This window comes from Salvelinus fontinalis, chromosome 22, assembly GCF_029448725.1.
Source record: "Salvelinus fontinalis isolate EN_2023a chromosome 22, ASM2944872v1, whole genome shotgun sequence".
In the NCBI taxonomy this organism is placed as follows: Eukaryota; Metazoa; Chordata; class Actinopteri; order Salmoniformes; family Salmonidae; genus Salvelinus; species Salvelinus fontinalis.
The window spans coordinates 2,066,099-2,138,187 of NC_074686.1; the positions used below are offsets into that span (position 1 = coordinate 2,066,099).

Here is a 72,089-nt window from a genome sequence, read left to right on the forward strand (position 1 = left end):
CCTTAACCTTCCAAATATCATGTACAAATGAGCTATAGAGTTGAACTATTTGGCAGTAGGGGTTAGAGCTGGGCCATTTATCATTCTTTTAATCGTTATCATGATTATTCAGTCAATATACAGAATCCTTTGTCCATATCGACATGCTCTAGTAGATGTGAGTGAATATACAGGCTAAGGGTTGTGGGGTGCCAGATCCAGCTAAATCATTTAATTTATTCAGGTAAATATGACCATGCCAGTGCCAACATAATTTCAGGTACCAACAAGGACAGCTCACATGTAGTAATATAGATATGTTTTTATTTTATTCGAAAAAAATCACATTCATCTTGTGCTCTCAAAACTATACATTTACAACAAGAGGGGGGCACTATGGCTAGGAAGGAAATGGGGGACAGGAAAGATTTTTGGCACATACTGTAGTGCAATATTGACAAGATTATCAAAAACACACTAGTACAGAAGACATGAGGTTCAGTTACTCCACAGTGATGTATGGAGTCAAAACAGTTACCCTGAAGCACTGTTTTTAGATATATTCTTATAGGCTATTATTAATTCTATATAACATCTGCTTTTTAGAATTAGAATAATCTACTAATCACAGACCTCCAAATAATTTGTAGTCTTGCGCTTTCACTCGGAACACAATCAAACCTCTATTGAATGAATGTGTTTCATTACTAATACATATTTGTTATACAACAACGTATCTGTATGCTCTGTAAATACGAGGAACACGTTATAAAAGAGTATTGAAACATCTTAAGAAAAAACGGCCTCATAATTCTGATATCAGTGCAGCTTGAGCATCAAGCGCCCATCATATTGCACTAGTTTCACACTGATGGTTGTTAAAACACAAGGGTGTTGTGTTGGAGTCCTTAGTAGCCGGCACTGCGGAAGTGAAGTCATGTCATTGGCAAGTGCCTCACAGCGTATAGTCCCGGGATCTAGAGTTCTTTCTGCAAGGCTGTGTGTGTCGCAAGATGGATAAGAGGTCCAATAGCTGGGCCTCTTGTTTATTGTGAACTGGAGGTGGGAATCTAATGGTCTTTGTCCAACACTTCCTAATGATTTCGCTCAGCAGTTCCCAGAATACACTGCTCTTCCTGTAACAGCTTGATGCTCTTCCAGGTGCCTGTCATGTGCTGCGGAGGCAGAACACAGGCATAACCAGGGTTCCCACCAACATGCTGACTGTCTGAATGCTATGCAGTCCTTTTGGGTTTCCAATTCCAATCAAATAATGATATGTAGAGTACAATGACAAAAACTGCAAATTCGTGGATAGTAAGATGAAAACTGAGATCGATGCTAAAACAATAAAACAGAATACAGGTAATAATGATAATAACATAATAACATGATCATGATAATAATAATGTTCTGCTCCGTAAGCATGAGCACGCCTTGTCTCCAGTGTCGGCATCATAGTCTCAAGAAGAGAGTTCCATTGGAAGAGTCTTTGAAGCTCTTTAGATGCACTTCCAGGCGAAGCGAGAAAATAATAGCTACGACACAGCAATTAAATGGTGTGTCCATAAACCACAGCGTTGAGTCAGACACCAAGTCTGATGGGAGTCCAGTTGTCTCTTCTTGCCTTGTCCTAGCTAACTTGGAAGATGCCTTGGCCGCAAACACAAAAGAACAAATGTTCGGTTTGGTTAGAGCTCCGGGGTAGAGTGAAACCCACTGTTTTAAACGAGTCGAAGTGGCCCGTTGACCGCATGTTAACCATGTCGACCACACCTCTCTTGAGCCCAGTCGGAAGATTAAAGGAAACCTCTGTGGTCAGACCACGAACAGAACCAGAACCAGTCCTTGGAACCATCCGTCACTATCTGACACTAAACGCCAGTCAATATCACACTGCTTCTCTAGTGTTGCTCATTATCATGTCCTTGCTTGAAAACAAATCTTGATGACACAACACAATAGCCTCCCTCCTTTCATCTCTCCATCTTTCTCTTGTTGAGGGTTTGTAGACGTGGATTCTGGGTTCAGCACTCTCTCAGCTCTCTCTTCCCCCACCTCTCTTCACTTGTTTGTCCTTGGCTTCCTCTCCTCCATCCACGTGGATCCATGGCTCTTCTTCTCCCCAAACCAATAGAATAGGTGACCGATTTTGAACTACAAGGATCAATCTCAGGCTCATCCTCTCAGACCTCCGTCTGCAGGTCAATGATGTCCTGGCTGACCATTGAGATGGTGGCTCCTGCGTTCTCCCACTCCACCTGCTGCATATGCAAGGGCGACACGGCCAGGGGCTCCAGGTCCTTCCGCACCCAGGCAGGCGGCGAATGCTGCGTCCTTTGGCCCCCATCCCAGGGTCTCTCCACCTGTTGCTGCTGCTTGTCCTGATGAGGTGAAAAGTGGAAGGCCATGAGTATTTGTGTCATCAATAGACCCACATTGGATTTGGTACGTTCAATGCAATAAAGCTGGACCTATATTTTTTATGAAAATTGTGAATCTGGTTGATAGGCAGACCAATGGTCATTCATTGTCCTATTCCTTGTTGATTCCAACAACTGTCAATCGACTAGCCATTAACTAACTACCTTTAACGTAACTTAAAAATGGTGTAATGTGGATGAACTGTTCCTCTTATACTGGGGGCTAGTGGTGCATTGCAATGCAGAGTATGCCCTATTTAAAATGCCTTAAAAGGTGTATTCAGTCAGTTAGACCAGTATGGGTAATAGGACTCACGCTGTGGTTTGTTTTGTCACTTCCTCCAGAGGACACACTCCATCTCACAGACTGTAAGGAAGAAGAAAAAAAATGCATAGTTTTAAGTAATTATCTTAAAAGACTGTTAATGGAATTAACAGCTGAGGTCAAAGGGGTTTGCGGAGGTCAAGTTTTCGTCAAGAACAATACTCTCATGTAAATAAAGACTCAGCATTTCTGCATGACGAATCTGATTAAAAGATGTTCCTCGGCTTGGAATGGTCTCTCCCTCTCTATTGGTTAACGTTGTCTAGCCTAGCAACTACCCATTTATTTTCTACTGTATTTATCTTCAATAAAATAACTGTATGTGAATCTCTATGTACACTGTTGAATAGATTTCTATAGGATTATTTACCTTGCTGTCTGAAGCAGGGGACTCTCTGTCTTGTTTTTCAGCGTGATGTAATTTCCTGTTGAGGTCCTGGAACATGTTCTGATGACGTTTCCTCGTATGCATTATCTTCTACAGGACACATGGGAATAAGAATAGTAGGTCAACAAATGGCACAAAATGACTCAATTTTAGACAATTTGAATTTAGCTACTGACGAATTCTTTCTAGATTATTGGTTAATATACAAACATGCACTTGAGTTTGCTTAAATGTAGCTCTTTGACGTTATTACATGTTTATTACAAGTTTATAGATGAGCTATTAACATGATAATACAGTATTTGTTGTATAATAACTTTTTGTTGGTTACAAAAAAATACATACCTCGAAATCTAATTCAGCATAACGGGACTTCTGTCTCTCCAGAGAGCTCATGGACAGTGTGGAGATGGTCTCGCTCTTGGACATCATGGAGTTCATTGAGTCGAAGGTGTCCCCCAGGCTGCTGTGGGTGATGTGAGACTCGCTGGACATGTTGTGGATGTTTTGGATGGGTGAGTCCCTCTCCGAGTAGGACACGCTGACCCGGTCGGACGGTAGCGTCTTGAGTCCGAAGGTGGCCTGGGGTTCGGCGAAGGGCCCACTGAGATGAACCAGCCTGGTCTGTGGAAGCTGCTCCACGCTGATGTTGTACTTGGACGGGTCCTCTTTGGCCTTGCGAAGGGTGGAGGTGGTGTTGGGCAGGAGCAAGTAGCCGCTACCGTCGGGGCAGCTCCCCTCCGCCTGGCCACGCGCCAGGTCGGCATCCAGCTGCTGGAAAAGCTCACCGTCGCACACATAAATGGGTTTCCCGCAGGAGGACGGGTCCATGCCGCCATGCAGCCGGCTCTTCTCCCTCTTCAGGGTGAGGGTGTGGCTGGAGTACTCGGGCACGGCCTGCATGTGGGCCTTGATGGTGTGGGAGGGCAGGGTGTGGAAGTTGGAGCTCATGGGGAGGGGCAGCTGAGGTGGGAGGGGCATCTTCTCCTCACAGGAGGAGTTCATACCACCTAGAATAAAGAGGAGGGAAGGGGTGGGGGCAAATAGGTAAGAGGGTGCACTTACAGTGCAATCATGCTGGGCATGTCTGTTGATTCACATTGATTGAAAGGATGGTCAAATGTAAATAATAGATTCAGAAATATTCAAAAGGCTGTGCTGAAATGTTTTCCTTAAGTATCAACATGCCTCTAAAATATCTTCATTCTAAATGGACAAATAAAGGCCCTATGCCCTTCAGGAATGAAAGGGCAATTAAGTAAGTGAATGGAAAAATGGTTAGGGGGGGGGGGGGTAATGAAAGGAAAGACGCTCACCAGGTCTGTTGGATTCAGCATCCTTCTCGAAATCAGACTGCAAAAAAATACAAAGAGAAGGTTTTCTTAGTATTTATTGAACACTTGTGCATTGAAAACACACGACTCAATCATTCATAATGATTTCATTCAAGACACAAGCATAACCAAAGACACTCACCATGAGCTGGGTGTGGTGGCTATTTTGGATGGAACTGCCAGAATCTCCATTGCCATCGTCCTTACGGTCAACAACTCTGCATTTCACTGCCTCTTGGACCTATTAGAACGGTGGCAGAATGACCAAACAGTCAGCTACATTCCGATGTACCCTTTCAGAACACCCTCCAATACAATCCAAAACATGGGAAAATAACACTGGAAAACGTCGCGCTTGCCTCTCTGCGCAGGATGCAGTGCACCATGACGATTATGAACCCTTCCAGGGAGTCAAAGACCGCGAAGAGGATCTGGAAGAGAGCGGAGCGGCGGTCGGTCATGGCCAGGACAGCGGACATCCAGGTGAGGGCCAGCAGGGGCAGGATCACACAGGAGCTCCACAGTGACGCTCCCGCTCGCTCCTTCAGTTTGACGTCGGTGATGCCGTCCTTGGACACCAGCTTGTTGAAGACCAGGATACCAATTACCATGTTCACCTGTTCAAAAGAAGTTGAAGACACGATGAGTGAGACAATTGTAGTGAGCAATGGGTTTAACTGTGGTTAACAGTATGTTGAACAATGGGTAGCCATTGGTTTAACTACTATATGTCATAAGAGAATGCATGGTAAAGTATTCATTAATAAGTATTTGAAGGTTTTAATATATATATATACATATTTTAGATATACAGGGATATATACCAGAACAACAGCAGCAGCGGGTCCAACAAACGAGTAGAGGAGTCCATCCTCCAGGGAGAGCCAGCAGCTACAGGGAACAGACAGAACAAGAACAATTATTACATGAGCTAGGGTAAGGGAGTTAGAGAGAGAGAGAGAGGTAGAAGAAAGAGAGGCGAGGAGGAAGAGACAGACTGAGGTTCAACGTACTAGTTGACGGTGCCATATCCCTTAGCCTTGGTAAATCCAACAGACACAGCCACCACCAGAGCAGGGAGTCCTATACGAGAGAGGGGGAGAGAAGGAACAGAGTTAGGATGGGAACGAGAAGACAAAATGGCAGAAATGGAGGAAAACACACAGTTCAGAATGTCCAAAGATGGTTGGAATTAGGTGAAGTCTGGAAAAGGAACGACGGACACATTGACAGACTCATACAAATAGAATGACTTTATCTACTCTTTGAATGGGGATGCCCTTTCTAGCAATTATGTTTCTCTGGACAGAAACACAGACACAGTGGCAGACAGACAGAAAGCCATTTATCAGGGCACGTACCCCAGCCCAAGCAGAGGAAACGCTTGCGGATGATGCGGTTGCGCAGGCGGCCCGTGACAGCCATGTAGGACTGCCACGCTTCCGTCAGCACCCAGCAGAAAGACGAGAGGAAGAAGAAGTGAAGGAGGGCGGCCACCACTCCACACACCACCTGAAGGGAAGGAGGGAAAGAGAGAAAGAGAGCGAGAGAAAAAAAAACGGTGTCAGTGGTGCGGCTAATCCCCAAGGCCTCAAAGCAGGAAGTCAGTCTAAGCCATAGAAAAGAAGAAAAAGAAGAGAGGGGATTGGTTAGAATTGTGCCCTACCTTGTTGCGAGCCTGGGTTTGTCCAACCAGAATGAGGGCATTGGAGCAGATAATGGAGAGGCAGAAGTTGATGAGGATCACTGAGCGCTCCGAGCGGATATACCTGGAGGACGAAATGGAGAGAGTGAGGACGGGGGGGAAGACAAAGATTGTTGCTCACACAAAAACATATGATATTACTGAAATGTCTAATAGTGGTTTTGCTTCCATGGGGCACTTACTTCCAGACGGAGACATAGATGATGATGAGGAGCAGAAGGGTGAGAGAGGAGACCCCACAGCCCACGATGAGAGTCACAGAGGGAAGCAGATTCTTATCCATGTTCTGTAAAGAGAAGACAAGACAACACAACGCATTCCCTTAGTACGGTGCACACCAGAAAACACACCCACATGAAAAAGGCTAACACCAGAAAATGAACAACGACACACACACACACACACACTAGCAGTGAGCCTTGTGGGCAGGCTCTCTGCTGCGTTATCTGGAACAGCAGACGGCTCCCTGTAGGCAGACAACTGAATGGCACAATTAGGCCACTGCTAAGGCAAGGTGACCCCAAGGTGAACGTGTCAGAAAGATGAAGCGGCGAGCCAGAGACTTCGCCCGAGGTCACTGCGTTTCCCCATTGAGCTTTTGAACCAGCAAATGAGGCGAGAAGGATACAAGAACACATATCTCCCGCTACTAAGCAGAGGGCGAGAGAGAGAAATATCCTGGGTGTTCCAGCGCGGTGGCTTGCTGTTATTTTCTCCTGCCATTGTGGTGCGACAGCGGAGCTACAGCTGCAGTAGTAACCTTCTACGGATCTCCACCCACCCTTACAAGCTGATATCTGCATAGATTTATACGCTGTTGTGTCTTTCTATGAGGGGATTTTTACTGTGTCTGTGTGTGTGCCTAGTATCTTCTCACCCCTCCCTGCAGTGGCCAGGTGGGCTGTTATCCCGTGCATTAATCTGACACCCCCTGCCCTCCCACGTCTCTGACAGCATCGGAGGTGCCCACCTTTGTCTCAGACAGCCCTGGCACACTGTACACCCGGCGGCGGGCACACGGGAGAGGATGTCGCGCCCCTGTTAGCCCTGTTGCTGACTCACCTGTGTGGCCCACGAGGGCACCAATACTGATGAGAGGAAGCCAGTGCCCCCCACCCGCACCCGCCAGCTAACTGGCGGGGGCTTATTGCCTCGCCTACCGTCCCCCTGCTTTGATCTATTTTGTGGGGGTTGAGTTAATTGAACACCTTAGATGAATCTGCATCACCGTGGTGCAAATGAGACACGGACGAATCATGTTCAGGCACCCAAGCCTTCTTCATAAGCGAAGAGTTCTAACTAGGCATTTGGCTTTGGCCTTGCAGATAATGTCTGAGAGGCTAAAATGGGCATGAATGCAGTGCCTTGGAGGGCTGTCTCTGTCGCTATCTGCTCTCTGTGTGGACCTACCTCATATCCCTGCACAGCTGTCAAACACCACCTAAGGCAGCCAAATCCTAAATTAGCACAGCAAATTTGTTTCGAAATCTATCCAACTACATCAGAGGCTTCCAAACCAGATGGCAGACAGCGAAGGGGAGCGCTGAACTGCCTTTTGCTTCTACCTTTTGCTAATGCCAGGGAGAAAAAGAACAGTGGCAGCAGTATGCTAGCTTCACTATATCCCTCCCTATCAATCTGTCTATATGGGTTGATGCAGCCTTTAGACATGGGCTACTGAATGAAACTGTAATTGAACCTGTCTTGAGTTTGCCCTTGACGGAATCCCAATGTTCCCATGTTCTCCAAAACCTAGAATCAGGACAACAACAAAAAAGTCTTTATGGTGCCTATTAAGTGTGCCTTTTCAATCGTGATAAGGCTTGATTACCCAGTGTGCACAGCTCTAATCGGGGTCCATTGGTCAAGGTTATCTTCACTGACTAACTAGGTGGGCCACTCCTGCCTCTTTGACCATGTGTCCAAGACACGTTCTCATTGGTGCAGGGTCCAGGAAGCAGACCTTATCAAATGAGAGCTGAAACACTGCAGTGTCTGGCTGTCCTCTCCTCTCCCATAACAGCTGGCGGGCGGAGGGACAGTATTGAAAATGTCTATGGTACACATCAAAGGATGGTGGGGCGGGTGGAACCATCAATGCACAACCAGAGGTGTGCCTCTCATTGGCCAGCATCTTTGCCATTTTTCAGAGAGACTTGATGCAGCCCGTGGGGGACAAAATGATTGGCGTAGCTGGCCGTTGACTATGGGGGTGGGTAGGGGTGGCTGGTTTTTGATGTTGTCTCACAAACACAGGGGGCGCTGTAGCTGCCTTTCTCTTTTCCAGGCTGACAACAGAGACAAATCAAATGATGACAACAGGTCTAGAGACAAACAAAGCCCAGATTGCATCTCTTATGTTCAGATTGGCAGCATCTTCCGCTGGATACAGCAGAATCATGCAGTCCAAGCATACTGACTGGCTGTGCTTTTGTATAGGCTTAGACATGCTTCTGCTGGGCCCTCCACGGTTTAGTATGTGATATTTGCAGTGGAACGGAAGATAATCGTATGCGCAATTAAAGCGATCCGAGAGACACGCGTTTCTCTGAATTGTAATAGCAAATCCCATCTGTTGATTGTCACTGTGGTTTTGTTCATTGCAGCAAACTCAGCACCAACACTGCACAAATGGGTAAACCATTATCTCTGACCTGGGGGGTTGTATAGGGGGAGGGGATGGGGGTTGTTCTTCCTCAATATCCCAGTTATCAAAAATCACACAGATGAGCTTGCACCACAGAAGTCGTTCCCAGGGCAACTAGAGAGTGAACCGCTATGGAGGCACAATCTAAACGGGGTAAATTATACATTGCCTTTGCGCAATAGAGCTCTATACATATTGATAAAATGAATACACTAATCAAAGTATATGTTCCACCAAGTCAGTGCATGCTGTGAAAACTATGAAATGCAACTCCCTATGAATTTGAATACCCAAAATGCATGAATTAAGAAACTTGATCAAATGGAAACACATTTCTGATATGTAGAATACATTCAGATATGATTAATAAGCCTAAGTGCCTGAATACCATACACATTGTTCAGGTGATGCCTGTAACGTTAGCTATTCACCCTATTTGTAGGCTACAATGAAAACATTTAGCATTATGTTTTTCAACTTGAATTTATCTATTTCATTCAATTGTTAATAATTACACAGAATTGCCTCCGATTATTAATGCAGACACGGGCATATGTCATTTCCACATAATTGATTAAGAAAATGTATTGAAAACCATCTTTAAAATGTAACGACTAGGCCTATTATAACAATTATTCGACAGTTATTTTGATACATATTGAATGCCATTTCTATCGGACATCAACATGTTGCACAGTTATCTGATCATTAAAATCACCAGGCTATCAAAACTATAGTCAATGGCACCTGCACCGAGACAAAGACGAGGAAGCTGGCAGCGCGAAACCGAGTCATTCGAAAAACAACGCCTATGTTTACATCTCATTCTGTCACCACACACACACAAAACGAACATTCACATTAAAGAAACACTCGGTAAATAGGCGCATCACTTACCATATCAGGGTTTAGACGCGCTAAAATGGCGAAGGTGGAGAGCCTGTCACACACGCATTTGGTTCTGAATGAATCAACAGGGACCGCTCTGCAGCTACGCGCAGACCAAGATCCAAGCAGCGAAGAACTGCACAGGGCGAGAGTGAAAGAGAACAGCGGGTTATGTATGAGTGAGGAAACATTTTTCGGAGAAATGATTAAAATCATTCCTCTACATCCCAAACAGTTGTCACTGTAGAATATAATAAGACCACATAAAATATGCCCAGAACACTTGTAGTAGCAAATCACAGGTCTTTCAGTTTTGCATGGTCATTTGAAATGTACATTTAACATTTTAGTCATTTAGCAGAAGTAGTGAGTGCATACATTTTTCATACTAGTCCCCCGTGGGAATCGAACCCACAACCCCGGCGTTGCAAGTGCTATGCTCTACCATGAGAATGTATATTTTTAATACGTGATTGTTATGATATGTGATATGCGTGTGAGTTTTATCCAAATCTATGTTCTTATTACACTGTAATGATATAAGAACAAACCTGTTGTTTTCACAAGAAAAGCTGTTTTGTGATAATGAGTGAATATGTCTCATTCTGTAATTGTAGTTCTGACACCTGAAATGGTGGCTCTGCTGTGGGATGAACACTTTATTGTTGCTAATGCTATACCAAAAACATAAACAATGATCTGTCTAATTTATATTCTTTGACTATCTTTCAGAAGCAGTAGTATATATGAGATGGTGGACACTGGAGAACCCCAACAAGCCTATCGGCAATATACTGAAAGAGGAGATTGTAAAAGAGAATCCATTTATTCCAGCGGACTTTCTCAAATGTATGAGTAAAATAAGAAATATGAGTGAATTTCTGTGGATGAGAATGGATTTCATTTGTGCCCTTCTGCTAAATCATGCATGGCCTTATGGTTTGTGCATGGGAATCACTTCACCACATGACCTCTATATGACTGCCATAGGGTCTTCTCTAAACCTTTTGAATATCTACGGTGTATGATGTTAACTCTCAGTTAAGATGGCCACTATGGATTTTCATCCAAGTATATCCGGTTTTAGGTATTGAGACAAAGGGCAAAGTCTTGTCATCAATGACCACTAAAATACATTGTAGTCAACAATCTCCAGACAGCAACAATCCCTTTTCCTCATCATGGAAGAATGAGGGATGATACACAAGCGCGTCACATGTTCTATGGCAAAATCCTTATGTCACATGGGGGTAAAGTTATCAGGCTGCACTGATCTTGCCACCTCACAGTGTTTCACATGTTGTGAGTGTCAGGGGGAGAAAACGGAAAGGTTTGTTTAACTGTAAATATCTGACTGTGTAGCTTCGAATGGGGATCAGACAGAGTAGGTTAGCTTGGAATGAGTCTTATGTCTAATATCTAATGCTAATAGCATCTCACTGAGAGGGGGACACTGCCTCTAGACTAGCCTAGCTTAGCGCTAGGCCTCAATCTGTGTGTCTATAGCATAGCATAGACAGTTGGGCGTGGATTGACATGTAGAATAATGGCATCTCCCCCATGAGCCTGCCTCAAAACCAAACAAGTGCTGCTCCACAGAGTAAACATTGACCCAAACTCTGATCCAGGGCTTCTCCCTCTCTCCCTCTCTAACCATTCCCCCCTCTCCTCCCTCCATCTTGGCATTAATCACATCCGCTGTCCAAAATTAATCTAATTTAGCTGGAGGCACGTACCCCCTCCCTTCTGAAAGTGTATGAGCTAATTACATTTTCTCCTCTTCCTCTTTTTCTTCTTCTCTCTTTAGACTTGGGCTGCTTTTCTCAGGTGGGAAGGGATTCGGATGTGGATAGGGCCTCAGTTGAATGCATTGCAGTGTTTATCTGTGATCTACAAGTGTACAAATCTAAATGTAAATGTACGGCTGGCTGCCTCCAAAATAGTCCCTATGGAGCTCTGGTCAAAATTAGTGTGCTCTATAGGGAATAGAGTGCTATTTAGGATGCATACACCCTAAGCCCCACGGTGATAGATCCAGAGCTGGGGGTAAACAGAATGTCAGGGGGTGTTCGTAATGCATTAAAATGCATAAAAACAATTTTTTTAAACGTTCACGTTTCACTTCCTTTGAACCTCTGTTAACCTTTAAAAGGACAACATGACAACGGGAGAGATGGGAGAAGAAGAGTTGCCGTTGTCTTTGGATGGTTAGAATGAAACTACGTCAATGCTGCCTCTGTGTTGTGTCCCTCTCTCGTTAGTGTGGTATGTATGGATCCTGCTGACCCGTTGCTCAGTGAAAGTTGTCACAGGGGGCTCTGAGGAGGAGAGTGGCTGCTACCAATAAAGCCCAGAGAGATGGGTCATGTCAACATGGTCTATTGATGCTCTGTCCCTGCTAGCAGAGATGATTGACATTACAAGAGATGCAACACTACTGCATCACAGTGACGTATAGAGCTAAAGGGTGAATGGTCATGTAAAATGACAGAAGCAGGAGTGAATGGATCTTTGAGCTGGCAGGAATAATCAAGTATCCCCAAATGGGTTGACAAAATGATGAAAACATGGACATTTATGAATGGAAATAGACAAACGGGATGTAAACAACATTAGTCACCACTTACGTTTCACTCTCATCCCAGGAGATGCACGTTTCATTTATGGTGTCCTGGAAAAAGAGAAAAGGCGGGGTAAGGATCTAAGAAGAAGGAAATGCGTGTGGTGCCCAATCGAAGCACAGTCGGAGTCCTCCATCTACCACCATGTGTGTGAGATGCAACAGCATGGTGCTGACCACCATCACACGTTTCTTTCACGCTAACTTTCACGCCACTCCTCATTACCGTAATGGCGCAGGTTTATGTATGCAACTGAATGTATAACTCTGAAGTTTGTGGTTTAAAGATCAAAACGATGTAAAAAGTAATGTCAAATGTTTGATGCTTGTTAAAAACGTATAGTTCTGAAGAGCCATTATCCAGGGGAAACTTACATTATGTTGGTGGGGGAACTCGATTTCCACTGGGGGGGACAGCAGGCCTGGGGTGGGCTTGACCACAACTGTGACTACCTTGGAGTTGAGGACGGTGCTGTTACTGAAGGGATAAGAGACAGGACATTTGGTCAAATAAAGCACAGTTTTGTAAAAGTACTGTAGGTTTAATTCCGCTAGTTGATTCAATGGCAATCAATGGCTGGCTACTTCAGGGGAATTCTAAAATGATTTGCATATTGTTGTTTTTCACCGTGAGTAACCATATGTCTGTAAGTCACTGAGTCCTAGCCCAATTTAGGTTTCAATTGAGGACCGTCTACCTTCCTCAAGGTACTGTATATCTAGAAGGCACTGTAAAAGTGAGCAGTATCAGTCATTCAGTAAGGAAGGATACCTTTGGAAGGACAAGATGGAGCTGAGGTTTCTGTAGAGAATGATCCCGGTCACAAATGCAGTGGTGCCCTCTGTAAAAGACAAAACCCACAATTATTATCATTATTCCGCTTTTTCACTAGGAGAGAAGAAAATGGTAGACGTCAACAGGAACAGACAAGAGCTTCTGAGACTTTTTGAGTTGGTAGAACTGTTTGTGTTACTGTCTTCTATCTGTTTCCTTAAACAAATAACACATGCATGTCATTTACATATGCAGACTAGCTGTGTATCCATCAGTGGTTGTGAATGTACACTCTTTAACTACAAAATGTATGCCATTCTCACCAGACTGGTCGATGGACAGAGCTTCACGGGAGACAGTGATCTTCTCCTCTGAGGTCCTGACCCAGTCCATCATGCCTCTCCATCCTTTCACCGGGAAGGTGAAGTCGGTTGTCATGGCTGTGGGGCGCTTATGGATGCTCAACACTGGAGAGGAGACAAAGAGATAGAAGATGTTGTGTCAAAGAGTGTTCCTGGAATACATGTTGTGTATAGGATACATTGACTCCGTTAGGGTCTGGTAAGTGAAGAATCAATTCATTGAACCCTGAACAAGTTGAGGGCAGCTATGGCTTCATGCGTCACGTCTTTAACTGTCTGGAGGAGTTGCTGCTGAATCCTGTGTGAACTGCGATTGTGAATGTCACCTTTTGCTATAGCCAAGACGACATGGCAAGAAATTGCTGACGCAATGAGAAAAAGAAGCGTGAGTTCTACAGTTTGGACAGTGTGTCTTTTCTGAGAGTTTATGTAAAACCCAATCTGCTACTAGCTTCTTCCCACATAATTGGTAACTTGCAGGATGGGGTGAAGCTTTGCATCATAGCGTCCAGCTAAACATTACCTCGTACCCCTGCACATCAATCAATCAATCAAGTTTATTTTATATAGGCCTTCGTACATCAGCTAATATCTCGAAGTGCTGTACAGAGACCCAGCCTAAAACCCCAAACAGCTAGAATGCAGGTGTAGAAGCACGGTGGCTAGGAAAAACTGACTCGGTGCTCCCTGTATATACCCATGTTATTTTTTAATCTTTATTCGTTACTCACTTTGTATTTATTCCTTGTGTCACTATTTCTATGTATACATTTTTTTTTATCTTTAAATGCATATTGTTGGAAAAGGACCCGGAAGTAAGTATTTCACTGTTATTCTACACTTGTTTTCTACTTTTTACTATTTTCGAAGCATGTGCATTTTTTAAAAATATATATATTTTTATTTGTACATATTTCGATGCTATGGTTCTGTGCTATCTTGAAGATGGATAGCTACTAATGGGCCTGCCGAAATGTCATAGTGATAACAGACGCATTTCCCCCCACTAATCTAGAACTTCTCTTGTGACATGATGAAGATTGATGCACTCTGTGGCCGGATAAAGGTGAATACAAATCATCGTTATCTCAGGGGGTAAGAGCAGAGAACAGCTGGCAGGGAAAATGTGTAGCTCACCTAAATTCTCGGTGACTTCATAAATGTCTTGGAAGTCCTTCATCTGCATACCGATCATGTCCACAAAGTCCTCGACGAGCTGCAAGAACTCCTTGACGTTAGTGCCCATCTAGAGGAGAGACCGGTGGAGGGAGGGAGAGAGAGAGAAGGAATAAGGGAGGAGGGGGGAGACCGTCAATGAATATAAAAGAAATCCTAAACATCCAGGGAGGGTTTAAAGTCGGTTGAATTAACGTCATTACACCCCATTGCTAACCAGAATTGGTTGATATCTGGTTGAAATTGCATCAATATTACAATGCCAGTTTTGCCGGCTGGGAGACGATTCGTTTTTCATAGAGGGTATTAGCATAGCTTATCTAACCTGTGCATATAGAGAACCAATTCATGTATAGGCCTTATACCGCACTGTATATGTAATGCCTTTCATACTTCGTTTCATTCTTTTACAATACTAATGTCCCTGAGCAGTGAAAATAACTATCATCCACAGTGGAGCCCCCGAACCTCCGGAGGGCCATACATGGGCATCAGGCAGCAAGCTGCTGTGGAAGAGAGGGAAGGCATTTACGTCTCTCTGACGCAGAACAATTGCGATGTGGGCGAAAGGTGTGTACATCTGTGTGATGCATATTGCACAATGTACAGTGTCTGTGTCCCTTCTTGACAACTGCCGCGGTCTGTGGGTTGGTATGGCGATGCACAGATTGGAGAGTGGGCGTCGAGATTCTCCCTGCCTGCCTCACTCTTTCCCTCTGCCCCGAGGCGTTAACTCTCTCCTAACTGAAACACTGCTAGTTCATAATCAGTTCATCTTCAATTTGACACGCACATTGTTTTTGTTCCCTGAGATTTGGGCCTTTTGATTAGTGACTTGAGTTATCTATACTAATATACTGTATGTATTACCTTTCTCGAGCCATGTAGATAACAACCTGCGTAATCCTATCCACGAGGCTGGGGGCCACAGTTTACTTAAACAGGGTTTTTTATCTTTTAAGTGTCAAAATCAACATATTGCAAAAACGTTACGACAAACATGAGATACAAACGCCAAGAGGATTCATTCAAACTCACGAGAGGCGCGTCTGATTCAGAGCATAAGATGCTAAAAGAAAAGGATCCATGGATTTCTACTTATCCCATATTGGTAATGGTTAATGTGAGACACACATGAGTTAAATAGTATGGTAGTGTGCTATCCTTGTTTATGGGAAACGTGCTCCTAACACGATCTTCAGTATAGGATGGTGTGAGGGGAGTCAAGGGGTTGTGGATTGATATGACTCATGTTCTCTTCCTTTTTAATCAATATTCCAAAATGTTTCTGAGTGTTCTGCTCTTCCTATGGTGTCTATTCTTTAGTTGGGAACTGAATGTTTTTTTTTGGGGGGGGGGGATAATGAGGTACCACCGGCTACCACTTTCCCCCCATTCGCTCTCACACTTACAACAACAGTGACAACAACACAGACCAAACGTTCTCCTCCACGCCATCCCTCACACAGTTGCAAAAACCTGACAAAGGAAGAAAAACGTTGTCCTCCACTCTTTTTCTCAGTTACACAGTCATACAAACATCCACTCACACCTATTCATATGTTGCGTTGCATAAATCCACTGCTGTCAGAACTTGTCACTCACCAGCTGTGCCTCCTCCCATTGGTCATGATGTTCCTCCTTCAGTAAGTTGCTGATTGTCTGGGCATAGTTCTGTAGAGAAGGAGATATGAGCGATAGGTGTTAGACTTGATAAAGCCCAAATCATACTATGCTGGAGGAGTGTGAGGGCATACACATGGCACAAATGAATAGCTTACTCTGTGTGAGTGACAATACACATTACAATTTTATTTTCAATGCTTAATTCAAAAGCAACACAGTATTTCTGTCTCACCTCCACATCAGCATTGCTCAGGCTGTGTCCGACTCCCTTGTAGATCTCAGTGGTGTTCCTGAGTACATCCATGATGGACAACAGGTCTCCGCTGTACTTGGTCCCCTCATCAGAGGTGGCCCTCAGTCGGGAGATCACCTCCGAAGTCCCATCAGCCATCAGGCCCTTCTGAGCCTTATCAACACCATGCTGGGCCTATGGGAAGGGAGGGTAAGTAGAGAGGTCACACTAGGCCATTGATACTCTAGTTGGTGTACTGATACACTGTAGCTTGAGTACACCGCTGGGAAATCACAGGCTGTGGAGATGTGTTTTGAACCATCATCATATTAGGTATCCATCATTGTAATGAGCCCCATCTCTAAGGGTTTTGTATTTATGACTTTAAGGGCAACGTCTTCAGAGTTGCGAGGTTTGACTACTAATTGTGTGATCCAACAACAGATGATCATAACTAGCAGGCTTGTTGGAGGATACATCTCAGGACACTCCTTTCTGGCGTGGTCAACTTACCAACAAGGAAATGTCCTGGTAGTTCTTGGAGATGCACTTGATGTGGGTCGGGTTCTCCCAATAAGCAAGGCCTACGGCGCCAAGGGTGCATCGGCGCAAGATCATGCCTGTGAATACAACGGAGTACTGGAGGTGAGCATGATCTTACACAGGGAGGATTACACTACTTAAACATGTGAAGTACATGTATACGGAAGTGAAGTAAACGTGTGTATTATAAAAGATAATGTGCTCCATGTGTTAATGTTCTGTACCGGTGGAGTCTATAGGGCAGGTCACTGCAGCCATATCTCCTGCTGGGGTTCTCTTCCACACAACATCACCGTCGGTCTCCTCCTGACAGATCTCATGGGGTTCTGAAAAGAAGAGAGGGAGACTTGGTTCCATATTTTGGTGCATTGAATCAAAGTATTTATTGGTTTTCTCTGGTCAAGTTGTATTTGAATACTGTTGTTTTGTGTTGAACCATGGGTATGTCAGCCATGTTTGTTTTGACTGACTGACCTGGGCATCTTTTCTCGTTGCAGCGTCTCAGCTCTCCTCTCTCTCCAGGGCAAGGCTCTCCACTGAAGTAAGGTCCTTCGCACATCCTCTGTCTCTGCTGGCTTCCTCCCCCACAGGTCTTACTGCAGCTTCCCCATGAGCTCCATGATAACCAGCGTCCATCAACTAGAGACAGACAAAACACAATGTTACCCCTTGACCCTGAACAGACTGACCAGTAGGCAAGTGGCCTTTCACCCATAGACTACCCCTGGAACTGGTTGAACTGGTATTTTAAGAGTTACTATGACAAAAGAGGTTTCCGTTTCAAACTCGGTGCTGCAAGCTCTCTACCTGGGCAATCTTTCAGGAAGCAGTTATTGGTCTCACGCCAGTCACCACGGCACTCCGAACCTCCGTAGGACGGTCCGTTGCATTCACGTGTCCTCTGCTTGGTGCCATTGGAGCAAGAGGTGGAGCAGGTGGTCCAACCAGACCATTCGTTCCAGGCACCGTCCACTAGAGGGAACCAGAGAGGGAGGTGGAGAATTGGGACACCATCAAACCTCGGGCCATTATAGTAAGCATCATGGCACAAAGATGCCATTAACATTTTAACATGTCCTACTTTGAGACTGAGTAGCAGCGAAGGACCAAACTCTGTTCTGTTTTGTCCTTCGTGCACCACTGCAGATGTCTCTGACTCTAAAAGGCTCCCATGCCAATTGCCTTCCTCAAACGACGCACAAAACCACCAGTTGTTTGCGCATAAGAGCCTGATCGAGTGTAGTGTATTTTAAGGGAGACAAATGTCTGCTTGCTCAATGCAGGTCAACATAGGCCTAATGCAATGTATCATATGGGAAGAAAGGTGATGGGCCTATTTTTCTAATGGGTGCGTCCCAAATGGCACCCTATTCCCTAAATAGTGCACTACTTTTGACCAAAGCCCTATAGCTATCCTATGGGCCCTGGTCAAAAGTAATGCACTATATAGGGAGCAGGGTGCCATTTAGGACGCAGACAATGTTTCCCAACACAGGATGGCAGGCCTAATTCAGGAGTCTCTGGAGGACATCGGATTCCATCGCTCACAGAGTTCCACCTCGTTAAGTTAGCCCTTCAGCCTACACGGGTGAGCAGGAACCTTTTTTTCTTTTGTTCTAATGGGAATGGATGGGGCACTTGATTCAGTGCAACACTTTACTTTTAATTCTGCTCTAAGCACTGTCCTCCTTGTCTATTCTTGGGTAGGCAAGGAGGAAAATTGGCCTGATGAAAATACATGACAGACCGTTTGAAAAAATAATTAAAAGTAATATTTAAATTTCATGAATTTAATTTCTAAGATAACAGTTTTCCAAAGGGCAAGACAATTTGTCAGAAATCGAATAAATCATTATTAATGGGTAAAGAGACAAAAAAGGTTCATAACATTTTAGATTTCCTGGCTATTCCCAAATATTTATTTTGGTAGCCAAAGTAAGTGTTTTCTTATTGGGTCGAATAGACTACTACAGATGATTTGTCCTCCAAACCCCTTCAATTTCCGGTGAAATATATATTCGCTTTAGAAATTAGATTTTCCCAAAGTTATGACAGTCATTTACAGCGGCCATCTTTTGGTGGAGCCTATTGCCATCTGCTGTCCACAGTATAAAACTACATGGCCAGGCACATTAAATGAACCAACTCAGCTGTATTGAGGAGCGGCAGAAAATCAGTCATTTGCTCAGGGAATAATGGAATTGCAAATGAAAAGCCGTTGTTATAATATCTACAAAAACATCTAAGTACCAGACGAACGAAATATTTATGTACGTAGGTGAGAGAGAGAAGAGGACTAACTCACCTCACTGTCAGTGGGCGGTGTGTATGTATCAACAGAGAGAGAGAACTGAAGCTCCTACATGTTTGTGTGTGAGTGAGGAGTGTATTACTCACTGCCTGTACAGCCCATGACTAAGTCCTGCAGGCATTTGTTCTGCAGATACAGTACGTCAGTTGTGACGCCAAACTAATATTTGACTCCCCAGATAACCACTAATAGTCCGAATGGGTAGGATGGGTAGAAAGGAAGGAGGGAAGAGAGAAGCCTTGAAAGTGGAAGTATCTTAGCAGGTCACAGTTCTTCCCACATGGGTCAGTGAGGGTGTTTAAGGCTAACCCATTGACAAATATATACTCATTAAGATGAGTGAGTAAGTGGTCCTGTGTGGCTGAGTTGGTAAGAGCATGGCGCTAGGGTTGTGAGATCAATTCCCGCTAGGGTCACGTATACTTAAATGTATGCACTCACTGTTGTAAGTTGCTTTGGATAAAAGAGTCTGCTAAATGGCACACATCCTAATTAAGTAAGCAATAAGGCTAACCTGGGCAGACTGCGATGTTGCAGAACTTGGTCTGTTTGATGGGTCCCTTGCAGGGTTCTCCTCCGTTCTGGGGCTGCTTGCAGGTGCGGGTGCGGTCACGGTAACCACGGCCGCAGGTGGACGAGCACAGGCTCCATGGGGACCATTCGTCCCAAGCTCCATCAACTGAAAACAAGAGGAAAAATTTCGGCCCATGTCACCAAACATAACTTTTTACAGTTTTGGTTCATTTGCCCGCAAAATAAATATGATTTCATTGTAAGTAACTGAGTTGTAGTGTCTTTGGGTGTTGACTGTTCAGGGAGGGGACAATTTCATGAGCTATCCACTAGGTGGAGTTGTGATCTTAACCATAGTTGCCAACCTGTCTAGAGGAACACACACACACATGCACACAATAAACACCACCCTAAACACCACCCTAAACACGGCCCCCGGTAAATGAGCCACCACTTACCGGGGCAGACCATGGTGTTGTTGCAGGGCCGGTTCTCGCGGAGGGGGCCGGTGCATTGGGTGCTGTAGGAGGAGGTAACACAGAAACGGGTGCGGGCCTGCCAGCCCTCTCCACAGCTCACTGAACACACACTCCAGGAGGACCACTCATCTGCAACCGCAGCAGCGTCCACTACAAAGGTCAGGGGTCAAAGAGTCAGCGCTGAAGGTCCGGCGGCCGTAACACTTGTTATATGGTATATGGTATATCTAAAGGTATATATCGAACACTGCAAATGGTCTACCGGTATCTTAAATTTGACAATATTATACTGGTTATTATGCTATTGTAAACACCTCTCCAACTATTCCTAAAACTGGATTTTCCCCCTAGAATTTATGTCTCACCTGTTTGAGGGGCCACAACTCCAGTGATAGGAACATCAGCGTTGTCTCTTTTCAGGCCGACGATGGAAGCCAGGGCCTGGCTACGGCTGCGCACTTGACCTGTGGAGGTAAAGAATGGTTAGTGAGCTGAAACTCAAACTGCTTCCAAACAGATCAACACAAAGGCAGACAGTAGGTTGGGCGTTACAGGCTGACAAGAAAACAGACGGACAGCTAGATTGACAGGTAGACTCACCAATGCAGGGCTGAGGGTTGCAGGCACGCCCCTCTTCGACCACGCCTTCACACACACTATCCTCTGGCTGACAGGCTCGGCTGCGCACCTGGACTCCACCCCCGCACTCCATACTGCACTCAGACCAGCGGCTCCACCCACTCCAGCCCTCTGCGGGAGAGAAGAGGCACATTGCATACATGATACATGACACACAAGTCCAGAGACATAATTACTGAGGATGACACTAGATGTAGAGTCAATAGTCTGAAGGACCTGAACTCATTCTACTGCACAGAAACTGACATATCGAAATTGCTACAATTCAGTAAGAATGTAAATTGATTATTCAGGTAAAGTTTTCTTACGGATTTTGATGTAAAAAACGGAAACGGGTAATTAGTGTGCATGTCAGGGAGCTGAGAAATGCACAAGGACGGCTCTTTGTGAGAAGCCATACCAGATTAAAAAAAATAATTTGAAATGATCGTTTGCTTTCCAGCACCCTGGAAAGCATGGTGTGCAAGGCTTGCGTGTTGCTACGGTTACTGCAAGTGCTTGACTTCGATTTCCTGTGCAAGCTAACTGTGAGGGCTTTGTGTACGCTGTGTGTGTATCTCCCGCATCCCACAATCCCTCAGCAAAGAGCCAGTAAACATGTCCGCCATCCAAGAAAACAAAAAGGCGAGCTAACTCATGTGCAGTGGGAGCTATCTGACCATTTAGCTCTTAAGGAGCCCCACAGTCTCTTAATAAACATCCTTCGTTTACGCCTTATGATACTGGGGCAGCAAAAAGCACATCTTCAGCAGAACCCCACATTCTCTATATCAGCAAAGGGGAGTGGGGGGGGGGGGGGGGGGCATCTCAACCACATGGAGAGTGGGGTAGGGTTGATGAGTTGGAATCAACTTGAGGATAGTGTGCTTCCAAGGGAACATGTCTCCAATTAGCCAGACGGAGATCTAGTCTAGACTCTGCACTCTTAACAAAAACAAACATGTGGAGTCATGGACATTGAGCATAACACAATGAGCAGATGAAATGGTGGTAACTCTACTCACTTATGATCTCCACGTCGCGGACAATGTCACGTCCAGTGTCTCGGGGGGTTGGGGTGCACTTCTCCAGGTAGACGCCTCCACGGTAGCAGCCGCCGGGCTTCCTGATGGGGGTCTCCCAACACTGGCAGGGGGTGTTCATGATGCCGCAGGGGTTGAGATGGGTGCTGGTGGACAAACAATTCTCCAGCCACTGGCACAGCTTCTGACAGGCTGGCATACTGGGGTTCCTCTTGCCCACCACCAGGAACTCGGCCTTGAACTCACCGCTGCTCTCTCCCTCCACAATCTCCAGGCCGTGTCTTGGCGCCACCTTGCGGAGCTGCAGGAACTGCTTGCTGGACTCCAGGTAGGTTACAGACGTTGAAGCATCGCACAATCTGACGACTTCATCAAAGCTCTCCATACCCAAGTAGGTGCGAGAGGTCTCGATGAAGGAGTCGAACTGGAAGGTCTTGACCTGGCGGGGCAGGCAGGAGTCGGTGGGCTTGGTGATCTTCATGTAGACGGTGTAGCGGCGAGGGTCTGGGTTCTGCAGGGTCCAGGAGCACGGCGTGGAGGGCAGGTTGGCAGTCGAAGAGAACAGCCCAAAGAAGCGGCTCTGCTCCAGGGTGGCGCAGGTATCAGAGGCCGGGCCGGAAGGGACGCTGGAAGTCAAACCGAGGAAAAGGAGGGCCAAAAGGGCCACTAAGGGCCCGGACTGGGGAGGTGACCACGTCATTGTGTGGTCGCTTTGAGAGGACGTTTCGAGGGGACACAAATCGATTTCACTCTCTCCTCTATTTATGCAATTTGTTGCGATGTGACTTCGGTTGCTTGGACCTTGTTGGTTTAGTCTCTGAGAAATTGGATGGGGCTCAAAGGCTTCAGTGGGACAGACAGACAGTCATGTGTCAAAGATGTGTCTGTTGGATAAAGGGGAGACAAAAAAACGAAACATGACAGGTCACTAAGTGTAACAATTCTCTGATCAGCACCTACCAATATGAACCTCGTGCCAATGGTGAATTCAGGAATTTTTCAGAACAAACTAATATTTGATTTTCATATGATGATTATACTCATTGCAACCTGCACATGTTGTCATTGTTAATACATATTTGGTCTTCATTTACTTAATTGACATACCTGTATAAATAAAGGTGAAATAAAAAAAAATCATTTATCCCCACTGATTACATTTATCCCCACTTGAGTGTTGAGCCTGTGATTAGCATTACTGTGCATTTCTGTGCAGCATCAGATCTCTCCAGTGAACAAATGAATGAGGGCCCAGAGTATAATAACAGTGTGTGGACCTGCAATTACAGTCCTTCGCAGCGGGCTAGCCTCTGCTCTCTCTCTCTCTCAATCTCTCTCTCTCACTGTTTCCTCCCACACACGGGAATGTGCCACTAAACGCTAACCAGTGTGCGTCAGGCTGACGTCTGTGCCAGCGCGTTGCCATTGGGAACCGCAGACAACGCTTAGAGTCACTTATACTCTCCACATAGTTATTCACATTTCCTGTTGCTCCAATGTTATTTTCCTTCTGTAACAAACTGGCTCCAATTAAGATCCTACATCTGTATCTGTCAAGTCACGTATATGAATACCCCTATCTGGCCTTGCAGCAAAGAGCACACAAGATCAATGTCCCTGTGCTGGACTCTTCATGTGGCACCTTATACTTGATGAGTTTGCACAATGTCTAGGTGTTATGGCTCCTTGGGTTTGGGGCGTTTTGGGGGCTAAGGAGGGAATAAGGAGAGAAGAAGACTGTTGCTCAGCAACAACTTTCTCATGCGTGCAGGGCAAGGCTATTCTTCCTGCCATGTGTCACTGTGGCAGCCCAGTCCTCTTGTGCTACTGATTAACGTCCAAAGAAGCCCTGACACAGGATTAATCCACCAAATGATGAGTAGTTCATGAATATTCAAATATTACAAGTAAGTTTCTAAGTCTTGGCTACGTTATTGGGGTGTGTTGAGGAACAAGAGGTATAACCAGGTGCAGAGTGATATACCAAAAAACATGAAATGCTTGCAAAAAGTTCAGCAAGGCCTCCTCCTTCCCTTGTTTTCTCAGTGGCGGTGCCCCTGCATCCTGTAAAGCTAGACCCTATCACTCCTTTCCCCGTCCATCTCGCTCTGCAAAAGCCTCCTTCCTATACAATCCGTCTGAGGTGGACCTATGCTTTGTGTGGGAGCATGTCTCTCACTCTCTCTCCTCCCTCTGCCTCCCAGATACCAGCCGGAAGCTCCATGAATGTGCTTCTGGTGACGCGAAAACTGAGTAGAGAAAGGAAAAATGCCCGGCTGTCACATTTACAGCCTCTCTCTCTCTTTATAGTTCCTCTCTACTCCCCATCTAGCTGTTGACAACAACATTGCTGCAAAAGCAGGCAGCCTAGGCGTCAGCAGTTGGTAGTTATGGCAACAGCTGTTATACATTTTTGGTGCATATTGTTGTAAAATTGAGAAGAGGGGAAAAGGCTAAATTACCATCAGGTGCTCTCTGTTTGTGCTGCGATGCACAGTTTTCAAGTGCCACTTTTCATCAAAGAGACGATGATGTGCTTTGCATAACACCATGTATCCAACAGCACTAACAGCCTAGTGAAAAACCCTCCTGTTTCTCTCTGTGAATGTGCACTTAGGACTGTGTACAGCGTGTTGAAGGTGTACAATGATTCAAGACTTCACAGGGGATCTGCAGAGAAGGAAGAAGTGCTTTAAGGCAGAAGGGCCATTTGTTTGCATGACGAATGAAAATGGAGCGCTGTGAGAAATTAAGTGTGTGTGTGTGTGTGTGTGTGTGGGTGGGTGGGTGGGGGGGGGGGGTGTTAGGAGTTCTATTGCTGCCATAGAAACCATTACCCTTTGTATGTTGTTGTTTTGAAGGCAATCGTAGATCAGTTGACAGTGTATTTACCTATGGCTGTCAAGCTCTAAACAAGTTCTAGTCATAGCGTATTGCCACACAGACAATACATTGTTATTTGCTCTACTCTGCACTGCATGTAATCTGTATATGAACTGTTTTAACACAGGGACATCTCCTTGGTTCTTCTGAAAAGGTAACATGCAGCAGATGAAGGACACAGCTGCTGCTGGTGGCCAGCAAATCCCCAAATCTTCTATCACTTTGTATCTTTTTGTGCAGAGGTTGGAGAAGGGAAAGATGAGAGAAAGCAAGCTGCAAGGTCATTTTTACTTCCTGTCCCTATTTTGTCCTTTCTCTGTAAGATTGCTCTCTTTCTGCTGACTTTCATGACAAAAGTAAAAAACTTGAAGGAAGCAAAGACCCTTTGCGCTCGGTGCCATCAAGTTCACGAAATGGCTCACGCGGTATCTTTTCAATTGCGTGCCATGTGCAAGCCAAGGCAGGCACATGCAGGGCACCACCCTTCGACTCTGTGGTTGTTTGACTCTCGTTTTACAAATGCATGTGAGAGCACAAGAAAAAGGGCGCTGATGAGGAAAATCAACACAGCCCAAGACTACATGAGCTCTTAGACCCACTTGTGATGGGTGTGAGAGAAAGGCTCTCGCCCACACTGAATGTCACTCAGCTTTTGGCAACCTTTAAATATGCCTGTTTCCATCCAAGTGTACCCCCTCTGTGTCTTTCTATGAGAGCTGACTTGTTTGTTAGCACTTTAACACATGTATCCTAATTATTCACATTATAAAGCATTACTGCCTCTAAAAGTCCCCCTTTGTTTTGGAGACCTATGGTGAGAGTCTGTTCAGTTTCTGTGGCAAACGTGTGTGTGTGTTTTCCAAATTCACTTTTTTGAGGTGAATGCTGTACAATACCAGCAGGCAGCCAGTTAGCAAATGAACATCTTGATTTGAAAACAAGTCATCCATGTGTCTTAAGTTCCAAAGCATTACATGAACGCTGAGTCATGCCAAGACAACATGCACTGACATGAACGCTGAGTCATGCCAAGACAACATGCACTGACATGAACGCTGAGTCATGCCAAGACAACATGCACTGACATGAACGCTGAGTCATGCCAAGACAACATGCACTGACATGAACGCTGAGTCATGCCAAGACAACATGCACTGACATGAACGCCGAGTGATGCCAAAACAACATGCACTGACATGAACGCCGAGTCATGCCAAAACAACATGCACTGACATGAACGCCGAGTCATGCCAAGACAACATGCACTGACATGAACGCCGAGTCATGCCAAAACAACATGCACTGACATGAACGCCGAGTCATGCCAAGACAACATGCACTGACATGAACGCCGAGTCATGCCAAAACAACATGCACTGACATCATGCATTAGGAAGGTCAATCAAGCCAGTAGACACCGTTTGATGATTATGAAGTGTTTTTCTAGTTTCAGAGTCATTGAATAAACAGAAACTGAAATGGTAATCATGAAATCATTGCAATACAGTATGTGCTATTCTTTATTCAAGCAATAGCAAATGCTGCATTATCAAATGATAGGCTCTCATCAGACATTATTAACTCAAATCAAATCCAGAGATTCATCCGAGTTCAGCAGGGTACGACCATGACAGTTGGAAATATTGAACCGTTTAAAGGAACCACCACTGAACACTGAGAAACTTTAGTAGAGCAACCTGTTGATGAATGCAAAGCATGTACCCTTCTGCTGCTTTTCCATGTGACAATAGATCACCACTCCCACGGCAGAAATGTTTATGTCTGACATTCACGATAAACATGATACAACTTCATGCTGTCGTCAAAATCACTTCCAATTGACAAGCTCATTGCACACGGTTTCTTATGATGTCTGTCTGTGTCCGTGTCTGTAAAGTAACACTATAGGAAATGAAACGTAGTGCGCAGGGACATTGAGAAATATTGCCCGGCTGAGTGAAAACTTACAGTGGAGTCATCAAGTTGATACAGCATCTCCAAGGGTAAAGTAATTGCATGATATCATTGATATGTGGAAGATATTTTGGGATCACATAATGCAACATCTACCGTTCGGATCCGTGCTGCCCAGATGGATCTGGGCGGCTATTCACAAGGTGGAATGATAGTTCCTTGGCTCCTACAAAATACCCCAATGGACGTGGAGCAATACGTGTAAGACCTGTTGAAATAATTTGCATTTGCATGCTTGTTTCACATGCATAAAGCTCCTCGTGTTGTGTCGTGTTGTCGTAGGCTAATCATGAATCCAATGTGCAGGTTGCTGCAATAATGTGTTCTGAAGTCACAATAATGCACCAATAAGACGACGGCAGACAAACGGAAAGACTTTGACAGAGCTTTAGACTGAACCCGACTTTCCTTGTTCAGCACCATGGACAGCGACCGAGTCAGACGGTTATCGTTCAGCACCATGTACAGCGACTGAGTCTCAATACGCCCGGCGCTGCACTGACTAAACTGATGCTAACATTCCAGTACCTCAACTCTCCCAAAGTCTAGCAGGTTTCCTCACATAAGCTTCCATGTAAACACATCAAGACAAAAATAAATATGTACTTGGAATACCAACTATTTCACCAAGCACTATTGACCAAGCACCATGTTGAACTGTCAAAGCAACAAAACACGTAAAAGGAATCAACCAATAGAAAAGGCTACTACCGTACCTCAAGAACGTTCTAGTAGTGCACACTCTCCATCCAAAGGTCCACAATTCCTCGAGCTGGATTCAGGAGGCAACTTTCGAAGTCTTCATGTTGTCATCGAAGAATGTTCGGGCCAAATCGTTCAGCAAGGGGCGACGGCAGAAACTGTAAATGGCAAGTCCAGACCCGACTGTGTCGGGAATCGATCCCAAGTTCTAGAGCAGTGTCCACTTCCACAAGCAAATGTCAAATAAAACGACTCTGACCAAACTCCAAAGAGTGTACTACCAACTTTTCTTGGCTGCTATATCCAGATAAACTGACTATAGCCAAATATCGAATTGATTGTATATTGGAGCTCCAAAAAGTACTGAAAGCAGAAAATGGGTTCTTGTCTTTCCTTTACGAGCTCCAATATATTGTTGGTACTTTTACTCCCGGCTTCGGAGTCCTGCTTGTGGGTCTTGCACTGCAAAGTGAGTTTCAGTCTCCGTGTGCCTTGTGTCCTCTTCTCAATAGTATTTATCCTACCCCGCCCCCCCTGCTCTGAGTCGGAATCTCTGCGTGGATAACACATGGAAGTGAATGAGCCAGCCTGAAGGTGGGAGGGGGGAGGGGAGGGGCGCGGGGGATAAGTATGCATGTGTGCGTATGAGTGTGTAGAGGGAGGGCGGAAGGGACAGGAGAGGGAGGGAGATCGAGAAGTGGAGGGAGAGAGAAAGACGATGTGAGCAGTAAACTAGGCAGAGATGGACGCATGAGCATGGACGCCGAAGGGGGAGCTGTTGTCTACATAGTTTACAGTAGATATATAGACTATCACGGGATATAGTGCTATAAGCGCCTCAAGTGAACATAATATTATGTCGCGGGCCAGATCTGCAAAATTATGAAGTAGCCTATAGGGCACAAGATGGGATAACTAAAATCATTACCTTGATGATTAAAAAATCATTATCATTTTGGGTAAACTCTATGGTTATGGGCTACAGGTGCAAGCACATAAAGCTTATATTGACAGAGCAGCTGCTAGGTGTTTGGCAATTGATGTCTAGTGGGCTGAGTTGAATAAAAGCTGTAGTTAGGGGATAACGGCGGCAGTGAAAATAAAACCTTTGCACGCATGACCCTTGGCTTGCCCAACCCCAGTTCAACATTATGTGTAGTCAAATAGTAAGTGCATGACTTTCCAACGATTCTGAATTGATGCAGCAAAATCTGAAACACGTGACACGTCAATCAAAAGTTGTTGTAGGGGCTAGACTGAAGCGATTCCGGGAAGGAATGAAAACATGCTGCTGTAGCAGCCAACACACTCCCCCGCCTGTATGGGCTTTCGGAACGCCCGCGTTCCTCCCAGTGCTGCAGGGAGGGAGAGCACCGATAGGGGCGTCAAGTTCGTGGATTTCTTGGCTCTAACTGCGCTATAGGCAGGCCTAATCTACAATTTAAGGGGGCGGCTGTGCATGATTTGGATCAAAAACTCGGACAACATGACTCAACATTATATAAACAACAAGCAACACGAGTTGAAGCTCCTAACTGATCCTCCCCGTTTCTTATTGACAATATCACGAGGTCCATAAAAGGACAGAGACATGGCTGAAAGCTCATACGGGAGTAGTAAATAGTCATAGAAGATTGGGGGCTTTAAGCCCACGTGCACTATGCAAGTCATAATGTGATAGAGTATGTGACATGGGTGGCATCCCGCATGACTGGAGAAAGAGACAAACATACAGTAATGACGCGTAGACCTTACTCACTAGTGGCGGTGGCGACCCCACTCACTACAACCGACTCACTGGTGACAAAGGGGAGTTGAGTCAGGACATCTGAACGCTGCTGCGCTGTCATTCTTTATGAGGTCTGAAATGGCACTTAAGGTAATTTAAGTGGCATGCAGGCTACGACATAGAGGTATGCTGTTACAGGGAGAATCATGCTTATGCGTGCATGTAGCCTGGCCATGAGATTAAACTCTGATTACTTCTATAATAACACGTATTTATTACTATTTTACTGTGCAATAACAACAGGTGTGAACGTTTAAGCAGTGTGGAGGAGCTATCGTGTTACTTATCTGTCACTGAGGTACATTCATTTACAGATCATGTGGGGATACCAAGTGCGCATCCCAAATGGCACACTATTCCCTATATTATAGTGCACTACGTTTGACCAGGGCACAGACTTGACTTGATATCTCCATGTAGGGGATAGGGATAAAGCCATTGAGTTACATAAATGAGTTACATAAATGTACAGACCTGAAGATACCAAGTCAACTCCACTAATTGTGTAATCAGATCAGTTGTTAGACACTCAGCAGTGGAGAGTGGGGTTCACCCGCTGTTCAGGAAAAACCCCAATGTGAGACAGTGATGGCGGGCCAAATGGCACCCTAATTCCCTATACAGTGCACTACTTTTGACAAGGCTCTGATCAAAAGTAGTACACTATGTATTGAATAGGGTTCCATTTGGGACAAAAAGCCGCTGATGATAGGCCAACAGGACAGACAGAGGAAAACTGTGGAGAGCTCTAAACACTGTTAATTAGGATCTGAGAAGGCAGAGGAGTACATGCCAGACAGCAGCAAAAAAACAAACCATCCAACTTGCATACTGGCATGATCTAGAAAAACCTTCTGTGACCTGTGTATTTGCCTGGGCATTTACAACTCATAAGTGCTTGTATGAGTTTTTAGTAGTAATATTCCTATACATTTTTAAGGGTGAAAGGGGGACACACTGCACTAATCTAAACTAATCTATAACTCTGATCTCTCTATTTGAACTACCCCATACTCTGTATGCCCTAACATCATTTAAGATGAATGTAGCCTACTGATACCCGTATGTACACACATGCCCTTAAGGGTGGGAGGGAAAGTTGTGAGGAATCACCACCATTGCATCCACTGCTGCCTCTGCACAAGCCATTTTACATGGCCCATGCCAGCCCTTCACTATGCTATTTCAGAGGCTGCTTGAAGCATTTGCACCCAGTAGCAGAGTCAGCGTCGTGCCCAAACAGAGGCAACCCCTGCATCATTGACAATAGAAAGCTACACATACCATGCACTACAATGTAACAATGTGCTAATGTTATATAGAAAGAACATACTGCATGTATACATGTTAATATTTACTAGACACGGTGTCTGTGGGTAACTACGGTTACTACAATGTAATAGTACAGTACTAGTACTACTAGTACTAGTACTGTTAAACTAAATAGTGCTTCATCTACTACTGTTACTGCTGCTATTACTACTACTGTTACTACTACTGCTACGACTACGACTACTGCTACTACTACTCTTACTGCTACTGCTACTACTAGAACTGCTACGAGTATGACTGCTACTACTGCTGTTACCTCTACTACTGCTACTACTACTGCTACGACTACTGCTATGACTACTACTGCTACTGCTACTGCTACTACTGCTACTGGCACTACTACTGTTACTGCTACTTCTACTTCTACTACTACTGCTACTACTGCTGCTACTGCTACTACCACTGCTACGACTAATACTGCTACTGCTATTACCACTGCTACTACTACTGCTACTGCTACGACTACTACTACTACTGCTGTTACTGCTACGGCTACTGCTACTGATAATACTACTGTTACTACTAGTACTGCTACGACTACTACTGTTACTACTAGTACTACTGCTACTACTACTACTGCTACTACTACTGTTACTACTAGTACTGCTACGACTACTACTGCTACTGTTACTACTAGTACTACTGCTACTACTACTGCTACGACTACTACTACTACTGTTACTACTAGTACTACTGCTACTACTACTGCTACTACTACTACTGCTACTACTACTGTTACTACTAGTACTGCTATGATTACTACTGCTACTACTACGACTACTATTGCTACTGCTACTGCTACTACTACTACTACTGCTACTACTACTGTTACTACTAGTACTGCTACGACTAGTACTACTGTTACTGCTACTACTGCTACTTCTTTTACTGCGACTACGACTACTACTGCTACTGCTACTACTGCTGCTACTGTTACTACTGCTACTGTTACTGCTACTACTACTGTTACTGCTACTACTACTGTTACTGCTACTACTACTGTTACTGCTACTACTACTTCTACTACTACTGCTACTACTGCTGCTACTGCTACTACCACTGCTACGACTACTACTGCTACTGCTACGACTACTACTGCTACTGCTATTACCACTGTTACTGCTACTGCTACTGCTACTACTACTGCTACAACTACTACTACTACTGCTGTTACTGCTACGGCTACTGCTACTGCTAATACTACTGTTACTACTAGTACTGCTACTACAACTGTTACTACTAGTACTACTGCTACTACTACTACTGCTACTACTACTGCTACTACTAGTACTGCTACGACTACTACTGCTACTGCTACTACTACTGTTACTACTAGTACTGCTATGACTACTACTGCTACTACTACTGTTACAACAAGTACTGCTACTTCTACTACTACTGCTACGACTACTACTGCTACTGCTACTGCTACTACTACTACTGCTACTGCTACTGCTACTACTACTGTTACTACTAGTACTGCTACGACTACTACTACTGTTACTGATACTACTGCTACCTCTACTACTGCTACTACTACTGCTACTGCTACTACAACTGCTACTGCTCCTGCTACTGCTACGACTACGACTGCTACTACTGCTACTGTTACTGCTACTACTTCTACGACTACTACTGCTACTGTTACTGCTACTACTACTGTTAGTGCTACTACTACTGTTACTGCTACTACTGCTACTTCTACTATTGCTACGACTACTGCTATGACTACTGCTACTGCTATTACTACTGTTACTGCTACTGCTACTACTATGGTTATTACTACTACTGCTACTACTACTGTTACTGCTAGTACTGCTACAACTACTACTGCTACTGCTACTACTACTGTTACTGATACTGCTGCTACTTCTACTACTACTGCTACGACTACTACTGCTGCTGCTGATACTACTACTACTACTACTACTACTACTACTACTGCTACTTCTACTACTGCTACTACTGCTACTTCTACTACTACTGTTACTGCTACTACTACGACTACTACTGCTACTACTACGACTACTGCTACTGCTACTACTACTGTTACTTCTACTACTGCTACTTCTACTACTACTGCTACGACTACTACTGCTACTGTTACTCCTACTACTACTGTTACTGCTACTATTGCTACTTCTACTACTACTGCTACGACTTCTACTGCTACTGTTACTGCTACTACTACTGTTACTGCTGCTACTTCTACTACTGCTACTACTACTGCTATGACTACTGCTACTCCTACTACTACTGTTACTACTACTACTGCTACGACTACTACTGCTACTGTTACTGCTACTACAACTGTTACTGCTACTACTGCTACTTCTACTACTACTGCTACTGTTACTGCTACTACTAATGTTACTACTACTACTGCTACCTCCTCTACTACTACTGCTACTATTGCTGCTACTGCTACTACCACTGCTACTGCTACGACTACTACTGCTAATGCTATTACTACTGTTACTGCTACTACTACTGCTACTGCTACTACTACTGCTACTACTACTACTACTACTATTACTACTGTTACTGCTACAGCTACTGCTACTGCTAATACTCTGTTACTACTAGTACTGCTACGACTACTACTGCTACCACAACTGTTACTACTAGTACTACTGCTAATACTACTACTGCTACCACAACTGTTACTACTAGTACTACTGCTAATACTACTACTGCTACTACTATTGTTACTACTAGTACTGCTACGACTACTACTGCTACTACTACTGTTACTACTGGTACTGCTACTTCTACTACTACTGCTACGACTACTACTGCTACTGCTACTGCTACTGCTACTACTACTACTACTGTTACTACTACTGTTACTACTAGTACTGCTACGTCTACTACTGCTACTGCTACTACTGTTACTGCTACTACTGCTACTTCTACTATTGCTACTACTACTGCTACTGCTACTGCTACTACTACTACTACTGCTACTGCTACTAGCACTGTTATGACTACTGCTATTTCTACTGTTACTGCTACTGCTACTGCCACTACTGCTACTACTGTTACTACTAGTACTGCTACTACTACGGTCACTACTAGTACTGCTACAACTACTACTGCTACTGCCTCTACTACTGTTACTGCTACTACTGCTACTTCTACTGCTACGACTACTACTGCTACTGTTGCTGCTACTGTTACTACTACTACTACTGTTACTGCTACTACTGCCACTTCTACTATTGCTACTACTACGGCTATGACTACTGCTACTGCTACTACTACTGTTACTGCTACTGCTACTACTACTGTTACTAGTAGTACTGCTACAACTACTACTGCTACTGCTACTACTACTGTTACTGCTAATTCTACTACTACTGCTACGACTACTACTGCTGCTGATACTACTGCTACTACTACTACTGCTGCTACTTCTACTACTACTGCTACTACTACTACTGCTGCTGATACTACTACTACTACTACTACTACTACTGCTGCTACTTCTACTACTGCTACTACTGCTACTTCTACTACTACTGTTACTGCTACTACTACTGCTACGACTACTACTGCTACGACTACTGCTACTGTTACTGCTACTATTACTGTTACTTCTACTACTGCTAGCACTGCTACTTCTACTACTACTGCTACGACTACTACTGTTACTGTTACTGCTACTACTACTGTTACTGCTACTTCTGCTACTACTGCTACGACTACTACTGCTACTGTTACTGCTACTACTACTGTTACTGCTACTACTGCTACTTCTACTACTGCTACTACTACTGCTACGACTACTGCTACTGCTACTACTACTGCTACGACTACTGCTACTGCTACTACTACTGCTACTACTGCCACTGCTACTGCTACGACTACTACTGCTACTGTTACTGCTACTACTACTGTTACTGCTACTACTGCTACTTCTACTACTACTGCTACTGTTACTGCTACTACTACTGTTACTGTTACTACTGCTACCTCTACTACTGCTTCCTTTACTGCTACGACTTCTGCTACTGCTACTACTACTGCTACTTCTGCTTCTTCTACTACTATGACTACTACTGCTACTACTACTGATATTGCTACTGCTACTACTGCTGTTGCTGTTCCTACTGCTACTTCTACTACTACAGCTACGACTACTACTGCTACTGCTACTACTACTGTTAATGCTACTACTGCTACTTCTAGTACTACTGCTACGACTACTACTGCTACTACGGTTACTACTGCTACGACTTCTACTACTACTGCACTACTACTGCTACTGTTACTGCTAATACTACTGTTACTGCTAAAACTGCTACTTCTACTACTGCTACGACTTCTGCTACTGCTACTACTACTGCTACGGCTACTACTACTGATATTGCTACTACTGCTACTTCTACTGCTACTACTGCTACTGCTACTACTGCTTCTTCTACTACTACCACTGCTACTGCTACTACTAGTGATATTGCTACTGCTACTACTACTGTTACTGCTACTACTGCTACTTCTACTACTACTGCTACTACTGCTGTTACTGCTACTACTGCTGTTACTGCTACTGCTACTACAACTGCTACTTCTACGACTGCTACTGCTACTACTACTGTTACTGCTACTACTTCTACTACTACTACTACTGCTACTTCTACTACTACTTCTTCTACGACTACTACTACTGCTATGACTGCTACTGCTACTATGATTGCTACTGCTACTACTACTGCTACTACTACTACTACTACTGCTACTACTGCTACTTCTACTGCTACGACTGCTACTGCTACTAATGCTGTTACTGCTACTACTACTGCTGCTGCTACCTCTACTACTACTACTGTTACTGCTACTACTTTTACTACTACTGCTACTACTTTTACTACTACTGTTACTACTACTGCTGCTGCAACTACTACTGCTACTACTACTACTACTACCTTTATCATCAGCATGAGCAACATTATTCATCATGATACCACCCTGCATGCATCCCACTGCAGGCTTGTCTCTGAAGCTAAGCAAGGTCGGTCCTGGTTGGTCCCTGGATCATGTGAGACCAGATGCTGCTGGAAGTGTTGTTGGAGGTTCAGTAGGGGGTACTCCTCCCTCTGGTCTAAGGAGATCCCAATACCCCAGGGCAGTGAAGGGGACATTGCCCTGCATAGTGTGCCATCTTTCAGATGGGACGTTATTAAAACAGGTGTCCTATCTCTCTGTGGTCACTGAAGATCCCATGGCACTTATTGTAAGACAGGTGTGTGCTTTTCCAAATCATGTCCAATCAATTGAATTCACCACAGGTGGACTCCAATCAAGTTGTAGAAGCATCTCAAGGATGCTCAATGGAATGCACCTGAGCTCATAGCAAAGAGTCTGAACACGTAAATAAGGTATCGTTTTTTGTTGATTGATGAGGACATTTTTTGATTTAATCCAATTTATAATAAACCTGTAACATAACAAAATGTGGAAAAAGGGAAGGGTCTCAATACTTTCATTAGTGTTCATATCTCACATTCGAAGCAGTTCTGGGCTATATTACTGGCCCGCAGTGTTGTTTGCTGTCTGAGTAAATGGATCAGTTTCCCCCCCCCAAAAAACTGCCCAGACCCACACAGGAAGAAGAGGATAACATATGGTTTTAGATGACAACATATTAGAGACCAGTTAGAAAACAAACAGAAAAGGAAGTTATTTCTGACTCTGAGGCTCGATTCAATCAGATCTGCTTTGGCCAACATCCTTATAGAGGTCATTTTGTAGGTGTCGGAGGCGTTATACCTAAAGCGGACATTGCCATTGGCTGCACGGTGTCGCTTTAAGAGAAATCCCATGCAGCCTTGTTTACAATTTTGAACACTGGAATGTGAGATGTAATATACAGCTCTGGTTAGGATGATAGAAATCTTCCTTCTTTGGTTGAATGATTTTTCTATTTGAGTGTCATTATTTCTATATAGCCAACACTCTCTTGTTCTGAGCTTCTAACGCGAGTGGGGAGGGTGTATCTTCTTGACAATGATCACAAGAGCATCTGCGCCCCGATTTGACGGCTCCAACGCAGTTCCATCTCCGACACCACCGAAACATCCGCTATGCAGGTGTCTGCTATCACCGGTTAACGTTGAGTCTGATTGAATCTAGCCCAAGGTCTCAATTTCCTACAGACTTTAATGACCTCTCATTCCGTGTCTGGTTTCCTCTGAAGGCCTTTATAGTTAAAATACCCCCTGTACTGTAGATCCATACCCTTACTTTCCTGTACACACAGAACAATCCTCTTTAACCATTATGGGGACCAGTGTCCATCTTTCTCCCACACGATGATGATGATGGGGTGCCCCATGACCTGTCTATGTAACTCATCTCTGTCTCTGTCTTTGTAATAGGGGTGGGTTTATTCCTGGGTACCCTTAGTGGGGACAGAGTGCCCTGGTCTACCTACTTAAAGACAGGGCCTTCGCGGAGAGACAGGAGGGCAGAACAAGAAGTGAAGGAAAGAAGGTAAGGTCACTGCAAGGAGCACTGTCATTTAGAAGAAAGTTTACCCTCTTTGTTGTATGATAAGAACAAAACCTTAAATACCTAAACTAAGCCAATATATTGATCGCTTGCAGACTGTAGAAAATGGGAGTTTGTAAAATACTTTTTATAATTTTGTACAGAGTGTAATAGAATACAGTTCAAGAGAGTACAATACATGTGCCTGTCATTCTCAATTACATAATACACCTACTACAAACCACCAGAGTGTGCCCATGCAGACACAGTATTTAGTATTTATTAGGATCCCCATTAGCTGTTGCCAAGGCAGCCGCTACTCTTCCTGGAGATCAAACAGGAACAGTCTCACTGCTTTTTCCTCACCCAGAAGCCAGCTCTCACCTCCTCTCAATCCCCAGACATCTCTGATACTTTCTCTCCATATACCTCCCCTTCACTCCTCGCCTGTGTTGTTCTCCCTCTTTTGATGAGGGCCAAGTGAGTGACAGCCAAGGGCTGGGCAGTGCTGGAGTCTCATGGTGTGTGTTTCAATTGGCTACCTATTCCCTACATAGTGCACCTCTTTTGACCAGAGCCCAAAATTTGTGCACTATAATGGAAAAATGGTACCATTTGGGACACAGCCAATGGCTTGGATCAATGACCCCATTGGTGTTCATCTAGAAGTCATGGTGAACTCTGGGCCATTGTCCAAGGGCTCAAGTAACGATTGGCTCCACTGAATGTCAACGTTGGTTAGACAATGCCTGTGAATTGGGATCAATATGACATGGAGCGTTGAGCATTTGGGCTGAAAGACTTTGCCCGTTTGAAATGACAACAGGCGATTGATTGTCGGAAATTGACTTTGGCTAATGCAACATCCAGCAGGGTCTACAAACTCCATACCATGTCCACGGGCATAATAGGCCCGGAGCAGCATGGTTTACTTCATAACCATATAATAACCACATGGGCCAGCTCAATGAATGACTTTCACAGGTGGTAAGATACCTAGTGTGGCAATGCAGTCTGTCAATATCACTTTCCAATTGATAACCTATGGGTCCTCAGTACTGAGCTGAGTCGATATGGACACAACAGGGGGTTTGTGTTGGTATCAGTGATGATCCACAGGACGTTTGCTGCCACGGACCCTGCCAACGAAGCAAACCCTGTTTAAATCTGCAAGGCACCAGCCTGCTGTTCGTCTCTGGATCAACTGTAACAACAGCAGTACCAGAGAGGCATTACAATTTGGATGGACGGTATACTGAGGAACCCTTGTTTTGCAGGGAGGGAGGTAAACGGATAATGTCATAACACCTTTAGGGAGACATAGACCTAATACGATATGAATCACTAGGCCTTCATGATTATGCGGTGATGAGTTGGGAAGGAAGGACCAATCCATAACAGGGGCCAGATAGTGAGGTAACCAGTTCTGTCAGGAATTAGTAGTGCTGACTAGGTAAAGATGCTGCACTATCTAATAGCATTTCAAATGGTGCCCACATTGAAGCAATGGGTTTGCAATAACAGTTAGTTACCAACCGCTTGTCACGTTCCTGACCTGTTTTCTTTTGTCTGGTATTTATTTTAGTTGGTCAGGGCGTGAGTTGGGTGGGTTTGTCTATGGTTGATTTTCTATGTTGGGATTTTTGTGTTCGGCCTGGTATGATTCTCAATCAGAGGCAGCTGTCAATCGTTGTCCCTGATTGAGAATCATACTTAGGCAGCCTGGGTTTCACGTGTGTTTTGTGGGTGTTTGTTTCCGTGTTTGTATTCGTGCCACACGGGACTGTTGTATTCATTTTGTTATTTTGTTTCATGTTAGTGTTCAGTTTCGATTTAATAAATTATCATGAGCACTACCCACTCTGCGTATTGGTCCGATCCGTCTCGCCTCTCCTCGTCCGAGGACGAGGAAGATTATGACAACCGTTACACCGCTTCTATACTGGTTTAGCTACAGTAGCGCTGCCGTGTCAATAACAGGCGCCAAAGGTGACAAAGGTGTCTCCAGTTGTGTTTACATTTACCCGATGCATCTTTCATATATTTACTTTCCATACATATTAAAATTGATAGAACTCTGAAATAGATGAGTCAATGAGACAACAGTGCCCTGTATGTATCTCATATTGAGTTGTCTCGGCATCGAACACAGAGATGTCAAAACATCCATGGCCATGGTGTTGATTGATGTCACCATCTAACGTGGCTAACAATGGTAAACTACTGTATGAGCTGGGTGGTTTTGTGCACATTGATCAGCATTTGTATTGTCTAGCTATGACTCCCTTTACTTTCAATCATGGGCGGTGTCTCGGATTTGTCCTCTCACAATACTTCTCCTGTGAACAAACAAATGCAGTCAATCATTTTTTCCCAAGTTCTCTGCATAATATTGATGTATCAGGGACCAATTGTAGAACAATCAGTGTAGGCGGGCTCCACACACCAGTGCTCACAACATGTACACTAAATGACCAAAAGTATGTGGACACCTGCTCGTCGAACATTCCAAAATCATGGGTGTTAATATGCTGCTATTTTGGGAAGGCTTTCCACTAGATGTTGGAACATTGTTGCCGGGATTTGCTTCCATTCAGCCACAAGAGTATTAGTGAGGTCGGGCAGTCTGCGTTCCAATTCATCCCAAACCAAAGGTGTTTCGATGGGGTTGAGGTCAGGGCTCTCTGCAGGCTGGTCAAGTTCTTCCACCCCAATCTCTACAAAACATTTCTGTATGGACCTCGCTTTGTGCACGAGGGCATGGTCATGCTGAAACAGGAAAGGGCCTTCCCAAAAATGTTGCCACAAAGTTGGAAGCACAGAATCGTCCAGGATGTCATTGTACATAGCATTAAGATTTTCCTTCACTGGAAGTAAGAGGCCTAGCCCGAACAATGAAAAACAGCCCCAGACCACCATTTCCCCTCCACCGAACTTTATAGTTGGCACTATGCATTGGGGTAGGTAGCGTTCTCCTAGCATTCGCCAAACTGAGATTTGTCTGTCGGACTGCCAGATGGTGAAGCGAAGAGAATGTGTTTCCACTGCTCCAGATACCAATGGCGGCCAGCTTTACACCACTCCAGCCGACGCTTGGCATTGCGCATAGTGATCTTAGGCTTGTGTGCGGCTTCTCGGAAACCCATTTCATGAAGCTCCCGACGAACAGTTCTTGTACTGACGTTGCCTCCAGAGGCAGTTTGGAAGTCGGTAGTGAGTGTTGCAACCGAGGCGTCCCATTCGGTGAGCTTGTCTGGCCTACCACTCTGCGGCTGAGTTGACGTTTCCACTTCACAATAACAGTACTTACAGTTGACCGGGGCAGCTCTAGCAGGGCAGACATTTTACAAACTGACTTGTTGGAAAGGTGGCATTCTATGATGGTGCCACGTTGAAAGTCACTGAGCTCTTCAGTAAGGCCATTCTACTGCCAATGTTTGTCTATGGAGATTGCATGGCTGTGAGCTCAATGCTATACACCTGTCAGCAATGGGTGTGGCTGAAATAGTCGAATCCACTAATTTGAAGCGGTGTCCACACACGTTTGTATATATAGTGTACTTCAACTGCCTATAATGGAACAAAGGACTTATCACAGTCTGCAGAAACTGTGCATTTCCCTCTGAAGCTTTGTCTCTCCTGTCAGATCTATGGATGTAACATAACATGCGGGTCGGTTTGCAGGTCAATATCTGTGCACAAGGTTGCTTTTTCAACCGGTGCACTGGTACATATTTTTTCTCATTTTTTATGTCTCTATCTCTCTATCTCTTTCCGTCTATATCTCATGTTAGGCTAGTGTACGTAGGTGGCTAGCTGATGAGTCATTGGTTGCACACCTCATCAATGGCTGCCCATATTTGGGCTGGCAGGAAGTCCATTTTTGCCAGAGTTTTGCTGTGGAGACTGGAAAATGCGCAGATGAATACTGGGGGCTCTTTCTCTTCTCTTCCTCACAATTTTTAATTTGAAACCACAGCTCTTTTTCAAGGGTGACTCTTGTTTATTAGTACTTCTTATTTCCAGTCGTCTCAAGGACCTTCTTTGATCAGTTCTGCAAGGGGCTCACTGTGATGTCATGAGAGAAACATTGATGGGTGGATATGCTCGGATACTGTACTTGCATTGTACTTGTGTACGCTTTATTACAAAATCATTTGTAAAGTTGACCAAGTACACAGTGTTTGAGGTTGATCAAGAATGCTGAGTTTACGGAAGTTAGGAGATTGTTTCTTTGAGTCAACAACCTTGACGGCCCAAAAAACCTCTCTCCCATTTACAAACACGGAGAGAGGGGCTTCGTGAAAACAGTGCCATTTGTTGTTGTAGAAAGTATTTCACACGCACACACAGACACTTCTCTGGGTCAGACACTTCTCTGGGTCAGACACTTCTCCGGGTCAGACACTTCTCCGGATCAGACACTTCTCTGGGTCAGATACTTCTCTGGGTCAGACACTTCTCTGGGTCAGACACTTCTCTGGATCAGACACTTCTCTGGGTCAGACACTTCTCTGGATCAGACACTTCTCTGGGTCAGATACTTCTCTGGGTCAGACACTTCTCTGGGTCAGACACTTCTCTGGGTCAGACACTTCTCTGGGTCAGACACTTCTCTGGGTCAGATACTTCTCTGGGTCAGACACTTCTCTGGATCAGACACTTCTCTGGATCAGACACTTCTCTGGGTCAGACACTTCTCTGGATCAGACACTTCTCTGGGTCAGATACTTCTCTGGATCAGACACTTCTCTGGGTCAGACACTTCTCTGGGTCAGACACTTCTCTGGATCAGACACTTCTCTGGGTCAGACACTTCTTTGGGTCAGACACTTCTCTGGATCAGATACTTCTCTGGGTCAGACACTTCTCTGGATCAGACACTTCTCTGGATCAGACACTTCTCTGGATCAGACACTTCTCTGGGTCAGACACTTCTCTGGGTCAGACACTTCTCTGGATCAGACACTTCTCTGGGTCAGACACTTCTCTGGGTCAGATACTTCTCTGGGTCAGATACTTCTCTGGGTCAGACACTTCTCTGGGTCAGACACTTCTCTGGATCAGACACTTCTCTGGATCAGACACTTCTCTGGGTCAGACACTTCTCTGGGTCAGACACTTCTCTGGATCAGACACTTTTCTGGGTCAGACACTTTTCTGGGTCAGACACTTCTCTGGGTCAGACACTTCTCTGGGTCAGACACTTCTCTGGATCAGACACTTCTCTGGATCAGACACTTCTCTGGATCAGACACTTCTCTGGATCAGACACTCTCTGCGTCAGACACTTCTCTGGATCAGACACTTCTCTGGATCAGACACTTCTCTGGATCAGACACTTCTCTGGGTCAGACACTTCTCTGGATCAGACACTTCTCTGGGTCAGACACTTCTCTGGGTCAGACACTTCTCTGGATCAGACACTTCTCTGGATCAGACACTTCTCTGGATCAGACACTTTTCTGGGTCAGACACTTCTCTGGGTCAGACACTTCTCTGGGTCAGACACTTCTCTGAGTCAGACACTTCTCTGGATAAGACACTTCTCTGGATCAGACACTTCTCTGGATCAGACACTTCTCTGGATCAGACACTTCTCTGGGTCAGACACTTCTCTGGATCAGACACTTCTCTGGATCAGACACTTCTCTGGGTCAGACACTTCTCTGGGTCAGACACTTCTCTGGGTCAGACACTTCTCTGGATCAGACACTTCTCTGGATAAGACACTTCTCTGGGTCAGACACTTCTCTGGATCAGACACTTCTCTGGATCAGACACTTCTCTGGGTCAGACACTTCTATGGGTCAGACACTCTCTGCGTCAGACACTCTCTGCGTCAGACACTTCTCTGGGTCAGACACTTCTCTGGATCAGACACTTCTCTGGATCAGACACTTCTCTGGGTCAGACACTTCTCTGGGTCAGACACTTCTCTGGGTCAGACACTTCTCTGGGTCAGACACTTCTCCGGGTCAGACACTTCTCCGGGTCAGACACTTCTCCGGGTCAGACACTTCTCTGGGTCAGACACTTCTCTGGATCAGACACTTCTCTGGGTCAGACACTTCTCTGGGTCAGACACTTCTCTGGATCAGACACTTCTCTGGATCAGACACTTCTCTGGGTCAGACACTTCTCTGGGTCAGACACTTCTCTGGATCAGACACTTCTCTGGGTCAGACACTTCTCTGGATCAGACACTTCTCTGGGTCAGACACTTCTCTGGGTCAGACACTTCTATGGGTCAGACACTCTCTGGATCAGACACTTCTCCGGGTCAGACACTTCTCCGGGTCAGACACTTCTCCGGATCAGACACTTCTTTGGATCAGACACTTCTCTGGGTCAGACACTTCTCTGGGTCAGACACTTCTCTGGGTCAGACACTTCTCTGGATCAGCAGACCTGTGAGGAGAGGATTTTTCTGCTCTCATTTTGGATCACAAACTCAGTGGGGAATAAATACATTCAAATGAAACATCTGGTGTGCTCAACTATAGATGCATCTTGGTCTTTGTATGCTTAAATCATAAGGAGGCCAGAGAGAAACAGTTATATGGATGGTGCATAGCTGGCGGATAAGAAGCGGGCTAAAAACAGCTCATGTTTATTTGTGTATAAATACATCAATATCAGGCTATACTGTATGACGCGCAACAACCAAATGAAATGAGGAGAGCCTTCATAATCTGGCATATACGTAACCAATCTAACTCTATCTCAGCAGGGAGAACATCCTGAGGACAATGTAATATGTCATGAATGTTTCCTCTTTAATAATATTCGATTAATCAGTATCCAATGTGCCAAGAGATCTAATTAAGACATGTAACGTTATGAGTCAATGTGCAATGAATTCACTCAGAGGACATGATGGTACTATTAGAGATGGTACTACTCACATAAAGATGCTGAGTGTATTTAAGCGTGTGTGTGTGTGCGCGCGCGTGCATGTGCGTGTGTGCACGCTCATGTATAGACTAGACATGCACAGACCTATCTTAATTGGATCACTCTGCTGTCACAGAGAACTTTCCAGATTTTTCTCAGAGGCACTTGACACAATGGGTCTTGTCCCAAATGGCACTTTATTCCCTATTAAGTGCAATCATTTTGACCAGAGCCCTATACAATTAATAAGGTGCTGTTTGGGACGCAGGCAAAAGCATATTATACAGTCTCTCCTGTATAATTTTTTTGTGATTCATTAGACGTCCCAGTCGTCAGAATACATCACATCTCACTGTGAAGGAGTCAGAGTTCAATTCAAACTGCTTTTTGACTGGCTGTGACTGCTCTGAAAGGAAATAAAACTATTATACACTCTATCAGGGTGGCTACAGCAACATGAACCAATCTGATATAGGCCACCTCCCAAATGGTACCCTAATTCCAATAAAGTGCACTACTTTTGACCAGGGCCCATGGGGCTCTATATAGGGAATCGGGAGCCATTTGGCATGCCGACATATACTTTTTAAATGTAGGAAGTAATGAATTAGAAGAATAAGAGTGGATTGACAGTGATGGAGGTTGAATACATTAGACTTGGCAAGCAAGCACTACTTTTCCATTCATAAACAACATTGACGAGTGACATTCGCATTTTTCTCCAGTCATCTGAGTGAAATCCTCGTTTTATATAGAGACATCTTTCAAAGGCAGCCTGAAGTACTAATGTGTTCCATCAACTGATAATGTGTTCCAAATGCACCATGTCATCATATCTTTCAGGAATGTGACTTGACTGATTATATGCTACAGAGGTGTTAAAGTTATAGGTAGGTAATCCAACCACATGGCAATTTCTCCATTGGTCATTGAAGTGAAAGCAGGAGCTGTGGCAAAATAAATTATGTAACAGGTGTACACCAAAATAAGTGAGGAAAGTAACACTGTGAAAGAAAACTTCCAATGTGTTTGTCAAAAATTGTGGATCTGTGAGAAACGGCACATTAAGGAAGATGGTAAAAAACTGTAGGATTCTATAAAAGCAACACATTTCCCTCATGTATTGAAGTGACTCAATCTGTGAATGAAAATAACCTCAGAAGATGTATTTCTATGGGTCTGGAAAGGTCAGGTAATACAATTGGAAAACAGAAAGAGGAGCAAAACAACATTGCCTCCCATACTACCAAATGTATAAAAAGTTAATAAGTTGTTATTAAGATAAGAGGACTTCTTATTAAGTTAAGAATATTATTATTAAACCGTTTTTAATTAATAATTACATCTCAATAATTAGAACATGATATTAGTATTACGGTAGTAGTGCAATGACCTTGTGCTGCCTACCTCTTAATAATCATAATTGGCATAGCATTCTGACACGGTTGGACCCTAATGATTGACACCATAATGTAGAGGGAAAATAGTAAACAAACTCTTTACCAATAAATTCAAATGTTAGTGTTAGGTGGTAGACTATCTGCTTTAGTTTTCGAGATGATCAATCACTGTCGATGGAGAAGCTGTTTTTTACATATTGTGTATATTTATTTATTCTGAGCACATTTCCGTTTGTTGGCAATGTCAATTCTTGATTTTCAAAATACTTACTTTTATGTTTGCTAGCTGGACAGGCAAACCTCGCTGAGTACTAAACTGTAAATCAATCAAAACTTGTGTACTATCCATTCTACTATCTCTGCTGATCACGTCTGCCAATCACGTTATCCGTATCTAAGGCACAGTGGTGGAATAATTACCCAAACGTCATACTTGAGTAAAAGTAAAGATACCTTAATAGAAAATGACTCAAGTAAAAGTGAACGTCACACAGTAAAATACTACTAATAAAAGTCTAAAAGTATTTGGTTTTAAATGTACTTGAGTTTCAAATGTAAATGAAATTGCAAAATATACTTAAGTATCAAAAGTAAAAGCATAAATAATAAAAAAAATCCTGTATGGAGTAAAAAGTATTTTTTTTCTTCCGGAATGTAGTGAAGTAAAAGTAAAGTTGTCAAAAATAGAAATAATAAAGTAAAGTACAGATACCCCCAAAAATGACTTAAGTAGTTTTACTTAAGTAGTTTGCACCACTGTCAAGGTAGTAGACAGTTGGTGACATCTCGCGAGAGATCTCCATCCGACAAACTGCTATCAGGTAAAGTCTTGTTCATTTATTTGTAATCTAACAATTTTTTTTTTTTAGAAACGTCATACAATCAATGTAAGCTGTAAAATGACTCCCAACTTAGAGTGAGCTAGCTAGTTGCAACAAGCAGATACGTTGCTAGCTAGCAGAAGCTTTATCACTAGCTTGCATGTTCTTCTTGGACAAGGACTGTTTTAGCTATCATTATTTTCCTTGTAAAAATGGAAGACTTCAAAAATGTATTGGACAAGTAGTGTAAATCTAATACAGTGTAAATCTAAATCTAATACAGTCATCAAGGCAGGGCCCACAAACTTCATTCTGACAAATAAGACATGCCACATTACCCCTGTCAATAGTTGGAGTAGAATGATTGGTCATCACCCTGCCTCAGACTGTCAGGATGTAAATTAACTGCATTCCTTTGCTGTGATGATTTATTTTATTCATTCTTGTCTCTCACTTTTGTCTCACATAATCTTTTCAGCTCCCCTGTGTCCTGCTCCCAGAGATCAAGCAAGTTCTATTCATCAAGTATTGTCTGATTCACTCACCTGTGAGGAGAACCATCCTACTGCAGTTTGAACTAGCTCTGCTGTCACTGTTTAGACATTGGGACCACGCCTGTTGTCTTTCCTTTGTGGATTTTGTGTTACACAGTCTAGTGCATTTCAGAGTTGAAGAACACCCACTACAGATACATGTGCTTGTTTGAGCATCTTTATTCATTATTGTCCCTCACTTTTGTCTCCCATGATCTATTCACCAAGCCATGCAGTTTGAACTAGCCCTGCCATCACTATTTACAGTGCCTTCAGAAAGCATTCATCACACCCCTTGACTTTTCCCACATTTTGTTGTGTTACAGTCTGAATTTAAAATGGATTAAATTCAGATTTTTGTGTCACTGGCCTACACACATACTCCATAATGATAACGTGGAATTATGTGTTTACACATTTTCAGGAGTAAAAATGTGCTTAACAAGTCACATAATAAGTTGCATGGACTCGGTTTGCAATAATATTGTTTGACAGGATTGTTTAAGGACTATCTCATCTCTGTACACCACACACACAACACCTGTAAGGTCATAGATTCAACCACAAAGACCAGGGAGAGAAGGGCACCTATTGGTAGACATTGAATATCTCTTTGAATATAGTGAAGTTATTAATTCCACTTTGGATGGTGTATCAATGCACCCAGTCACTACAAAGCTACAGGCGTCGTTCCTAACTCAGTTGCCAGAGAGGAAGGAAACCGCTCAGTGATTGTGACTTTAAAACAGTTACAGAGTTGATTGGCTATGATAAGAGAAAACTGAGGATGGATCAACAACATTGTAGTTACTCTACAATACTAACCTAATTGACAGAGTGAACAGAAAGAAGCTGTACAGAAGAAAAATATTCCAAAATATTTTGGAATAACAAGACACTAAAGTAATACTGTAAAAACTGTGGCAAAGCAATTAACACTTTGTCCTGAATAAAAATATAGTTATGTTTGGGGAAAATCCAATCCAATACATTACTGAGTACCACTGTACCCATTTTCAAGCGTAGTGATGGCTGCATCATGTTATGGGTATACTTGTAATTGTTAAGGGCAGCTAAGCACAGGCAAAATCCTAGATGAAAACCTGGTTCAATCTGCTTTCCACCAGACACTGGGAGATTAATTCATATTACAGCAGGACAATAACCTAAACCACAAGGCCAAATATACACTGGAGTTGCTTACCAAGACGACAGTGAATGTTACAGATACACGTGCTTATTTCAGCATCTTGAAGACTAAATTCAGTGATTTATCTGTTTAACAGTTGACCAACAGATAATTTTACTATTGTAACATGCAGTGGGGAGAATTCTATTGTCCCCGTCAGGAACCCAGGCTTTGCAATAGATGGTAGAGCTCTCATCTCTGAACCACACAAGCTTTAGATTGAATTCTGCTAAGGCACTTGTCCCTCTATACATCGGTCAGCTACATTTGTGACCAGGGTGGAATCCTTTCGATATGCCAAAGGGGCCTGGGCACACAAATGCTCCTAGAGAGAAGGGGGAACACTGAAGCATGTGTTGATGACAGTTCTACAGTCTCCATCAGAGGCCCAGACTTTTGGCATAGATGGTAAAGCTCTCAGTTCTGGACAGCAACACTGTAAGATTGTGCCCTCCACGGCATTAGATATACGTTGACTGGTTACACTATATTTAGATACAGTACTTCAAATACTACCTAAGACACCTTTACTATTTGTTTCTGTACTAAAAAAATACATGGTGAATCACTATTTGTGATGGTGTTCTTTGTTCGAATGTATATGCATGAAAACGTACATTATGGAAAACATGTCTCACACTCAGTCATAGTTAGTAGAATAATGAAAGGACTGGCAAGATTTTGTCACCGTCAACTTTTAGAAGGTTAGTAGGAAAGTAAAAACCACCTAAATATACTCTCATTCACTGAACATTTAATATTAGAAACTGAAATCTATAATCCTACAGGCTATTTATCATTCTCCATACCTTATATTCCACTGCATTCAGCATTAGACATGCCTACCCGTTTTATTGGGCAGCTGCTATTTGAGAACTCGTCTGGTTTAAAAATCATTTGGCTTTCTATGAAAGGTATATGATTGAATGTGTCTTTAAGCCTGCAGCTAGTTACTTGAAATGTGACATAATCTTGCCAAAACATGATTGAAAAATGTAATTCACTCAGAGACATACTGTAGCTAATGAAATACAAATGGACATTTACAGTAGCTGGCTAGGCTAGTCAAACTGTAACATTGGGTCGCGTTCAATAAAGTGTCTAAAGGGTCAACAGAGTTACTTCTTCATACGCTTAATTCAATTCGTATTGCATGCTGCATATTTCAAGGTGACTCAAAAACAGATATTTATCTAATTTCAGTCTTTGGGAAATAGCTATATCTGGTCCTCTTCATCAGACAGCAGAAATGCAAGAATTGAAGGTGCCAACACATTTTATAGTAATCATAAGAATGTTTTAGTGTCATATAAAAAAAGCTGCTCTTCCCTCGACGGGGAAAAATCAAGTTCGCATTTTTTGGCTATGTTGATAGTTGCTGTCATAGTGACCTGTTGATAATTATGTTAGTTTACGTGTTCATATGTGTCACATTCGTCGTAATGATCGGACCAAGGTGCAGCGTGGTAGGCGTACATATTCCTTGAATGATAAATGAACACTGAACAAAACAACAAAACAACAAAACAACGAACGAAACGTGACGCTATACGAATAGTGCAGACAGGCAACTAAACATAGAACAAGATCCCACAACACAAACGAGGAAAATAGCTACCTAAATATGATCCCCAATCAGAGACAACGATAAACAGCTGTCTCTGATTGGGAACCATATCAGGCCAACAGACATACAAAAACCCCATGACATACAAAAACCCTAGACATACAAAAACTTGCGTACCCACCCTTGTCACACCCTGACCTATCCAAAATATATAGAAAAACAGAGATATCTAAGGTCAGGGCGTGACAATATGATGACAATATTCAGCAAATATACTTCCAATAGGGCCAATGCAGCCATTTTTATCTCAATATCAAATCATTTCTGGATAAAAATTAAATACCTTACTGTAAATGTTTTCAATTAAAACGGTCAAAAAGAAACAAAAATATTTTCTTATCAAATGTAAAAAAAATTCAAGCTAGAATTTTGCTAGGACCGTCTGGACTGAGTGTGGAGGCTAAAACTGAAAACGATCTGTTATTGACAGAGATATTTGGAACTCTTTCTTATTGGTCTATTAACTAATTTACCACCTGGTGATGTCCTCAGACAGGCCAAAACTCCATCCCACCACAACAGGCTGAAGTTTTAGTTGGTCTTTTCAAACAGTTCCCACACTAAAAGGGCACTATCACCATTTTCACAATTTCACAGTATTATTCCAACCTCATAGTATGGAAATATATATAAACAAAGGAACAACTGTTTTTTTACTGCACTGGGCCTTTAAAAGAAAACCCCCACATCAATAATTCCCTTAAGGGGCCCATCAAAATGAACTGGAGGACTAACCAAACCAAGGTGAATGCAAATAAACACATTTAATTGGAAATTAGGTAAAGTGCTGACATCACACTGTCACGGCCGTTGAAAGAACTGGACCAAAGCGCAGCGTGGTTAGCGTACATATTCCTTTTTATTAGAAATGACGCCGACAAAAACAATAAACAATACAAAACAACCGTGAAGCTTAAGGGCTATGTGCCACAAACAAAGCTAACTTCCCACACTGAAAAGAGGGAAAAAGGGCTACCTAAGTATGGTTCCCAATCAGAGAAAACAATGGACAGCTGTCTCTGATTGAGAACCATACCCGGCCAAAACATATAAAACAAAAACATAGAATACCCACCCCAAATCACACCCTGACCAAACCAAATAGAGACATAAAAAGGCTCTCTAAGGTCAGGGCGTGATAATAACAACTTTATTAATCTTAAATATTCCCCAATAAAAAGTGGAAAATAAGTCAGACACCAAATTAAATATGCTCAGCAAAAATGTAAACGAACTGAGTTACAGTGTATATAAGGAAATCAGTCAAATGAAATAAATTCATTAGGCCCTAATCTATGGACTTCACATGACTGGGAATACAGATATGCATCTGTTGGTTACAGATACCTTAAAAAAAGGTAGGGGCGTGGATCAGAAAACCAGTCCATATCTGGTGTGACCACCGTTTGACTCATGCAGCGCCACACATCTCCTCCGCATAGAGTTGATCAGGCTGTTGATTGTGGCCTGTGGAATATTGTCCCACTCCTCTTCAATGGCGGTACGAAGTTGATGGATATTGCTGGGAACTGGAACACTCTGTCGTACGTGTCAATCCAGGGTGACATGTCTGGTGAGTATGCAAGCCATGGAAGTACTGGGACATTTTCAGCTTCCAGGAATTTCTCAAGCAAGAATTTTGCAAGAATTTAGCTAGGACTGTCTGTGAGTGGTCTGAGTGGGGAGGGGAAAACTGAAAACCAGCTGCCCTGATAACCAATACCGCCTGGTGATGTCACCAGACAGTTAAAAACTCCATCCCACCAAAATATGCTGTAAATTCAGACAGTCTTTTCAAACAGCTCGTGAACTAAAAAGTTAGTTTCACAGTATTATTCCAACCTCATAGTTTGGAAATTTACAGTATATAAAATACAGGTCAATCAAGTTTTTGACTGCACTGGGCCTTTAAGCTTTAAGTGTAATTTACGAAAGGAAAAATTGTTGTTCGACACTCCATGCAGTGTGGCCCCCCAATATTAGCAGCCTTTTCCTTGGATACATCAAATAAATAAACATGAAAACACATTTCTAATTTTCTCCCTCCATCTCCACCATTCATGTCTTAGCGTTGTTTTTTTGTGTGTTTTTTTGCTGTCTGCTAAATGGAAATATCCTAAATTGAGCTGAAAATAACAACGTCCCTGCTGTGAGACTGTGTGTCTCCGGCGGTGAGTTGTCCCGGTGCCCAGACGTTCTGTGACGAAGGAGAGAACACTGCGAAGCCATCGGTGATGATGAAATGACACAGCGGGGAGTCACTGATTAAGTTAGCGCTTCCTCGCCGTCTCACACCCACGCCACTAGGCCCAGGTCCCTTGCCATGCAGGCCCCTGATCATCTCAGCCCACTGCTGTGACGCATCACACCCATCACTTTACACTCCTCTCTGTGGCATCTGACTGGCAGGCTGCATGGAGACTGTCCAAGCAACCAGGGAGCCAGGCAAGACACTGTCAGACACCGGGCACCATAAGGCTTCCTCCTTCAATGCCATTGGCAAAGCATCATGGAAGCGCCTTTCAGTTGGCCTGTAACGGACAGATCCCCCACTCCTCTAAGCCTCAGGTTTAATGATTCCAAATGCACAGCACAATGAGGAGTCATCATGGACACAACGTCACAAGGAGCCACCTACTACTGTATGAGGCTTGTGATTCTATTATTGGATAGCCATCATCATACATGGAGGTGTGGAACAGGGATACATCTGAAACCCTTCCTCTTAAAACATTATCTTAAATAATACTCCTCCTCACCTCCACCCCCCCCCACAATAAATAAATAAATAAATAAATAGATAAATAAAATAAACCTGAACCAGCACTTGACCCCCCCCCCCCCCAGCTCTGACTCTCCTTTATTGAGTAAAAATGTACTTTCAATAGCTGTGATATGTGGTTGTCTCACCTAGCTACCTTAAGATGAATGTATTAACTGTAAGTCACTGTGGATTAGAGCGTCTACTAAATGACTCAAATGTAAATGTAGATACGAAGGCATCAGGAAATTACATGTCTGTGGATGACGCTTTGAGAGGGCGCTCAATGAATACCTTGAAACCTAAGGCCCTGTCCTGCACAAGATTCTGGAGTGAAACAAAACATTCTCGGTTGTGCCTTTTGAATACAGGTTAGGATTTATTCATGCCTATCAAAACTATTAGAATTCTTCATTGATTCTTAGCTAAGATCTTTCTTATCCATGAAATGTATTCTGTATGTTTATCAGTCTGGTTATACACCAGGTCATAGGCTCCCGAGTGGCGCAAGCGGTCTAAGGCACTGCGTCTCAGTGCTAGAGGCGTCACTACAGACCCTGGGTTGATTCCAGGCTGTATCACAACCGGCCGTGATTGGGAGTTCCATAGGGTGGCGCACAATTGGCCCCGCGTCGTCCGGGTTAGTGTTTGGCTGGGGTAGGCCGTCATCGTAAATAAGAATTTGTTCTTAACTGACTTGCCTGGTTAAATAAATAAAAGTAAATAAAAGAATCTCTGCTGCATCCCTGATTATTAACTGTATGAATATAAGGCAACATTGTGCTACACTCTTCGTAGATCTATCAAAGGCCTTTGATACTGTTGATCACTCATCCCTCTTTGTCATAAAGGGATTGATTCTGGGTCCAGTTCTTTTTAGTGTATATATTAACGATATTGGTTTGACTGTAAAAAATATATATACCTGTAGCTGTATGCAGATGACACTGTTGTGTATGCTATTACCCCACGGTTGACCAGGCGTTATCTAAACTATAGTCTGCTCTCATTGTTTTACAGAAAAACCGTATTGAGCTTAAATTTGTATTGAATGCGGGTAAATTGTATGTTGATTTTTTAGATTGTACAAAAATGACTAACGATTTAAGCATATTGGATGATTTCCACATTGATCGTTTCCCTGCTTATAAATATTTCGGCATCTGGATAGACGATAAACTCTTTTAAAGGGCAACTGAAGGCAATAAACAACTTCTCTGATAGATAACAGCCGATGTGGCATCGATATTAGTCAGAAATATTTATTCTAGTGTCGAAATTGACTGCAAAGTGTAAATAGGATAATTTTTGTAATAAAGTCAGTCTCATCCAATACAGAGTACGGTACCTTTAGAAAGTATTCATCATACCCCTTGACTTTTTCAAAATGTTGTGTTACAGCCTGAATTTATAATTGATTAAACTGAGATTTTGCTTCACTGTCCTACACATAATACCCCATAAGGTCAGAGTGGAATTGTACTGCAATAAAAGTGTTTAACACAATTTTTGAATGACTACTTCATCTCTGTCGCCCACACATACAATTATTTGTAATGTCCCTCAGTCGAGCAGTGAATTTCAAACACAGATTTAACTAAAAAGTTCAGGGAGGTCTTCCTATGTCTCACAAAGAAGGGCACAGAAGCAGACGTTGAATATCCCTTGTGAAGTTATTGATTACACTTTGTATCAATAAACCCCGTCACTACAAAGATACAGGCGTCAGTCCTAACTCAGTTGCCGGAGAGGAAGGAAACCGCTCAGGGATTTCAACATGAGGCCAATGGTGAATTTAAAACAGGTACAGAGTTTAATGTCTGTGATAGGAGAAAACTGAGGATGGATCAACAACATTGTATTTACGCCACAATATCAACCTAAATGACAGGAAGCCTGTACGGATTAAGAATATTCCAAAATATGCATCCTGTTTGCAATAAGGCACTATTTTTTTACATTTGTTACATCCCTGCTAGTAAGCATTTCTCCCAAGATAATGCCTCCATCTGACAGGTGTGGCATATCAAGAAGCTGATTGAACATCATGATCATTAGACAGGTGCACCTTGTGCTGGGAACAATAAAAGACCCTCTAAAATGTGCAGTTTTGTCACACCACATAATCCCACAGTTGTGTCAAATTTTGAAGGAGTGTGCAATTGGCATGCCGACTGCAAGAATATCCACCAGAACTGTTGCCATAGATTTAATGTTAATTTCTCTACCATGAGCTACCTCCAACGTCACATCCACAGACCATGTGTAACAACGTCAGCCCAGGACCTCCATATACAGCTTCTTTACTTGCGGGATCGTCTGAGATCAGCCACCTGGACAGCTGATGTAACGGAGGAGTATTTCTGTCTGTAATAAAGCACTTTTGTGGGGGAAAAACTCATTCTGATTGGCTCGGCCTGGCTCCCAAGTGGGTGGGCTTGCCTCTCAAGTAGGTGGGCCGATGCCCTTCCTGGCCCACCCATGGCTGCACCGCTACCCAGTCATGTGAAATCTATAGATTAGGGCCTAATGAAATAATGTGAATTGACTTATTTCCTTATATGAACTGTAACTCAGTAAAAACGTTGAAATTCTTGCATGTTGCATTTATATTTTTGTTCAGTATATAAATCTCTTTTACAACATTTCCCGCTGTACCTAACATCATTTATAACCTTTAGACATACGAGTTATCGTACATGGTCACAGGGATAGCTAACCTTGGAAATGATTTCGGTCTCGCGTAAGGTAAATCAATGTTTAGCACCTTACCTGTGTAATAATCTCCCAAATTCAATTAAAAAAAAATGTTTTGGTACCTCTAAGGCAGGGTTCCCCAACTGGCTAGTATTTGCCCCCCCAAGTTTGTATTTCTTTTTTGAATTGTTGGACATAAAAGACTGTAAAAACACCAGCAAATTAGCTCCAAGTGATTACATTTAAAAAAATAAAATGTTCCAAAGCGTTCCCAAGCATAATATAGACTGTACGAACACTTTCCTAAAATTGAGTTGCACCCACTTTTGCCATCAGATTAGCCTCAATTCGTCAAGGCATGGACTAGAAGGTGTCGAAACCGTTCCACAGGGATGCTAGACCATTCGATTCTGTTTCCCACAGATGTGTTAAGTTGGCTGGATGTTCTTTGGGTGGTGGACCATTCTTCATACACACGGGAAGCTGTTGAGTGTGAAAAAACCCAGCAGCATTGCAGTTCTTGACACACTCAAACCGGTGCGTCTGGCATCTACTACCATACCCCATTCAAAGGCATCTTCGTCTTGCCCATTCACTCTCTGAATGGCACATATACACAATCAATGTCTCAATTGTCTCATGGTTTAAGAATCCTTCTTTAACCTGCCTCCTCCCTTTCATCTACACTGATTGAAGTGGATTTAACAGGTGACATCAAAAGGGCATCGTAGCTTTCACCTGGATTCACCTGGTCAGTCTATGTCATGGAAAGAGAAGGTGTTCCTAATGTTTTCTACACTCAGTGTATGTGATTGTATACAAATGCAAGCAAGGTTTAAAACGATTATGTTTTAGTCAAATATTATATCTGTTTGAGCTTCTTGCTGACAATTTGCAGTCTACAAATTATTTGTAATTATGTTCCAGCCCCCTGACCATCCTCTCAAGATAGAAAAACTCCCGCGGCTCAATCTAGTTGAATATCCCTGCTCTAGGGTAATTCAGACTGCTGATTGAGGACCTATTTACAGAATAATGTGTTTGTTGTCTATGATTGTGTTTTGTATTCCTGTCAGAGGTGGGACCAAGTCACTATTAATCGAGTCACAAGCGAGTCTCACAAGGTCCAAGTCTCAAGTTGAGACTTGAGTCAAGTCCAAGTTGTGCATTCTAAGATCAAGTCAAGTCGAGTCACAAGTCACAAGTCAAGAAAAATAAAACTATAATGATTGCTTGAATGGAGTATAATGTTTTATAATAATTTTGTTTTATAATAATTACTTTACTTTAAAGTTTTGAGTTTTATTGGTCCTAAGGGTTGAGAAGAGAGGGGTAGTGGAGGAGGGAGACAGTAACTCAAAGACAGGAGGTGGGATGAATGAGTACTCAACCCAGTCAGTGGGCAGAGGCAGCAGGTCAGTGGAGTAGCTGAACTCTATGCAGGCAGTGTGAGGGCCACCTGCACAGGCTAAAGGGTTATGGATTCATGGGTGGCAATATTTTTGAACGTTCGTTTTGAACTGATGCCCGACTGAGAATTTTATAATTTGTAGGAAAACCTTTTGACTTTAGATTAAGTATAATGTTAGCAAGCTAGCTAAGATTGGGGAGGCCACCGGATTTTAGCTAGCTAACGTTGGCATTGCTAGCTATTTTGGATGAAGTTTGCTAGCTAATGACAACATCTGTCTAAATTAGACAACATGTTAATGCTGGCAAAGTTATTTCCTACTAAAGATTTGACTACTTTAGCAATGTCATCGTATTTCCAGACGTAATTTAGTGTGTAATTTAGACTAAACAGTAGTTAGCCTCCGTCCAGAATGACTGAGCTTGTCACCACTTTAGGGCCCCACTATGGTGCCGCTGACAGAGGGCGGCTTGAGAATGTTCATAACAGTGGCATGACACGACCGAGTTACGGAAGTGCAACCTATGAATAGGTCCTGGACAAACTCTTGGCTGACAGGCTCCACCAGGGTCACGTTGGCAGTGACCTCATCAGAGAGGAACACAAACATGATGACATCATCCTGCATCTGAACAATCTGCAGAGAGAGAAGGAGAAAGAGGCAGGGAGGAAATGGAGAAGGCGAGAGATCAGATCAATTGGAAAATATGATGAAAAATAAAAAAATAAAAATGTTTTAATGACCTGTGGACTTACTGTGCAAGCCAGGTTTCAGTTGATGCCCAATTTCACTGGGTAATGGTCCTGGGTCATCATGGCAATGCGAGTGAGTGCCCTCCCCATCTATCTGGAAGTCCTCCTTCCCTCGACTTTGACTGAACCGACTTTAAATGAAAGTCACGCTTGCAATCATATCGCATGAAACAATGCACGGGAACTCTGTCAAGGTAAAAAAAGTCAATTATTATGAGGGGGCCTCAAGCAGAGGATGGGGGGCCTCGAGCGGATAATTGTTTTATTTTTTATTACTAGAATTATAATTTTTTTAATTATGCAGAGTTGATCTCTCTCTCTCTCTCTCTCTCTCTCTCACACACACACACACACACCAATGAGAGCGATTGTTTTCACTGAGAGAAAGTTGAACAGTTGGAGACAGCTTAGCAGCATAACCTCCCATGATCCTCCTGGCTCTCAGCCGGCTGCTTTCTCCCAAATGCAAATTCACATTTTGATGTTGACACAGAAAACTGTCAGGCACAAGATAATAATTAATTCACAAAATAAAGACATAAAAAACAATTAGGGTTCAAATGTCAACATAAATATATGCTCACAATAATGATTTTCTCCAGGCATTTTGGTGGGTGTTTGGTTTGTGATAAGAATTTTTTTAATATCTGAAAACTGACCACTTTAATTCAAACGTATATGGTCAAAGTAACCTGAACTAAGTGTCCAGTTCACTACATCTCTCCCTGCAGTTTTACCAGTCCCCTTTGTACAGAGTCAGTGCAGAGCCAATGAGACCAGAGTGCACGAAGCGCTCTGGTAATTTCATATATTCAAAATGTGAATGAGAGCAAGAAATTAAGCTGGGTGGAGGAGGACATAGCCCCCTAAAGGGCAGCCCTTGGCGAACACTGAGTCTTTGTGCTAAGATTACCTGAAGATTGTTGCCATTGTGCCAGGGTATTATAGGTCGTGGTGTTAGTATCAAAAACATCTAATGATCTGACGCCTCTGTGGCCACATCCTCACTACTTCGTGACTTTCGGCTTGGTGCGAGGCCCACATGTTCAGTCATAATGGAGTTGTTTATTTCTGCACCTGGGTTCACGATTCGTTTTCCTTTTGGGATGTTTCGCTGGGAAATCAAGGACCATTATTTTGTTTGACTGAATACAGGCGGTCATTGTTTCGTTTAGCCTATTACGCTAGAAATTTGTGTCAGGCTGTACACAGTGTTGCTCGTTGGAATAGACCCTCAGTAGTGGTTTAAGTGACAGATGTCTTTTTGTGACATAAGATGGTAGACAAGTTACTTGCCCAACATTAGGGCCTTATTTTGTGAGTGTGCAAACTGTCAGGGATATAAAAGGATTAGACGTAAAATTCCCTGTTTCCGAAACCATAGCGGTACATTCCATTTATAAACCATGGTTTGTCAATTCTATGATACAGATGTTCTTTTCATATTAACACTATCCGTAAAAACAGTGTCTCCTTAATGTGTGACGTTAAACACCGTCACTGTCCTGTTAGGACAAAAAAACAAATCCAGTCTGGCTAAACAGAAGCTAATGAAGAAAACACAGGCAGCGCTAACACAGATGATAATTCATGATACGTCTCTGAGTCACCTGAATCAGCTGGAGAACCAATGACTCTTGAGAACTGACAGTGAAAAAACACAGTCCCTGTTCATACACTAGTTAGCCAAGTCTTCCATAAGGAATGTCAGGGCCTGCATCCCAAATGGCACCTAACTCCCCATAGGGCTCTGGTAAAAGTAGTGCACTATATAGGGAATAGGGCTCTGGTAAAAGTAGTGCACTATGTAGGGAATAGAGTGCCATTTGGGACATTACCATTGTCGTTTTGTCGTCTTTGAAATACTTGACCTTCGGAAATTGTCTGACTGTTATTAAATGATGGAAGACAATGATCTATCTATAAAATCTTGGATCTTTCAATCTTGTTGACCTGCAGCAGGCCAAGGGGGGGGATTACATAATGTTTTTGTTGTTTAATCCCCCCTTAAAGTTTAAACGATGTGGAACAATCTGAGAGTAAGTTGAATACGTTTCGAAGTGGAGACGTCACAAACTAAAAAAAAACAAAAAAAAACAGAAGAGACATATTTTCCGTTTTGGAGACCGCTTTACGCTTGCAAGCAAAGAGCTTAACTGTGACTATAGTCAACTGGAAATAAATTTCTGTCTCTGTCACAAGGTGGAAAATTGACAGGTTCTAGGTCTGGGTAGAGCAAGATGAGTGAACCAGAGGCAGACAACAAAGGAAAAGTAAAATAAAAAATGCATTTTTAAGACATGGCAATGTTCTCAATATTTGTTCTAAAATCGTCAATGCACAACATCATTCCAGTTCTTAGTATGACTTTCTTTTTTTCCATTCTATTTATTTTAATTGAAAAACTATTCTATTTAAAATCACAAAGAACAAACCAACATGAATCAAACAAAAAGGGTCACAGGAAGACAGTGCAGTCCAGCAGGCAGATGCCCAGACTACTTTCACAGTTCTTACAAACTCCATTAACCATGTGCTTTCACCAAACCATTAACCATGTGCTTTCACCGGATGCATCCGGAATGCATTCCCTTCTTCTGCGATGCCGGGGGCTTTAAATACAGAGTTTGGTCTGTCAATATACCAATAGAAATGCTTTGTTTAGTTAGCATGCAAACGAGTCACACCTGTTACATTTCGCTCCACAGTCAGCCAAGATGGATAGCTAGCTAGCTAAAGTTGTTTAGGCTACAGGTAGTGTGTAATTGCTCCTACACTCTCATGTCTCCAAAAATGACGAGGTATCTCATGTCTTTACATTTAGAGATTGTGACACAATCCACTTTTCAACTAGATTAGATGTAGCCTAGCAGTCTTCGCAGTGAAATCACAGTATGATATAATGAGTTATCATTAGCTAGGTTTTCATTCATTTGGTGACAGATTTTCATGCAAATATGAAAAAATCTGTATCATGAAAATATACACATTTTCCCACCTGTGGTGTGTTTCCACCAAACGGACTTGTTGCGGATAAAAATCAGTGAGTGATAATGTAGTGCTTAATAAAGTTTTCTTGCACCAAATAAAAATCTAAAGTTTATTGTGTTTCCATTGCATTGTCAACTCTACTGATAGTTTTGTCACAAAAACTGTTGCGTTAAGTAGCAAATGTGCCTACTCTGATCTTGGCACTCTATCCAAAATCTCGCAGATACATTGTGGGTAGGCTATGTGGGTAGATGAGATTATTATGGGTAAGAGCAAGATTTTGGGGGGGATCAAATGGCAGTCAAGCATCGACCATCATGTCCCCAGAATAAGACCCTCAATATTTATTTATTGGAAAGGAGCATCAAGCTCATCACTGTGCATAACTTACTTAATCTTTAGCCAAATAAACTGCATGGTTTCCCGAGTCGTAGTGGGAGGACCACACACCATATCATTGCCTGACCCCAAGTTACTTCGATATGATGGTTATTATATGATGGCGGGTTTCCATCGCCATTTCTCACATATTTTATTGGAAAGACGCAAAAAGATCCCACTTTGTTGAATGAACAAATTATCTGTCGGCATTTATAAAATTGTAGCGGAACTTCCTGTTTCCATCACAGCTGTCTTGATTTTTCTTTATACTGTATGACTTTACTCACACAAAAACCGGATGGAAACATGATTAGTGCCAGCTATATCTGAAAGTACAGTCGTGGCCAAATATTTTGAGAATGACACAAATAAACTTTTTCACAAAGTCTGCTGCCTCAGTTTGTATGATGGCAATTTGCATATACTCCAGACTGTTATGAAGAGTGATCAGATGAATTGCAAAGTCCCTCTTTGCCATGCAAATGAACTGAATCCCCCAAAAACATTTCCACTGCATTTCAGCATTGACATCATGTCAGTGATTCTCTCATTAACACAGGTGTGAGTGTTGACGAGGACAAGGCTGGAGATCACTCTGTCATGCTGATTAAGTTCGAATAACAGACTGGAAGCTTCAAAAGGAGGGTGGTGCTTGGAATCATTGTTCTTCCTCTGTCAATCATGGTTACCTGCAAGGAAACACGTGCCGTCATCATTGCTTTGCACAAAAATGGCTTCACAGGCAAGGATATTGCTGGCAGTAAGATTGCACCTAAATCAACCATCAGATAATCAAGAACTTCAAGGACAGTGGTTCAATTGTTGTGAAGAAGGCTTCAGGGCGCCCAAGAAAGTCCAGCAAGCGCCAGGACCGTCTCCTCAAGTTGATTCAGCTGCGGGATTGGGGCACCACCAGTACAGAGCTTGCTCAGGAATGGCAGCGGGCAGGTGTGAGTGCATCTGCACGCACAGTGAGGCGAAGACTTTTGGAGGATGGCCTGGTGTCGAGAAGGGCAATAAGGAAGCCACTTCTCTCCAGGAAAAACACCAGGGACAGACTGATATTCTGCAAAAGGTACAGGGATTGGACTGCTGAGGACTGGGGTAAAGTCATTTTCTCTGATGAATCCCCTTTCCGATTGTTTGGGGCATCCGGAAAAAAGCTTGTCCGGAGAAGACAAGGTGAGCGCTACCATCAGTCCTGTGTAATGCCAACAGTAAAGCATCCTGAGACCATTCATATGTGGGATTGATTCTCAGCCAAGGGAGTGGGCTCACTCACAATTTTGCCTAAGAACACAGCCATGAATAAAGAATGGTACCAACACATCCTCCGAGAGCAACTTCTCCCAACCATCCAGGAACAGTTTGGTGACGAACAATGCCTTTTCCAGCATGATGGAGCACCTTGCCATAAGGCAAAGTGATAACTAAGTGACCCGGGGAACAAAACATCGATATTTTGGGTCCATGGCCAGGAAACTCCCCAGACCTTAATCCTATTGAGAACTTGTGGTCAATCCTCAAGAGGCGGGTGGACAAACAAAACCCCAGAAATTCTGACAAACTCCAAGCATTAATTATGCAAGAATGGGCTGCCATCAGTCAGGATATGGCCCAGAAGTTAATTGACAGCATGCCAGGGCAGATTGACTCTTTGCATCGTTGCATCAACTTCATGTCATTGTCTATAAAAGCCTTTGACACTTATGAAATGCTTATAATTATACTTCAGTATTCCATAGTAACATCTGACAAACATATCTAAAGACACTGAAGCAGCAAACTCTGTGAAAATTAATATTTGTGTCATTCTCAAAACTTTTGGCCACGACTGTATATAATATTGTGTGATCTTTGAATTTTGTGCATAATGTTCTGATGACCCTCGAAGCCCCTTGTGAATCTCCTGGACTGTGTACTACATTCACCATTAGCCTCTGAGGAGGCGACGAGGGCTCTATCCAACAACTAGCTAGCTTCTCTATATGATCTTACAGTAGATTAATACTACAGCGTACTACATGTAATGCCATCAGCAGTATGAAGGAGGTTGGAGTTACTGCTTTAATGGTCTTGTGTTCAACGTGAGGAACACGTTTCCCACAGTAATTACTGATCCACAGCGCACCATCCAAACGTCCTTTTTCTACTGCCTGACCTTACATCAAAAGTTTGCTTCCATGTCCAACCCACCCACCTCCTTTAAATTGAATCACCACAGGTTGCCATGGACACCCGAGGTACTCCCTCTGACTCCGTTGAAACACAGGCTCCCACGTTCCCATGGAGACCGGGTACCTATATAGCCACAGAATGAAATATAACAACATAATAATAATAATAGTTACTATTTCTCTGTCTTTTGCCTTATACACTATTACCATGTGCAAGCCCTGTCGGCACTATACCATGGTTAGAAGGCATTCTCTCAAGATATAGATCAATCAATAAATGTAATGTCCTTATTCCCTTGCAAACTTCCCTCAGGAAAATATAAGTAGTCTTCAGAGATGCACAGTACCAGTTGTGGGGGTTCCTATAGTCTCTGCTGGTTATGATGAGAAATGTATCACTCAAAACAAACACTCCTTTTCATTATTACTTCTGTTGAAACCTCAGGCCCTAAAAGACCCATGATGACGGTCATGATGGAATAGCGAATAGGATCATTTATGTTTTGAGTGGTGGATGAATAGTGTCCTTTTACGTTTCTGTTACGCAATTCCACTCACTTTGTATTGGATTTATCCAATTCAATCTGTTTGTACGATCTGTGTCATTGTGGTTTTTGCTGGAAAAAAGAATAGAGGTAGATTGCGTCACTTTATCCAACATGATGTTACACAAAAGCTTAAGATTTTCTATTTATGTAAATCCAAATCATTATTATGAATAATTAATTTTATTTATGGGGCAAGACACTATTACTACAGACATGTTGTGCAAGAACCTTACGATTCTGCTTTGGCCATGAGAAAAAGAATAGCTGTGTGTGTCAGTTAGGCTACTTTGTTCTGTTTGTTAAAATAGATTGAGACAAAAACATTATGAAAGCACTGGAGTGTGTCTACCTTCAAACAACTTGTGCTTACTAGACTCACTTAGATATCATTTGTAAGGCTATGTATGACCATGATATTGCTTGCATCCTAACTTGCACCCTATTCCCTATACAGTGCACTGCTTTTTACCAGAGGGCACTGATCAAAGGTAGTGCACCATATAGGGAATAGTGTGCCATTTGGGAGGGATCCACGATCTGGAATTTGTGTTCTACATTCCACACAATTCCAGTGTTTTCCTGCTTCCCAATCGATCTGAAACACCAAGTCAAATAGGATCCACAGGAAATCCCACACGCAGAGTTATTTTCTATTCAACAGCAGTTCTGTGGAGGAGCTGAATGCAAATAAAAGGCACATCCGGTCTCCCAGTATATCCTCCTCACAAATTCCATTTCTTTTTTAAATCTCACACCCTCCTCCATTCCCTCTTTTTTTCTATCATGAGGTGTTTTCCTATTTGTTGTGCAATTTGTCATGGATGTGTTCTAACTATAACATTATTCTTGGGTGGGTTTTCCTTCATGAGTGTGCCCTATGTGGGCTGAGAGCACAGAGGGCTCCGTATGTGTAGAGGGGATGGAGTAGGAGAGAGAGAAATGATGCGGGCCAGACCGTGGGGCATGCCAGGAGCACAGATGTCACAAAGAGGTTACCTTTTTCTCAGTGTATGTAGGATCAAATGCTTGTTCTGGAGTCTCCCAAGCTCTGTGTGTCTGTGCACGTGCACATGTGAGTGTGTATTATGAAAGAGAGTCAAGCCAAGCTCCAGAGGAATGTTTGTTTGGATGATGATGAGAGAGAGAGAGGGAAAGAAAGACAAAGAAAGAGCGAGAGCGAGGGAATCCATGTATCTGCATGAAAGAGAGCGTCAGCAGTGGGCGCACACTCCACCATGCTGCTGCAGTCTGTGCGGAGGAGTTTGAGGGGGAGTCAGGGGGGCAGTCTTCCAGGATTCTCCCGCTGATGTCATCTTCCTGTGTGACATCACACATTCAGGTTCCAAGAGAAGCCCCATCATCATCAGGCAATACCCTGCAGCAGAGCACACGGCTGTGAAGGAGCCATTCGCTCCCCACAGGGCGACCAACCATAATGGAGGATAGAGCTAAAAGTCAGTCTGAATGGTCTCGTCAGCTGTAGTCTCTGAAACTAGGTAAATTGCAGACCATGTGTGAAACAGGAATAATCGTTTACATGTGTGGGCATTGTGAGAACAAGGCATGGAGGTAATGCTCCTCCGTAATGTGCTGTATGGCTATACCTTTTCCCACAATCCCCTTCAAAAGGTGTAAGGATACCGCACCCTCCCCAACGGGAAACCCTTTCAAGGGCTGCAGCTTCCGTTTGCTTAGTCACACTCAGTGCCGTGAAAGCCTGTGAAGATTATCTGAGCTCAAATGGACTAGGTCCTTTCCCGTCTTCCACAAGGTCAATTCTCCCAAGGTTGTTTCTTCTCTTCCACATTTCTATCAACATTTCTGTAATTTCCTTCCTTTGAAATAAAGACCATCTTTCCTTTGTCAATGCTTTCCATTCCTTTAGTGAAAGACATGAAAATGAATATTGTTAGTGCTTCTGACAGGTGTGCTTCTAAACCTGCATTGCTTGCTGTTTGGGGGTTTTAGGCTGGGTTTCTGTACAGCACTTTGAGATATCAGCCGATGTACGAAGGGATTTATAAATGCATTTGATTTGATTTTTGATTTGATGTGTGTAATGCTTGCTGTATTACTTGAATATACACTGGACAAAACATGACAGACTGACCAGGTGAATCCAGGTGAAAGGTATGATCCCTTATTGATGTCACTTGTTACATCCACTCTTTAAGCCTTGAGACAATTGCGATATGGATTGTGTATGTGTGCCGTTCAGAGGGTGAATGGGCGAGGCAAAAGATGTAAGTGCCTTTGAACGGGGTATGTTAGTAGGTGCCTGGCACACAGGTTTGAGTGTGTCAAGAACTGCAATGCTACTGAGTTTCACGCTCAGCAGTTTCCTGTGTGTATGAAGAATGGCCCACCACCCAAAGAACATCCAGCCAACTTGACAACATTGCAGTTAACATGGGCCAGCTTCTCTGTGAAACGCTTTTGACACCTTGAAGAGTCCATGCCCTGACGAATTGAGGCTGTTCTGAGGGCAAATTGGGGTGAAACTCAATATTAGGAAGCTGTTCCTAATGTTTTTCACACAGTGTTTATGAGCCTTTATAATGTCTTATAGTGTTATGTCTCTCTATGTAGTATCATTATGCATTTATCATTCGTTATACCTGTCGGCAATTACCAAAGTATTATTTTAAATGAAATATGCTGTTGGCTAATGACTAATCGACTCATTTTTGGAGCATATACAACAAAATGCAGAGAGCCTGGTTGTTTCTGTTGTAATAATTTGACTGACTCTATTTCCCTTCACAGGCAACAACAAACAGGCCACAAGAAAAATAACCTTCTCTTTCTCTCTATGTTCCGTCTAATAGTGTTTTGCCAATGTATTACATTATGTGAAGCAAAATCAATAAGTACATTTTAAACGTTTTGGACAAATCCTGCCCATGACATCCAGATGGAAATAAACAGTAAATGAGTTACCTACAGTGATACAGTAAATCAAATTAAATTTAACTGTGATGACAAGCAGTAGTGTCTGAGTCGTGGTTTTATCCAACAATGTGCTCTTCTAATATGTTGTTGTTATGCTGTCCAATAAAGATGGTCCTCAGTTGGTCCATAAATAGCATGAATAAACATAGAAGTCCCTTTATTTGGTATCTTACGCATGAATTCAGCTACTTAATTTTGGCCATCGTATTGAGATGGGTAATTTTAGGACTTGCGTGGATGGTTAGATAGATCAAACTTGATCTGACAATATGATGCCTGACATAGCCTTGTCTGAGTGGATGGCTTTTTCCATTTGTGGAACAGGTAGGCTGAAATGGAAAAGCAGAAAGAACGGAATCAATGGGGAACTCTCTTTAAAAGCCCACTATGGAAAGGGGAAATTATTTGTCTAGCCTTTTTATGAACCTCTTACTGAGCAACATGATAATGCTATTGGACTAATCTATTAAAATGGCTGCAAAGATGTTATTCACAAGCCTGTTGCGAGGCCAACTTGGACGCTGGAAAAAAACAGAGGAAAAATAAAACAAAGTGACCATCTTAGTCTGGCAGCAGAGCTTCCTAGAACATGTACAGTGCTTTTGGAAAGTATTCAGACCAATTTACTTTTTCCACATTTTGTTACGTTACAGCCTTATTCTAAAATGGATTCAATTGTTTCTTTCCTCTCATCGATCTACCCCATAATGCCAAAGCAAAAACAGGGTTTTAGACATTTTTGCTAATTCATACAAAAAAACCCCTGAAATATCACATTTACATAAGTATTCTGACCCTTTACTCAGAACTTTGTTGAAGCACGTTTGGCAGCGATTACAGCATTGAGTCTTCTTGGGTATGACGCTACACGCTTGGCACACCTGTATTTGGGGAGATTCTACAAATCTTCTCTGCAGATCCTCTCAAGCTCTGTCAGGTTAGATGGGGAGCGTTGCTGCAAAGCTATAGTCAGGTCTCTCCAAAGATGTTTGATCAGGTTCAAGTCCGAGGTCTGGCTGGGCCTCTCAAGGACATTCAGAGACTTGTCCCGAAGCCACTCCTGTGTTGTCTTTGCTGTGTGCTTAGGGTCGTTGTCCTGAGGGAAGGTGAACTTTCACCCCAGTCTGAGATCCTGAGCATTCTGGAGCAGGTTTTCATCAAGGATCTCTCTGTACTTTGCTCTGTTCATCTTTGCCTCAATCCTGACTAGTCTCCCAGTCCCTGCTGCTGAAAAACATCCCCACAGCATGATTGTGCCACCAACATGCTTTACCATAGGGATGGTGCCAGGTTTCCTCCAGACGTGACGCTTGGCATTCAGGCCAAAGAGTTCATTCTTGGTTTCATCAGACCAGAGAATCTTGTTTCTCATGGTCTGAGAGTCTTTAGGTGCCATTTGGCAAACTCCAAGCGGGCTGTCCTTTTACTGAGGAGTGGCTTCTGTCTGGCCACTCTACAATAAAGGCCTGATTGGTGGAGTTCTGCAGAGAACTGTTCTGTTCTGCAGTTCTGCCTTCTGGAAGGTTCTTCCATCTCCACAGAGGAACTCTAGATATCTGTCAGAGTGACCATCAGGTCCTTGGATTTAATTTTACATTTTTATTTAACCTTTATTTAACTAGGCAAGTCATGGAAATAAGGTATGTTTTTTATTTTTATACATTTGCAAAAAACTCTAAAAACCTGTTTTTGCTTTGTCATTGTGGGATATTGCGTGTAGATTGCTGAATGATAAAACAATTATATCCATTTTAGAATAAGGCTGTAACGTAGCTAAATGTGGAAAAAGTCAAGGGGTCTGAATACTTTCCGAAGGCACTGTAAGTAAAGTGAATAGTTTGAAAGCAGATAAGTGCTACATCATGTTCATCAGTTATTATTGGACAACACATGTGCACTCAAGGAAGACTCTAGGAGTATCCATGATGTAACCCGAGATAGCATTTTGAGTGATTAAAATAACTACAAAGCTAAACCGTGCTAAATTCTGCTTATCATTCTGCTCGTAAAATATTTTCTAGGACATAACAGGAGATACCCTACTGGGTGTGTGTGCTTCATGTGGGAAGAGCAACGAGATGTGTGCAAGTAAGGTAAATAATGAGGTTGTGATGCGAACAGCAAGCCTCTTCAAGGACACATACAGATAGGAAAGAGAGTGTGAGAATGGCTAATGCAGAGCCATATTCAACATAATGACTGGTTGCCAGGCATTTTGCATGTTCTGGCACCCTCTTCCTGCCACCCACCTCCCGACAGGCACAGCAGCAGCAAACGATGACACACATGCCACAGTCTTCACTGAATACCACCTCCTTGCCCTTTTACACTCGCTTACGCATGCACCACTCCCAAATGTCACAGGAGGACGGTCTTGTTGGTGAAATGTCAATGGGAGGTTGGAAAACGAGACTAACAATAAAGCATGAGCTGGTAGATTCAGGAGTGCAGTTCCGGAAGGGAAGGTTCATTCATGGTTCTACTTCCAACAGCAGGAGTAAGTGTCCGCAGATGGGGTTATGTCTGAATCATTACACTCCCTATCATTATCTGTCCTATGTATTAAGATTGACCTTTAAGGGAAAATGTACAGCACTTACTGAGGGAATTCTTTAACGTACTGCACCTGTTGTCAGTCACAGTGCCACGTGAAATGACGTCTCATGGTATAATTCCTGTAGCCTGGTCCCAGATCTGTTTGTGCTATCATGGCAACTCCTTGTCACTCATTGTCATGCCAAGGAGTTGACATGATAGCACAAACAGATCAAGCTATAATTCCTGGCTTAGGCTGACAAAATTCCATACATTTCAAAACAATGTAAAAAACAAGACTTACATTTCTTATATAACATATCAAAAAAGAGAGAGTCCCATAGTTCAACAACTTAAAACCCATTCCAAATCTAAAAGGCAAATGTGTCAGATTAATTTGTTGGTGCAAAGACATGAAAAAGTTAAATTAGAGGGTTGCTTGACACTTTGCAGAGTATCCGAGCGTTTAGTAAAGCACTTAACAGACTAGGGTGCTGCATGACTAATATATGCTCTTAGGTGGAGATGACTAAAACAAAGTGTATCATCTACCAATAAATCTGTGTCCTCGGAACAAGGGCTGTGGGAGGAGGCAGGTTAATGAATTCCAGGGTGGATCAATTGCTGGCTCGCTGATGGTGGCACCTCACGTAATTCTCCAGTGCAGTGTTCCCCCTCACAAAGTACAGTGAAGAGGGCGTAGGACGGAGCTTTGGGGAGCACCTGTGGAGGTGCGGTGGTGCTCATCTGATGGTATGGACATTCCGTCAGGGAGGGTCGCCCGCCCTCGCAGTGAATAGCCACCCCCATCACCATGACAACTGCGAGGACCTAGATGTTGTAATAGCTTCATGGAAATCCCAAATCCCACAGAAATAGCTTGGAAATACAGGAAATACTTTATCTGAGTTAATATGGCAGGTGCTGTAGCTTTAAACCTGCAACATTTTCTCTCAGACTCATGACAAAATGTGAAGAATAGCATGATAAAACCGCAAATTTTTCTCTCTGACCCATTGCAAAATGTGTTGAGATAGGGGGCCCCGGGGCCCCAAATGCGTTAGTCCGGACCTGTTGGTATGCACAGCGCCTGCTCCACTCAGCCAAACTGTCTATTGAGTACCACAGAGTCATAATACCCATAAAACCATGCGATAAAATCCGGAAATGGTTCCAATCGTTTGTCCACAATTCATTTTTCCGTAGGTTGGGTTTCATAAAGGCTTACCCTGGTGTGATGTTTTGATAACTCCACAAATCTGTCACAAGCTTTGACGTAATCACTCAAGGCACAGGTTGGGAAAACCTCCACATTTATTCATGCAAACTCTCACCAACAAGTAAACCTAGCAAGTAGATATTATAGCCTTTTAAGTTTCTTGTGTAAATAATTGATATTGTGTTGATAACTATAATTGATATAATAATTGATAACTAAAGCCAAACTATAAATATTCAAAGATATGTGCTCTAAACACACAAATAAATAAACCCAAACAAACACACAAAGTCTGCAATAAAGCCACAACATCTGTCATGTGTGTTTTGTTAATACATGTTTCAAATAAATCATTGTGTCAGGTCCAATTCCATTTCAATCTATCTAGCTACCTTAGCATTTGTAAATTACCCTGGCCTTTGTAACTAACTAGCTAACCTTAGAAATCTCCATCGATCAGAAGCAAGGATGTTTCTGTGCTATGTACCGGATTGTAACCACTATTCTGATAAGCACATGTGCATTTTATTGTTTCCCGACGTCTGTAAGCGAGAGACGTCGCTGGAGCTGTGTGATTAGGTAAGCCCTGTTTGCTAGCTGCTAACAAGCTATTTTGTTAAGGTCAAAGATCTGTGGTTATCTAGATGCTATTGAAAATTAGCTAGATAACCACTGACTGTAGTTTCATGTACAACACGCTTTCCCTTCCTTGCAAATAAAAATAAAACCAGTTTAGGCTAGCAGAATGACTACCTTTTATTATTGACAAGTCCTTTGTGAGCTAGCCAGCTAGTTAACGTTAGCTGAAGGTTTGTGTAGTCATACTTTTTAAAGTGGTGACATGCTAGCTAACGTTAGCCCACCAGGGCAGGGATATAGCTGGCTAAAAATCACCTGGTGGGCTAGGTAGTTAGGCATCTTGGTTGGCTAGTTGGCTACATTAGCTTACGTTGCACCATTCGCACCGTGGTGTAGTCAGACTTTCACAACATGCTAGCGAATGTATCTACAGTGGCTTGCGAAAGTATTCACCCCCTTTGGCATTTTTCCTATTTTGTTGCCTTATAACCTGGAATTAAAATTGATTTTTGGGGGGTTTGTATCATTTGATTTACACAACATGTCTACCACTTTCGAAGATGCAAATTATTTGTTAATTGTGAAACAAACAAGAAATATGACAAAAAAACTGAAAACTTGAGCGTGCATAACTATTCACCCCTCCAAAGTCAATACTTTGTAGAGCCACCTTTTGCAGCAATTACAGTTGTAAGTCTCTTGGGGTATGTCTATATAACTATGGCCCATCTAGCCACTGGGATTTTTTTCCCATTCTTCAAGGCAAAACTGCTCCAGCTCATTCAAGTTGGATGGGTTCCGCTGGTGTGTTCTGCTGGTGTACAGCAATCTTTAAGTCGTAACACAGATTCTCAATTGGATTGAGGTCTGGGCTTTGACTAGGTCATTCCAAGACATTTAAATGTTTCCCCTTAAACCACTCGAGTGTTGCTTTATCAGTATGTGTCACGTTCCTGACCTGTTTTCTGTTAGTTTTGTATGTGTTAGTTGGTCAGGACGTGAGTTTGGGTGGGCAGTCTATGTTTTCTGTTTCTATGTTGGTTTAAAGGGCGACCTGATATGGCTCTCAATTAGAGGCAGGTGGTTTTCATTTCCTCTGATTGAGAGTCATATTAAGGTAGGTGTTTTCACACTGTTTGTTGTGGGTGGTTGTCTCCTGTGTCTGTGTATGTCGTTGCGCCACACGGGACTGTTTTCGGTTTGTTTATATGTTCGTTCTTTTATGTAATCAGTTTCCCTGTTCATGCGTTCTTCGTGTTTCATTTGAGTTCGTCGTTCAGGTCTGTCTACATCGTTTATTTGTTTTGTAATTTTCCAAGTGTTTTTCGTGTTCGTGTTCGTCTTTAAATAAATTCATTATGTCATCATACCTCGCTGCACATTGGTCTTCCGATCCCTCTCTCCTCTCCTCGTCCGAGGAGGAGGAAGAGCTAGAAAGCCGTTACAGTATGCTTAGGGT

The 72,089-nt window shown here is 43.1% G+C and overlaps 1 protein-coding gene across 1 annotated transcript; it reads right to left on the bottom strand.

The window, feature by feature from the left end:
* Positions 1–286: 286 nt before the first annotated feature.
* On the bottom strand, positions 287–28,051 carry LOC129819543 (adhesion G protein-coupled receptor B1-like). Its single transcript, XM_055875886.1, has 30 exons — positions 27,561–28,051; positions 21,970–22,871; positions 20,927–21,076; positions 20,692–20,790; positions 20,306–20,476; positions 19,849–20,013; positions 17,831–17,995; positions 17,498–17,662; positions 17,248–17,349; positions 16,994–17,100; positions 16,481–16,675; positions 16,228–16,296; positions 14,584–14,692; positions 13,408–13,551; positions 13,082–13,151; positions 12,685–12,787; positions 12,317–12,360; positions 9,699–9,825; positions 6,337–6,440; positions 6,116–6,218; positions 5,811–5,961; positions 5,463–5,532; positions 5,274–5,340; positions 4,809–5,066; positions 4,592–4,690; positions 4,432–4,468; positions 3,461–4,125; positions 3,098–3,205; positions 2,719–2,769; positions 287–2,363 (listed from the first exon to the last, which is right to left on the bottom strand). Exons 2-30 carry the CDS (start codon positions 22,685–22,687, stop codon positions 2,166–2,168), a joined length of 4,614 nt encoding a protein of 1,537 aa, XP_055731861.1. The 5' UTR covers positions 22,688–22,871; positions 27,561–28,051; the 3' UTR covers positions 287–2,165.
* Positions 28,052–72,089: the final 44,038 nt, after the last annotated feature.

Bases quoted from the DNA above. Each gene is read 5' to 3' on its own strand.
- LOC129819543 (XM_055875886.1), bottom strand. From the start codon at position 22,687: ATGACGTGGTCACCTCCCCAGTCCGGGCCCTTAGTGGCCCTTTTGGCC. The intron at 12,361-12,684 runs GTAAGTTTCCCC...CTCTTTTTCCAG, and splicing joins AGTTCCCCCACCAACATAAT to GACACCATAAATGAAACGTG. The intron at 9,826-12,316 runs GTAAGTGGTGAC...CGCCCTGTGCAG, and splicing joins TCCTGGGATGAGAGTGAAAC to TTCTTCGCTGCTTGGATCTT.